This window comes from Mustelus asterias, chromosome 6, assembly GCF_964213995.1.
Source record: "Mustelus asterias chromosome 6, sMusAst1.hap1.1, whole genome shotgun sequence".
Lineage (NCBI taxonomy): Eukaryota > Metazoa > Chordata > Chondrichthyes > Carcharhiniformes > Triakidae > Mustelus > Mustelus asterias.
In genome coordinates this window covers 82,023,792-82,095,880 of record NC_135806.1, presented here as the reverse complement: position 1 = coordinate 82,095,880, position 72,089 = coordinate 82,023,792, and positions in this window count along the sequence as shown.

The following is a 72,089-nucleotide window of genomic DNA, read 5'->3' as shown; positions in this document are numbered from 1 at the left end:
GTTCCCATGTGTCTGCTGCCATTCTTTTAAGATGGTGAGATCACGGGTTTCGAAAGTACTGTCAAAGCAGCCTTGGTGAGTTGCTGCAGTGCGTTGTAGCTGGCACAGCGGCGCTGTGGTTAGCACTGCTGCCTCACAGCACCAAGGACCTGGATTCGATTCCTGGCTTGGGTCACTGTCTGTGTGGAGTCTGCATGTTAAAGTAAAAAGTTTATTTATTAGTCACAAGTAGTCTTACATTAACACTGCAATGAAGCTACTGTGACATTCCCCTAGTCGCCTCACTTCGGCGTCTGTTCGGTTACACTGAGGGAGAATTTGGCATGGCCAATTCACCTAACTTGCACATCTTTGGACTATGGGAGGACCAGAAGAAACTCACACAGGCACAGTGAGAATGTGCAAATTCCACACAGACAGTGACCTAAGCTGGGAATCGAAACTGGGCCCCTGGCGCTGTGAAGCACAGTGCTAACCATTGTGCCATCGTGCCTCCTACAACGCACTGCATGGGCATGTTCTCCCCATGTCTGTGTGGGTTTCCTCCGGGTCCTCCGGTTTCCTCCACAGTCTGAAAGACGTGTTGGTTAGGTGCATTGGCCATGCTAAATTCTCCCTCAGTGTACTCGAACAGGCATTGGAACATGGCGACTAGGAGATTTTCACACTAACTTCATTGCAGTGTTAATGTAAGCTTACTTGTGACACTAATAAATAAACTTAAAACTTAAACTTATATACACTGCTGCTACTGTGCATCAGTGGTGGAGGGGTGAATGTTTAAGGTGATGAATAGGGTACTAATCAAACTGGCTACTTTGTCCTGGATGGTGTCCAGCTTCCTGAGTGTTATTGGAGCTACACTCATCCAGATAACTGGAAGTATTCCATCATTTTCCTGACTTGCGCTTTGCAGATGGTGGATAGGATTTGGGGAGTCAGGAGGTGAGATACTTGCTGCAGAATTCCCAGCCTCTGACCTGCTCTTGTCAATATAGCATTTATATGGCTGGCCGTGTTCATTTTTTGGTCAATGGTAATCTTCAGGATGTTCATAGAATCATAGAATCCCTACAGTGCAGAAGGAAGCCATTCAGCCCATCGAGCCTGCACCGACAACATTCCCTCCCTGGCCCTATCTCCATAACCCCACATATTTACTCTGTTAATCCTCCTCACACTAAGGGCCCTATTTTACCATTTTGATTCTAAGTGCTGGGCGGGCTTGAAACTGGGTGTGTTTCAGATCCGACTTTTAGATCCATTCTGAGGTGCCCCCATACACACTCTGCCTGCAAAAATATCAGCGATTCCGAATCGCGCTGCAGAAGCCTGTGGGCGGGGCTTAACGCACCTGAAATCCTGCAGCTCTGATTGGCGTCTCCAACTGCGCACGCACAGAAAAAAATGATAGAATGCTGCTACCCTGCCACATCCCTCCCAGGCCGGATAATGCCTCCGCCCGGCCCCCACAGATATTGCCACACCCCCACAACGTTACTGACCCCCTAATCCCCCCACCCACCCGCCACCCAAACCAATCGTGGGCCCCTCCCCCTTTCTCCCACTGATTTCAGGCAGAATGGCAGCCGACCCCCTTTCACCCCCACTGATCTCAGGCAGAGTGGCAGCAGATCTCCCTTCCCCCTCTCACTGATCTTAAGCAGAGTAACAGCGGACCAACGATCCCCCCCCAACCGATCTCAAGCAGAGAGCTGTCGGATGCTAGGCACCTACCTCCTCACTGACTGAAGCGTCCAAATCGAACTTCTATGGAGCATGTCTACTTCACACTGATTCTGGATGGGCGAACATGGTGTTGAAGGGGGAAATGCCGGTAAAGTTGGGCATGCAGCCCATTAAGTCAATTTAAATGCATGCAAATGCAATTAAATGGCTGTTGTGGCCGATCGCGGCCATTTTCGGGCCTTGGTAAAGGGGCAACCAGCACGGAGGTGGGCGCGGATCACACCACTTGCCTCACGCCTGACTTTACCAAGCACGAAAACGGATGCAATGCGATGATAAAATCAGGCCCGAAGGACCAATTTATCATATCCATTCCACCTGACCCGCACATCTTTGTTGATAGTTGGGGGGAGCGGGGGGCGGTGCTGTGTTCAGCGATGGAACATAGAACATTACAGTGCAGTACAGGCCCTTCGGCCCTCGATGTTGCGCCGACCAGTGAAACCAATCTAAAGCCCATCTAACCTACACTATTCCAATATCACCCATATGTTTATCCAATGACCATTTAAATGCCCTTAATGTTGGCGAGTCCACTACTGCTGCAGGCAGGGCATTCCACGCCCTTACCACTCTCTGAGTGAAGAACCTACCTCTGACATCTGTCCTATATCTATCACCCCTCAATTTAAAGCTATGTCTCCTCATGCTAGCTGTCACCATCTGAGGAAAAAGGCTCTCACTATCCACCCTATCTAATCCTCTGATCATCTTGAATGCCTAAATGGTAGTGCCATTGAATTTCAAGGGACAATGGTTGGGTCCTCACTTGTTGGAAATGGTCATTGCCTGGCACATATATGGCACAAATACTATTTGCTACTTAACAGCTCAAGACTGAATATTGTGCAGGTCTTGTTGCATATGGACATGGACTGCTTCAGTATGAGAGGTTGTGAATGATCGTCCCTTGCATCAGCATTTAATTCAGATAGAACCTTTTTCTGCTCAGACAAGAGAATCCATGTCAAACGGTATGTAGTTGGGGCGAGGTGCCTTCCAGCCGTCAGTACGTCTAGTGTAAAAAAATATACTAGTCGTGGGGCCAGTGGGGCTCAGCTGGGTGTCCAAACCAATCTGCACAGGACTGGACTCTTTAACAAAAATAAAACAAGTTTTTAAGACCACTTTACCAAGCAGGCCAATGTGCAGCCTTGTACATAAGGGATGTTTAGGAGTGATTTCCTTCCCCCCAGCAGCTGGAGTGGCCCACATGTGTCAGAATTGCTGGCCTTCAGTCCGATGAGTAGCCAACATGTCCCCATTGTGTGTAGGCACCTGGGGCAATATTAAATAAGGTGATCTCTTCTCACCCTGTAAACCGGCAGATTTGGGAGCAGAGATCACCAGTGGGTACATCATGGAATTTAAACCGAGCTGTTGAGTTGAAATATATTCAGTTAGTTGTCTTTTGAACCGATGACTAGACATCCCTAACATTTCAATTGTACAAGCCAAGAATAAAGTTGGGTACCTTCAGTACTTTTCTGTCAAAAGTATCTTCAAGAAGGAAAATGATTTTACAATGAGATTTTAGATTGAGTATTTAATGCAGGCTTGCTCAATGTAGCCCACAAGCCAGATCTGGCCTGCAAACCCCCTGTACGCAGATCCTGGAACCAGTTTTCGAAATAGTGGCCAAACAAAGACATTTAAATGGAGGATTCTGCAAGAAACAGCTTCTCCAATGACAGACTGTTTCGTTTCTGCATTTGCCACTGATAGGCTCACTAGTGAGATTAAGGGCTAAATTTTCTTGTCCTGCACATCAGAGGAATCGTCACGGTTGGGACAAAAATCTGGTGGAACATTTAATGGTCCGTTGAACTCGGATGGGAATTTTTGATCTCGGGGCAGGCGTGACCAGAAACTCCCACTCTAAGTGTGTGTTTGTGTGTGAGGGTGGAGTGTGATGAGAGAGAGCGAGTATCTGCATGTGTGAGTGAGTGGACCATTACTTTGAAATACAGTTACAATCTAAAGTGACTGTTTAGCTTTTTTGTTTGTTATTAAAATGTAAGGGCTAAACTTTGCAAGTGAGAATCTGGTGTAGAGCTATAAGAATTTCAAGTTTTTAGGCGTCCAGATTACCAACAACCTGGCTTGGTCCCCCCATGCTGACACTATAGTTAAGAAAGCCCACCAACTCCTCTACTTTCTCAGAAGACTAAGGAAATTTGGCATGCCAGCCACAACTCTCACCAACTTTTACAGGTGCACCATATAAAGCATTCTTTCTGGTTGTATAGCTTGGTATGGCTCCTGCTCTGCCCAAGACCACAAGAAACTGCAAAAGGTTGTGAATGTAGCCCAATCTGTCACGCAAACCAGCCTCCCATCCATTGACTCTGTCTACACTTCCCACTGCCTCAGAAAAGCAGCCAACATATTCAAGGACCCCACGCACCCCAGACATACTCTCTTCCACCGGGAAAAAGATGCAAAAATCTGAGGTCACGTACCAACCGATTCAAGAACAGCTTCTTCCCTGCTGCCATCAGACTTTTGAATGGACCGACCTTGCACTAAGTTGATCTTTCTCTACACCCTAGCTATGACTGTAACACTACATTCTGTACTCTCTCCTTTCCTTCTCTATGAACGGTATGTTTTGTCTGTACAGCATGCAAGAAGTAGTACTTTTCACTGTATACTAATACATGTGACAATAATAAATCAAATCAAAGACATATTCTGCAACCTACACTCCGCTAACAATACTCCATGCTAAGTTATTGTTTCTCTTCCCGCTCCTAGTGGTGCACAAGGCAGTCTTTCATCTGTTCTCTTCACGAGGTTTTTCCCGGAATAGGTCGCTAACCTGTCGTCAGAGTCTTATAGCTTGAGGAGCACCACTCCTCATCAAGCATGGCTGAACAGAAGTCTCTCTCATTCTTACAGCATGCTGGAAGGACTTTACAAGTTGATACTCAACCTGTTGGCGGTGTTATGAACATGCCTTCCTTAGCCAGCAAGTTTTGGGGTAGGACTCAAAACCAAACCTCCTGGTTCAGAAGTAGGGATGCTACCCACTGTGCTACAAGAATAAAGTTGACCTATTATGGATGCCATACTATGGATATTTACATTTTATTCATCCAGGTTTGCAAGGGTGACAATCGTTTAAAATGCATTACATTGGGTGTAGGCTTATTATAAGTTCTGTTCTTGTTTCAAACAATTAATTTTCAGTGTTGTAGGTTAAGTTTAGAAATCTTTTGGTGTCAAACAAATTTCACAATATTTGTACAGGAACCCAAACATTGAAAAATTTAGTTGACCACAAAAATATCAAAATTTAGAGGTGATACCCTCACTGGAATACAGATTGTGAAAACAGAACATATGAAGAAAGTTAGATATTTTCCCTCTTTTTGATTGTACTTATTCTGGAGAACCGGCTTTGTGCAGTTCAGTACAGAACAATGCGCAATGCGCAATGCATTCTCAGGTGAATAAGTATTCACACAACACTGCACTTAAAACAATTGTTGTCAGAGTTCTTTGGTAATTAGTGCATTTAAATTGAATGGCATGGAGAAAATCTAACTTGTGGGAGTTGAAACATTTTAAAAATAGGTCACTGTAAATACATTTTCAAAATAGATAATGAAGGGAGAAAATGCACTGGGAAAGATTTTGATGGAATGAATGGCATTAAAGTGACATTTACAAAAGGTGCTGATATAAGATAATAATGTGATTAAGGATTAATTTGAGTGAATATGAAAATCATTACTTTGAACAAAAAAGATCTGTCTTTTCGACTGGGTTTTCCCTTTACAAGATTTACCTTTCTCCTCTTTCTCAAAGACTTCAGTAGAAGTAATGTGTAATCTAAAAGAATTTCATAGGATACAGTGCTATCTTTCTGCATCATGTCCTCTTTGTCTGGGGCTCCCTGACTTACAATGGTTCCCAAGCTGGCAATGCTCAATTCTAAAATTTTCACCTTCATTTTCAAATCCCGCCATGACCTCATCCTCCACCATCTCTGTAATCTCCTCAACAACCCTTCGAGATTTCTGCGGTCCTCAAAATCTTGTCTCTTCTCACCAGCTGATAGTCAGGATACCTGTCACCCCCACAAGATTCCAGTCAGAGTTCCCAGAAAACATCTGATTTCAACTTGTGTACTATCTGGTCTATATCTCCCACTTCCTATCTCAATATTGCCTTGGAAAAAAGAAAGAAAAGATTGGCTTTTATTTAGCACATTTCATGACTACAGAATGTTCGAAAACACTTTACAACCAATGCAATACTTTGGAAGGGTTGTCACTGTCGGAATGTGAGAAATATAGCAGCCAATTTGTACACAGCAAGCTCCTATAAACAGCAACATGATAATGACCAGATAATTTGTTTTCATGATGCTGATTAGATCACAAATTGGCCTGAACAACTCCCCTGCTGTTCTTCGAAAAAATAGTAAGAGTTTTAATAATACCAGGTTAAAGTTCGACAGGTTTATTTGGTAGCAGGTGCCATGAGGTGTTTTACTTTCACCTAAGAATGCAGGTGGGTCTTGGTTATTACCACATCTGAGCTACAGCACCTCTGACAGTGGTCCACTCCCTCAATTCTGCATGCGATTGTCACCTTTGGATCTGGAATGAAAAGTCTGATGATGACCATGAGAGCATTGTCAATTGTCATAAAAGCCCATCTGGTTCACTAATGTCTTTTAGGGAACGTAATCTGCTATCCTTACCCGATCTGGCCTACATGCAACTCGAGAAACTCAGCAACCCTCAGTTGACTCTTAATTTCCCTCTGAAATGGCCTAGCAAGTCACCTAGCAGACTCGATGGGCTGAGTGGCCTAATTCTGCTCCTATGTCTTATGATCTAAGCCACTCAGTCCAAGGGCAATTAGGGATGGGTAACAAATGCTGGCCTAGCCAGCGACACCCATATCCTATGAAAGAATAAATTAAGAAAATAAATGCTGAGGGTAATTGGGCAGTGGCCTGTCCAGAGGGAAGGCTGATAGGGGCACAGCTCTCAGATTTTCAACCTAGTGGTGATGAGGGGGTGACATCCACCATAGAAAAGGAGACACAGGAGAGCAAAGAGGGGCAGAACGAACATGGTATCCATCCCCTCTACATAGGCTCTACCAAGCCTCTTCCTGTTACCCTTTGGGAAGAGGCCTTCCCTCATGGCCTCCAGCATTAGATCCAGTTTGGAATTGATGGGGTGAAGGGCAGCTGTAGAAGGCTTTGGCACAATCAGCAGATTTCTCTCTTAGGACAAACAATATCCTCAGTGATGGCTTCTGTGTAGAGTCGAAATCAATTCCACATTCTCCTGACCCACCTGTGTTTACACCTCTAAAGTGGACAGGAAGCCCATCTCCATAGCAACCAAGGGTTTACTCGTGTGAACATCTTGGCTTTAATCACTTCCCTCTGGAGGCAGGTTTCTCACCTGAAAACAAACCCACTTCTGTTTCCCATCTCTGTGGTGAAAATTCAACTCATTATTTCTAACTACAATACAAATCTTTTATAAATATAACGAATGCACAAACCTTAACCATGTGAGATTTAACCACCTTCCAATCCAATAAGCACATGGTGAGCGTATTTGATTTATTATTGTCACATGTATTAGTATACAGTGAAAAATATTGTTTCTTGCGCGTTATACAGACAAAGCATACAGTTCATAGAAATGCTATTGGGGCAATGGAAATCAATGTAGGGCAATGAGAATGGAGATGTTGGTTGAGCTGGACACGATATCTGCAGCAGAGATTTGGACAAGTTGGAGTTTGTGGAAGGTGAGAGATGGTAGGCCAAAGAGAATGCAAATGAAGTAGTTATATCTTGGGCTAATAAAACCATGCTCTTGGATTTCAGCAGCGGAGGAGCTAAAGGTTGGCAACAGAGTTTCACAGTGGTAGAAGTTGGGTGGCTGGTGTGATAGAGACGCACTAGGGTCTGTAAATAATCTATCTGCTTCAGGAAGACGACCATCATCCCAGTACCTAAGAAAAGCCAAGCAGCGTGCCTTTATGACAATCATCTGGTGACTCTGACATCCATCATTATGAAGTGCTCCAAAAGGCTAGTCATGGCACAAATCAATTCCAGCCTCTCGGACTGCCTGGGTCCACTACAGTTTGCCTACCGCTGCAACAGGCCCACAGTAGATGCCATCTCCCTGGCCCTGCACTCAACTCTGGAACACCTAGGTAACAAAGACACATACGTCAGACTATAATTAATTGACTATAGCTCAGCCTTCAACACCATTATTCCTACGAAACTCATCTCCAAACACTGTGGCCTGGACCTCGGCTCCTCCCTCTGCGACTGGATCCTGAACTTCCTAACCCACAGACCACAATCAGTAAGGATAGGCAACAATACCCCCTCCATAATCATCCTCAACACTGGTGCCCCACAAGGCTGTGTTCTCAGCCCCCTACAATACTCCTTATACACCTATGACTGTGTAGCCAAATTCCTCTCCAACTCGATTTTCAAGCTTGCTGACGACACCATCTTATGGGTCGGATCTCAAACAATGATGAGACAGAGTACAGGAATGAGATAGAGAATCTGGTGAACTGGTGCGGCGACAATAATCTCTCCCTCAATGTCAACAAAACGAAGCAGATTGTCATCGACTTCAGGAAGCGTAGTGGAGAATATGCCCCTGTCTACATCAACAGGGACGAAGTAGAAAGGGTCGAGAGCTTCAGGTTTTTTGGTGTCCAGATCACCAACAACCTGTCCTGGTCCCCCCATGCCGATACTATAGTTAAGAAAGCCTCTACTTTCTTAGAAGACTAAGGAAATTTGGCATGTCAACTACGACTTTTGCCAACTTTTACAGATGCAACATAGAAAGCATTCTTTCTGATTGTATCACAGCTTGGTATGGCTCCTGCTCTGCCCAAGACCGCAAGAAACTACACAAAGTTTGTGAATGTAACTCAATCCATCACGCACACCAGCCTCCCATCCATTGACTCTGTCTACACTTCCCGCTGCCTCGGCAAAGCAGCCAGCATAATTAAGGACCCCATGCACCCCGGACATTCTCTCTTCTACCTTTTTCCGTCGGGAAAAAGATACAAAAGGCTGAGATCACATATCAACCAACTGAAGAACAGTTTCTTCTCTGCTGCCGTCAGACTTTTGAATGGACTTAGCTTGCAGTAAGTTGATCTTTCTCTACACCCTAGTTCTGTAAAACTACATTCTACATTCTCTTGCTTCCTTTTCTATGAACGATATGCTCTGTCTGTATAGCGCGCAAGAAACAATACTTTTCACTGTATGTTAATACATGTGACAATAGTAAATCAAATCAAATCAAATAATTTTAGATTAAATCTATCTGGTTCAGCCTAAGCCAATGGTTGGGAAGAGGGATAGAATCGATGGGAAGAGTGAAACGTTTTTCACTAGAATTGAAGATGATGGCTTTTTTTCCCCACAATATTGAGTTGAAAGAAATTAAGATTTCTTTCAGATTGGAAGCAGCTTGAAAGAACAGAACAATCATTTGAACAATGAACGGCACTTGTGGAATCAAGTCCCAGTATGAATTATCACCTCCCAAACCCAAAGCAAGAAAATGGATGGGAATAAGAAGCAAAACAGTGTTTATTATGTAAATGAGTATGATTGGAGCACCTATAAATGATGCCTTTGTATTTGCTGGCTGCTCAAGTGTGTTATGTAGAGCAGCATGTGTAGATCAAAGCATCTTATCAACACACACAGCTCAATGAGTAACATATGTTATTCACACATTTGCTGGTGGCTGAGGGAAAATACGTCATTCAATTACTTCCAAGATCGTTCATCCTTGTTTAAAGCTGTAAATGTGTATATGTTATTTCTGTTGTTTACATGTGTAAACATTAAGCTAGTTATTGTAAATAACAAGTTTATGCAACAGGAAAAAAGCATAATCTCTCACATACGTCCTATTATGCACAGGGTTTTAAAAAAAATGTAGGATTTGCTATTTAAGGTCAGTCATCGCAAATGAAACAATTTTCCTCCAGGAAGTAACATGCTGGTTTTGGCTAGCTTGTACTAAAGTTAAACATTGAAGTTATTTTTAGTTAATTAAAGGCCTATGTGTCATCAGCAACTCCAGTTTGCAATCAAAGTGTGGAACTGTCAATTATGTCAGTGTGAATGCCAAGGCATATGCAATCTTTACAATAAGGATGCTTTTGGGAAGTCTGTAGAAATCATAGAAACCCTACAGTGCAGAAGGAGGCCATTCGGCCCATCGAGTCTGCACCGACCACAATCCCACCCAGGCCCTACCCCCACATATTTACCCACTAATCTACGCATCCCAGGATTCTAAGGGGCAATTTTTAACCTGGCCAATCAACCTAACCTGCACATCTTTGGATGTGGGAGGAAACCGGAGCACCCGGAGGAAACCCACGCAGACACGAGGACAATGTGCAAACCCCACACAGACAGTGACCCGAGCATTGAACCCGGGACCCTGGAGCTGTGAAGCAGCAGTGCTAACCACTGTGCTACCGTGCCGCCCCGACTTGTAGAGTGTGATCTTCACGTTAAAAAATGTTTCATTAAGTATCTATCGAGGTTAGATTTCAATCTGATTACAAATCAGAGCTAGGTAGTATTTCTCAGACATATTAAAGTAACTTATTCAGTTGAAGCATTTAAGTGAATTATTCAAAAATAAATTTACAGAACAATTGCCTTCTTTACATGCAATGTGTCTGTCATTATTAAAGCATTTTCTTGCAACACAGGGACAGAATTCTTCTGGAAGATATGGTACAAATCTTTGTACGTGTCGGAGCGATTTCTTTTCCTTGCAGGGCACCAGTGTGAAGACCCTAACATTTTATGAAATAGTTATGACAAAATGACAACAAATTGATCTGGTGTCAAATCTGCACTTGTACAATTATGAAAAGACATGTTTGCAATATGGAAACAAAAACATTTGGAAAGATGATCAGGAATTTGATCTGAGGGTCACTGAAAATTGGTTTTGGAGCTTCATCAATGTACTGAGTGCACGCTGCTGGTCATGTCTCCACAAGCAGTCAAACTGAAGAAAGGTCAATGTCAAAATTCACCCACCTTTGGTCATTGAGGAATCCTGTGTGGGGCTGGACCTGTGCCTGTCCCACACATTGGCAACATGGTTCTTGATATGGTCCTTTGACAGTCATTGATAGCTGGATGTTTAATGAGGGAACAGAGCTGGACATGGGGGTTGGTTGTGGGTCCCGCCCTGCACAGGCACGCCCTCCAGAATGTTCAATTCCCAGCTTTGCCACTCAATTGAGGGCAGTGGCTGGGCTCCCAAGGGCCAATTGAAGGCTCTCTAACACAGACTTCAGCAGCCCTATCAACTGAGGTAAATTCATTTTCTTTTTTAAGAAGCCACTACATCTTGACCAATGATCCTGGAGGGACAACTACTGGATAGGCAGACTGTTAGTGGTCGCATCTATGGCCCAGCAACATTTATAGGGTGGGGGATGGATCCCTTGCATGATCCATTTCCTCTGATCCAGACCAACGTGTGTGGCCAATGGGAATGGTCTTAACAGACATCTTTTAACTAAATATAATTGATCTTGGCTGTCCACTATTTCCTGGATGAAGCAGATGCAATCCCGAGCTGTACTCAATCATGGTTAGGATCACAGCAGTGATCCTGCAAGGTGGCTGATGGTTCTGTGGAAGTATTGTCTTATAATAACTGGTGACCAGGGACGAACAACAATAAATGTTTATTAACAATACCGAGCAGCTCATACATGCTTTGTGTCTGTCCTTGCCCAGAGGAGAACTGCCCGCTACCGACACATGACCCCCTTTGTATCCGCATCATCCCAGTGGCCACGTGACCACCCAGTCTACATCTTCCCCATTTAAGTTGGGACAATCAGTAGTACTGAACTATAACAGTGCAAGGGAACAGTCACAAGGTGTAAACTACTAACAACACACAAAGCTGAACAGGGCTAACAACACATCATTCTTTACATTGTGCAACACACTGACTGGGCTGTTGCAGCTGGTGCATAGCCCATCATGTCTCCTTTTAAAAAAACAAAATCCATGGGTAGACTTATGCATCTTGAGCATGTAATTGTGTCAGCTGGCTGTGCTTGAGATGCCCTTGATTTGGTGCCCTTAGTGTGGATTGCATCAGACATCCTTGCGCTGTACCCTGTGGCTGCAGGGCTTTTTGCATTGGACTCTGGAGGAGTCTCTATTTCCATTGGTGCTGTGGGCCTGGATTGCTGGCTGGTGCACAGAGTACTGTGGTGGTTGAAAGTGCTGGTTCAGATACCTGCAGTAGGTGACGTCAGTTCCGTACGTAATGAACACTGTCTGACGCAACCGCATTGCTATTTGGCTGTGGGCATGGCTGCGTACCACTGCCAGTTTGTCATGGCCATGTGTGGTCTGCATCCTGACAGTTTGACCAGGTTTTAAAGAGCTGAGAGTGCGAGCATTGATCGTATTATCTCTTTTCCCTTCGTTGCCACTTCACAAGGGCACCACTCACATTGGATTTGATGTTTGGTTGAAGGAGAGCCTTGGCGATGTGCATGGTCCCAGTGCGATTCGAGAACACTGACTGTGCTGATGAGAACAGACATTGTCTCGGCATTTTACACAGGCTGAGGAGTGACACATTGAGATCTATGTGCTCTCAGGCACATTTCTCTTCCTCCGTTTGAAAAACAAAAGACTCAAATTTCTCGGCTGTCGTGGGGCCTGCTAAATTTAGAGAGCATACATCTGTACCTTCTTTTATTTGTCTGATAGGTCAGCACAATCATAGATATGTCACTCTTTGTCCAGTTGTCTGCAACATTTTTAACAAATACAAGCGGGTCAATGTGGCAAAGTATCTGTGCCATTCTACCAACTCCTGACACCAAGTAGAAAGTACAGGGTTTCAATAACTGGCGACCAGGGACTGATAACAGTAAAGGTTCATCAACAATACTGAGCAGCCCTTACGTGTTAGCCTGCACCCAAGGGAGAACTCCCATGCTCCCAACACGCGACTCCTTTCTTACCCGTGTCATCCCAGCATCCACGTGAGCACCTGGTCTACAAGTGCCAAATGTCCTGGCCTGCACACCTCCGACCAAATCCCAGCTTTCTAAAAATCTAGCCCCAAGGCCCTGTTTATACCTTAAACAAAATGGCCTCACAGTTTGATTTAATTTATTATTATCACATGTATTAATATACAATGAAAAGTATTGTTTCTTGCTCACTATACAGACAAAGCATGGTATATTTCCTTATAGAGAAGGAAAGGAGAGGGTGCAAAATGTAGAGTTACAGTCATAGCTAGGGTGTAGAGAAAAGAGCAGATTGCAATGGTACCTTGAATAAAACATTATGACCTGGCTTTGAATATACGATTGAAAGTAAGAAAAGCTAAGAGATTTGTCTTTTAGTTCAGCAGCGGCATGGATCATGTTGTTCATGGGATGTGTGCATTGCTGGCTGGGCCAGCTTTTGTAGCCCATCTCTGAGGGCATTTAAGAATCAACCACATTGCTGTGGATCTGGAGTCACATGTAGGGCAGAACAAGGTAAGGATGACAGATTTCCTTCCCTATTGGGTGGTATGGTGACACAATGGTCAGCACTGCTGCCTCACAGTGCCAGGGACCCGGGTTTGATTCCCGCTTAGATCACTGTCTGTGTGGAGTCTGCACGGTTTCCCAGTGTCTGCGTGGGTTTCCTCCGTGTGCTCTGGTTTCCTCCTACTGTCTGAAAGATGTCCTGACTAGGTGCATTGGCCATTCTAAATTCTCCCTCAGTGTACCCGAACAGGTGCCGGGATGTGGCAACTCAGGGATTTTCACAGTAACTTCATTGCAGTGTTAATGTAAGCTTACTTGTGACCTAATAAATAAACTTAAACTTAAAGGACATTCGTGAACCAGATGGGTTTTTCCGACAATGGTTTCATGGTCATTGTTGTTGAATTCAAATTTCACCATGTACTGTGGTGGGATTAGAACCCGGGTCCCCAGAACATTACCTTGGGTCTCTTAATTAGGAGTTCAACGACGATACCATGACACCACCGCCTCACCTCAGGTGCATGTCATTGCTAAATTAGTACATCCTGTGTCTGAAAAATGGGTGCAACATGTAGCAATTTTAACTTGCACTCTTCTTTCAGTTACCATTTCAGCCCTTTGGGGCACTGAGGGAGGGATATTAGATCCAGAAGAAAAATTGATTTTCCTGAGTTGCTCCGCTCTGTGTGCTGATCTTGGGCCAAGCTTTATTTTACAATGCTTAATCTAATGTTTAGGCTGCTTTAATCTCTTATGCCGATTGTTTTTATCCAATTTACATTGTAACCCAATCATAAGCAATGGAGTCATTCTCATCCACATACAAGTGAAGTCTAATGTTTAATGTCATCAAAGGAGCAAGATCAAACTTACCTAAAATCACTTGCCCCCTATCCTGGGGTGGTGAAATCCACTAAAAGCTGGTGTTTTATCTTGCTGAAAATGACCAATGTCATTCATAACTTTACAAGTATAAAATGGGGTGAATAGATGCTGAGGAAGAGGGTTTGAATTAAATTCAGGAATCAAAAATAAATCTATTATCTTTTCTTATTTTCTCAGTCCTTTCATAACCTTCTTAATGCATTTCCAGCATGAATAACTGGAGACACTAATGTTACTGTTACTGTAAAATAGGCCAACGCATCATCACAAATTGCGTAGCTAATTTATGGTTAACTTGAAAAACTGTACAATGCCCTACTGTTCCAAAGCAAAAAGATGACAGAATACAATATGAATAATAGGAGATATCCCCTTCCCCAAACCAAGACTCAGATCAGCTGTTTTCATTTAGAAGCATTCTATTGCCTGCAGATTTTCCAATCTATTTGATTAGCATTTGTATAATGTGTTCATTTCTACAAATTGGTTTTTGACTGTTATCGACTTTGTTTGTCTGACCTGGCTCTTTGTGTGACATTAAACATTACGTTATCTATTGATTTTGATTTGTATGACTGCATGCTACCCAATTTCTGATTGGGTTACAAATGAAGATGAATAAAACCAACAGTCTAATATGATTGAATCTCTAATAAGTTTAATCCAATGTGGAAGAGATAATGCCATTTTGAAGGAAAACAATGCATTTCCAGCCATACATTAGAAGCAGATGATTCAATTAGTTCCATATCTTGTTTAGTACTTTCTAAAACATTGCAAAGGCTATGAAGTTGAGGGAAACATAAATGTCCCTCCTGGCTCCACCTGGCTTTGGTAATCCTCTCCTCTGGTAGCTTCCTTGGGCGGGTAGCTTGAGTCCTGGTTTGGTGCTCCCATCTTAAGGAAAAACTGTCCCAAATGGCATGATTTCAACTCTGAGGGGGCATTTGTGGGGTGGAGCTGGGCCTACTGCCCCAGGGGGTGGCCACAGGGGCTGCAGAATGCCAATGCATGGGACCTTATTTTACCATCTTGATTCTAAGTGCTGGGCGAATTTGAAATTGGGAATGTTTCAGATGCGACTTTTAGACCCGTTCTCAGACGCCCCCATACGCACTCTGTCTGAAAAAATATCAGCAATTCCAAATCGCACTGCAGAAGCCTGTGGGTGGGGCTTAACGTGCCCGAAACCCTGCAGCTCCGATCGGCACCTCCAACTGTGCATTAAAAAATGATAGAATGCTGCTCCCCTGCCAGATCCCTCCCGGGCCGGATAATGCCTCCCCCTGGCCCCCATAGACATTTCTCCACCCCCACAACATTACTGGTCCCCTTATCCCCCTACCCGCCCGCCACCCAGACCAAACACAGCCCCGTCCCCCCTTCCCCCCACGGATCTCAGGCAGAGTGGCAGCAGACCCACCTTCCCCCCCACTGATCTCAGGCAGAGTGGCAGTGGACCTCCCCATCCCCCCCAATGATCACAGGTGGAATGGCAGCGGATCTCTCCCAGAGTGGCAGTTGCCCCCCTCTCTCATCGATCTCAAGCAGAGAGCTGTCAAATGCTTGGCACTTACCTCCTCACTGACTGGAGCGCCCAAATCGGACTTATATAGAGCATGTCTGTTTCATGCTGATTCTGATTGTGTGAATGTGGTGGTGAAGGGGGAAGTGCCGGTAAAGTGGGGCGTGCAGCCCATTAAGTCAATTTAAATGTATGCGAATGCATTTAAATGGCCGCTGCATCCATTTCGGGAGCGGTCCCGATTGCGGCCATTTCCGGGCCTTGGTAAAGGGGGAACCAGCGTGGAGATGGGTGCGGATCGCGCTACTCAAGAACTTTACCAAGTTTTCACATCTGAAAATAGGGACAACGTGATAGTAAAATTGGGCCCATGGTGTTTAGAAGGCCCAACTTTATTCTCTGGAACTTTGTCTTCAAGTGAAGAGGGTTCAAGAATGCCCTGATAATTGAAGAGGGCTCAGGGAAAGCTCTGAAGATCTAAGAAAGCAGCCTAAGGGTGATGACTCCATGGTGGGGGCCACTGGAGCAAAGGTATCCATGCGGAGCAGTGGTGCCTGTTCAACAAGGCCAGAAACTGAAGTTGTGCTTGTGAGTTGGTGCTTGAGTGAATACTCAGAAAGCTAGAACAATGGAATCTCAGGAGACAAGACTGAAACCCTGAGAGCTGGACCATTGTGATGCTGTGCAAGTCACAGCAACGCTTGGAGAGAATTCCCAGGTCAGGTCTTTGAAGGTGAAAACCGGAATTCCTTGTAAAAGAGACAAGTGGTGGCAGTGGTTAGCAATGCTGCTTCACAGCGCCAGGGACCCGGGCTCGATTCCCGGCTTGGGTCACTGTCTGTGCGGAGTCTGCACCCTCTGCCCGTGTCTGCGTGGCTTTCCTCCGGGTGCTCCAGTTTCCTCCAAAAGATGTGCTGGTTAGGTGCATTGTCTATGCTAAATTTTCCCTCAGTGTACCCGAACAGATGCCAGAGTGTGGCGACTAGGAGATTTTCACAGTAACTTTGTTGCAGTGTTAACATAAGCCTACTTGTGACTAATATATTAACTTTAACTGTACTTTTAGATTTTCAGTGAGATTGGTTGACTCACAGTGTTTTTGATGTTTGGGTGGGTTGCTGAGAAATCCATGGACTCTGCCTTGGTCATATCTGCCATTTATTGTGTTGCATGGTGTGGCTAACCACAGTTTTTAAAAATTCATTGGTGGGTGCCGGTAGCTGGCCAGCATTTAATGTCCGTCCCTAGTTGCCTTTGTTCAGAGGACAGTTGAGAGTCTACCATTTTGCTGTGGCTCTGGAGTCACATGTAGGCCAGAGCAGGTATGGAAGGCAGATTTCCTTCCCTAAATGACATCAGTGAACTAGATGGGTTTTTCCGACAACCGTCAATCGTTTCATGGTCATCATTAGATTCTTAACTCCAGATTTTTTTACGGAATTCAAATTCCACCCTCCTGGCGTGGCAGGATTCGAACCCGGATCCCCAGAACATTAGCTGAGTTTCTGCATTAATAGTCTAGCGATAATACCATGAGGCCATTGCCTCCCTTTGCTTGTTAATTCACATGTATCTCAAATATTCTGAATGTTAGCTTATAAGATGGGTGGTGTCAACTTTTTTATATTTCTGATATTGTATATTAAGTTTTATTTTTGTTCAAAATATGTTGGGGGGCGGGGGAATTCTCCCATCCCACCCGCCACAGGGGGGGGGGGTACCACACAAATGTCCATTGACCTCGGGTGGGATTCTCCAGTTTTTGGGGCAAGCGTGGCTGAAGAATCCCACCCCTGGATTTTGTGGCTCTATTCTCTACAATCTCAAACCTTGTCCACTTTGAACAAAATGTCACTGATCCCTAGCCAGATCTTATTAAAAACTTGGGGGTCTGGTCCAGGATCATACAGACTTGTATTCAGAACCACAAATCAAACACAGCTAATCATTGAGTAACCTATTTGAGCTGTTAGTCAAACTGTAAACTTATAACATCAACTGCTGTGATAATTATAGGTTAGGCACGGTGGCACAGTGGTCAGCACTGCTGCCTCACAACACCAGGGACCTGGGTTCATATCCGTCTTGGGTCACTGTCTGTGCGGAGACTGCACGTTCTCCCCGTGTCTGCATGGGTTTCCTCTGGGTGCTCCAGTTTCCTTCCACAATCTGAAAGACATGCTGGTTAGATGCATTGGCCATGCTAGATGCTCCCTCAGTGTACCCGAACAGGTGCCAGAGTGTGGCAACTAGGGGATTGACATAATGGGTGGGATTCTACGGCCGCGCTCGTCCCAAAACTGTAAAATCCCGCCGAGGTTAACGGATCTTTCTATTGTCTGCCCCTCGCCCGCTCCAATTTCCACGGCGGGCAAGGCGTAAAATTCCAGCCAGTAACTTCACTGCAGTGTTAATGAAAGCCTACTTGTGACGCTAATAAATAAACTTTAAATAAAGGTTATGGAAAGCTCTCTACCACTAATAATGATGATGTGGAAATGCTGGCGTTGGACAGGGGTGGGCACAGTAAGAAGTCTCACAATACCAGGTTAAAGTCCAACAGGTTTATTTGGAATCACGAGCTTTTGGAGCGTACCTGATGAAGGAGCAGCGCTCCAAAAGCTCGTGATTCCAAATAAACCTGTTGGACTTTAACCTGGTGCTGTAAAACTTCTTACTAATAATGGTATAATAGCATTGGGGTAATGCCAACAAATGCCTATGGTGATTAATTTTTCAAATCTCACTGACACAGTCAGACTGATTTTTAGTTTTTAAAGGGGATTTAAATAACTTGACAGCTTGACATATCCGCAATCTTTATCTGTCCTTCAAAAGCATTTAAATCTTCATCAGAGATTGCAGTTTCCTATTGTGTATTAAGGCCCTGGCTACAGCAAAAACAGGGTCTATTTTTACCCAGCAACTGAGTTCAAATGGCCCTGCTGAGTTTGGGTTTCCTTCACATGTGAATCATATCCCTTCCACTTTACTGGTGAAAAGATGCAAAATGGGATCTGTTGGAAATGAGGGTGGGAATTCTGGATCCAGATCCTGCCTGCCATTTTTAATGGCCCACGGAGCCTCCACAACTCTGCCAAAATCTGGTTCTTGATCTCTGCTGTTTGTGCCGTTGAAACAGATGGAAAATTAGAAGCAATTAAATACCAGCTGGCATAGGTTACAAGAAAGGTATCCATTTTTAATTCTTTGATTATTAAGACTTATGTTTCCTTTGTCTCCTTTGCATAATCACTTATGCCCTTTAACCATTTTCTGACCCTCATCCTTTACAGGTGTAACACTTTACCCCTGTGTGTGTGATTGTGTCTATACTTACCCCCCACCTTTCTTTATTCTGTTCTTGCTCTTCATGTGTAATATCTGCGGCCATAAGGGCCACCAAAGATGGCGATTGCAAAGCATGATGGGATAGGATGGCCAAGTGTGTGTAGAGACTGAGACAAACAGGCTGCAGCCCTAAATGAATATTGGACCGAGATAAGCAGGCCACAGCCTTTGACATCGGGAATTCACAGGAAATAAGCCATCTCAAAGGCAATGGACACCCTGGCAAAACATACTTGTTTACCAGACAAAGGGGCACCTTAGCCCGTTATTTGGGAGGGAGATATGTGACCTATGTGCCTTCTGCACCCACGGGTATGGCTGCTTGGTACACACCTCGGAAACGGTGTGGCAGCACCCGATTGGACTCCATCGATCAGGGTGATCGAGCCCTGATCGATTCACTGGTAATGATCGAGGGCCTGCCCTAAAGGACGCAAAATAATCCAAGGATAAAGGTGCTGATCAACACACTGCCAGCAGTGGCGACTCTCAAGACCAACCACCATGAAGGACAACTTTGGATCATCCAGAGGAGAAGAAGGAAGAGCAGACTAGACCCAGAAGAAGAGGATCAGACCGGACCAAAGACCAGACCATACCGAGGAGACTGCAGAGACCAACACGTGGATACAGGCCAATATCTGCTTGGGTATTTGTCAGCCACTCAAAGTTAAGTCAAAGTCCATTATATAAGGGTTAAAAACAGACTGTACGGCAAGACACAACGTATCTCTCAGTTCTCTATAACTGAAATGCCAACTTGTATTATTATGGTTCAGGTTGCCTGGCCTGCTGAGTATCTCCAATGATTTTTGTTTCAGATTTCCAGCTTCTGTAATATTTTGCTTTCTGTTCATGTCAGACACATTGGGGACGCACTCCCTCGACAGTCCTTCTGCTCTGCCACCATTAACTTTACAAACGTGTAGTGGAAACTCCATTTTTGGATATAAATGCTTTGGCTTCTATATTTCTGAGTAAGTGGCAGTGACTGATGTCCCAGGAAATGCGCACTCTGTATTGTGCTACCTGTGGTTAATATTAAACTGGCACATGCTTCATTTATCCCTCGTGATGGCGTAGTGGTAATGTCACTGGACTAGTAATCTAGAGACCCAGAGTAATGGTCCAGTGACCCGGTTTCGAATCCCACCACGGCAGATAGTTCTCAGGCTGACAGGAGATAATCCTCTCATACCTGGGACTTCCGATGAGAGCAACGGAATCCCTCCTGCAGGATGGAGCGCTGTCGTGATTTTGAAGGCTTCCAGGTGTCAATGGGGCGTGGATATTAATGTGACCAGGGCACTTTAAGGGATTCACAGTACACAGACAAGAATGAAGATTTTGAACTGAAAGCTGCTTGAGATCACCAAGCTAAGAGTGATCTCTACTTTTCCAAGTGCTAGCAGGGGCAGTCCAACCATGAGACCCCCATCATGGGGGAGAGTCCTGAGGTCAGACCCTTCCCCTCAGCCTGAGCCCATCCAATCCCCAGGTCCCATTGGGACCCTCCCACTGCAGCCTGACCATGGCAGAGGGGTACATGGGCACAGCACTTATCTCCTTCCCCATTCTTGGAATCCAAGGCACTAGGTCAGGGTGTCACTGCCAGGGGCAATGCAAGGTTGACATTGCCAAGGAGCAAGGGAGATGCTGAAGGGGGAGCCAGAGGGGGGAAGGGTCTGAAGGGACCCCATATTGAAATGACTGTCTTGTGGACTGGGGTGGGGGAGGGGGGGAGCACTGACTGGGAGGGAGTGATCAGATCACCTTCATGTCTGTGTGATGTTTGGGGGATGGGGGTTAGTAATCCATTCTTTCAGTGGCAGGGGAGGGATGTCCCTCTGTGCTGAGGATTTGGAGTGCTTCCTTTGCCGATAAAGGAGGGAGGCAGAGGGGGGCATCGCATGTCTATGATGGAGGAGGGAGGGGCTTGTTTCCGAACACAGAGATCAGGACGTTCTTTACAAACGGTGCCCCAGTCTCTGTGAGGCTGGGCTTCTCGGCTTGTATTGCGCTATGCATATTTTTACATACAGATGGGTGAATCCTACCTGATAACATAAGAACATAACAACTGGGAGCAGGAGTAGGCTCTGGGAGTAAGCCTGCTCTGCCATTCAATAAGATCATGGCTGGCCTTTTTGTGGACTCAGCTCCACTTACCTGCCTGCTCACCATAACCCTTAATTCCTTTACTGTTCAAAATCTATCTACTTTTTCCTTAAAAACATTAAACGAGGTCGCCTCAAATGCTTCACTGGGCATTTCACAGATTTACAATCCTTTGGGTAAAGAAGTTCCTCCTCAAACCAGTCCTAAATCTGATCCCCCTTATTTTGAGGCCATGCCCCCTAGTTCTAGTTTTACCCGCCAGTGGAAACAACCTTCCTGCTTCTATCTTATCTATTCTCTTCATAACCTTATATGTTTCTATAAGATCTCCCCTCATTCTTCTAAATTCCAATGAGTATAGCCCCAATCTACACAGTCTCTCCTCATAAGCCAACTCTCTTAACTCCGGCATCAACCTAGTGAATCTTCTCTGCACCCCCTCCAGCACCAGTATATCCTTTCTCAAGTAAGGAGACCAAAACTGTACACAGTACTCCAGGTGTGGCCTCACCAGCACTTTACACAGTTGCAACATAACCTCGCTGTCTTTAAACTCCATCCCTCTAGCAATGAAGGACAAAATTCCATTTGCCTTCTTAATTACCTGCTGCACCTGCAAACCAACTCCTTGTGATTCTTGCACAAGGACACCCAGGTCCCTCTGCACAGCAGCATGCTGCAATTTTTTACCATTTAAATAATAGTCCATTTTGCTGTTATTCCTACCAAAATGGATGACCTCACATTTACCAACATTGTACTCCATCTGCCAGACCCTCGCCCACTCACTTAGACTATCTATATCCCTTTGCAGATGTTCAGTGTCCTCTGCACACATTACTCTACCGCTCTGTGTCATCTGCAATCTTTGACATACTGCACTTGGTCCCCTACTCCAAATCATCGATGTAAATCGTAAACAAGAGTGGCTAACGCCAGCAGGAAACATTCCTGTTTTCCCACTGGAGGGTGCAAACTAAAGAATCATGTTGTAAAAGTCTAATGGTGACCATGAAATTGAGATGCCAGCATTGGATGTGGTGGGCACGGTAAGAAGTCTCACAACACCAGGTTAAAGTTCAACAGGTTTATTTGGTATCACAAGCTTTCGGAGCGCTGCTCCTTTAACCTGGTGTTGTGAGACCTTTTACGATGACCATAAAGCCATCGTTGATTGTTGTAAAAAAAATCCATTTGGCCCTTTGGGAAAGGAAATCTGTTGTCCTTAACTGGTCTGGCCTACATGTGACTCCAGACTCTGTACAATGTGGTTGACTTTTAAATGCCCTCTGAAATGGCCCAGCAAGCAAGGGCAATTTAGGGATGGGCAGTAAATGCTGGACCAGTCAGTGCTGCCCATATCCCATGAATGAATTTAAAGCAATTCTCCCTCTAAAAGTAAAATAAGTTTTGCCAAATGTTTATTCAAAAACCTGGGCCCCTTTAATTTCCTACAGATACACAGGCCATATTATTTCAGGTTTGAAGAACACACACAATCTGGTAAATTACAATGAAACGTTATTGATGGTCTCTGTATATCAACAGTAGGTATTTGGTCTGATAAAATCACGGTGGCTTGTAAAATGAACCTAGCCTGAGCAACTGTATAAACAAAATCTTGTTATGGTTGAAGTGTAGCTAATAAGTAGAAACTTGTCGGTGATACCAGTCCACCCTGTGTTATTAATCATGCTTAACAAAGGATAGGGATTGTTATGGCCCTGGCTTCAAATCTGCAGAATGTTTTACATTGCATGCCAATTTTCCAGGTTTTATTCATTATCTAAGGTTTCGGATTCACTCAGGCACTGCCCCTAACAACCTCTTCACACTTAATCAAGTCACGCATGTCAGTCACATTCTTATTATCTTCTGAACTGTAAGCAACTAGAATTAAAAATTGAAGCCCAGATCTTGTAAATTTTATATCGGTGGCAAAACTGAGTCACACAGTTCAGGATCTTGGGTCAGTTACCAGTCTAGGCTGAGAAAAACTATCCCAGCAAAAGTGGTATGAACTGGCCTCAGTGGCCCCTGGGCTAAGGGGGAGAGAAATCAACTCTTGTCCTGCTCCTATTTGCTATCCATCATTCAGCCAAAAGTGCTCATGTGTGAATGTCAGGTGAGGACATGAACAAGCTTTGTTGTGATCTGTGATCAAATAGCCTGCTGATAATTACTGTCACGGCTCACATGTGAATAATATCTTTCTGGACAATGGGCTGGAAGCCAGCAGTGGCTGTGAAACTGTACCCCGGCAAGCATCAGCTCACAATCGATTTTTACACTGCCAACTTTCTCTCACTGCACCCTGCTGCACAACACCCCCACCTCCCCCAACCTGCCCACCCCCCCACCTCCCCCTCCCCCAGTATGTCGTTGTCAGTTTGCAGCATGACTGGGGATAATCTGTCAGATATATCACCATTCACCCTAGGCACTGATACCAGCACAGAGCAGGTGGGCAACCTCTTTGGGCTCCACAATGACAAATCCAAAGGTCAGTTGTTGTCTTGATGTCTGATTCAAGTCCTGTTAAAGTGTGTGCGCAAAACAAATAATTCGCTACCTTTTTGTCATCAGTCTGATCAGGCCTATATCTTCCCTTCCCAGAGCAACAGGGTGTCACTTTGATATTGTGTTGGATAGATGCTGTTAACCCATCACTACAGGTGTGATCATCTCCCACCCAATATGTTAATGACCTCCGCCCTGGGATTGAGAGGAGGTCACGGAAAGGCCAATGCAGTTGGAAGTTACATCTCATCAAATTTCTGTCAGCCTCAACACCAGTACTGAAACTTCTAATTTTTTTAAAATGGAAAGTTTAGTTATCTGATTTTTTTCTGTCCTGGTATTCCTAGACCATTAATCTGGGATCATAGAAAGATATCACAAAGCTCTGGCCCTGCATGTTCTGATGCCCCAATAGTGTGAGAATAAAAACAAGAGAACAGCCGGCCTGCTGATTTCCTCTGCCTTTTTATAATGTTTTCATAAGTTGATGGTCTCAATTCCGACTCGACATTCACTGCAATACTCTCTCTGTAGCAGGAAACTGGGGAAGGGAACTGAGCGGCTTTGAGTCACTCATCATCCCAGTGATGCTGTGTCCAAAGTTAATGGTCCAGAGCATAATTTGAAGGAACCTCTTAAAGGAGGTTACTTACATTTATGGTATTTAATTTGTGTTTGTTCTGCACTCTGTTTCAATTCACCAAATCTGAAACATCTTAATAAGCTCATTTATTTATCTGGCCTGTCACTGATTTTCATTCTGGAATATTTTCACTCTATTGATTTTAGCAATTAGTTGTAATAGGCATTTTTACAGTAATTATTTAGAAAGTGTTTTGTTCAAAGCTCATTTGAAATAATTAAAGGAATATCCCACTCAAAAATATTGCACCAATCGTAGATACCTGGAAGCTTCCTGATTCCAGCCACCTCCCTTGGTAGAAATGTTGCAATATTTGCTCTGGTGGGGAGGAGTTGATAGGTGAGGGAAGGAGTCAGGCCTGTGAACCCTGGAAGCTGAGTTTAGGTGGCCCTGGGGGAGGTCGGGTGCTGAGGAAGGCTGTTTCGAAGTCCTGCCCTAGTTACCTGGGACATCATCCAATGTTTTTTGGTCCTCTATCCCTCACCTCTTCATGCCACCTCACAACCCTGCCCACTCCATGATGAGTGCCACCTCCATGACAACTCATGCCTACCATGCAACTCCCACGAACCTCATATCCCCACACCAATTCATGGCCCCTTATACCCTCTGTGCCAACTCCTGGATCTTCCATGCACATTTACACAGGATATTCTATGTATAGAACGGATGAGCTCTATAGTAACAATGGCATATATAGTAACAATGGCATGTTACTATATAGTCAGAAAAAGAATCCATTCATAAATCTTCTTTTTAAAAAATTGCTGTTTCCACAACGCTAAAGGCCTTTAAAATACTGATAATAGAGGTATTTAGCATTTAGCACCCCTTAGTCTTGCGCAAATAAACGTTGAGACATTTAACAAAAGAGATCACAGAAAGAACAAGTTATTATAACCAAGTAAAGGTGTCAATCAAGAAAGCCAATAATTCACTTCAGTTGTCAAATCACAACCCCGACTGAGATAATCATTGAATGAGTCTGGGCTCTCAGCCCAAGATAGATGTCAGGATTCTGAGTAGCACTGGACAGTCTACTGGATGAATGGACATGGAGGGGCCATGAGTTGGCATAGTGTTATAAGGGCTCTTGGGAGATGCTGAAGGCATGAGTTGAAATGGAAGGTGCATGAGGAATATAGTAGGGGCATGGGTAAAATCTTTTGAATTTACCATTCAAAAGGTTCCCAAATCCAGATTATGGCTCACAGCACTTCTGAGGGCTATGAACCTTGAGACCATGAAAGTTGCAGGGGCTACCAGGTGCCTATCCCACAATGGAGCCAGCAGGTCCAGTGTGCCTTGTGCAGGCCTGCTACCTGCACTCTTATCCCATGCCAGCAAAACTTGGGGGCACTGGGAATGCAGGCAGGAATCCGGGATCAGGTCTCGCTCACAATTTTTAATTGGTTCCGGAATTGTCCCAACTGCCTGAAAATCCAGACCATTGACCTTGATTTTTTTTTTAGAAGTCATGAAAAGTGAGGGCATTGAAATTGTTCCTGATGCTTGGGGAATTTCAATCACACAAACCTCTGTCCATCAGCAGATGAATTCCAATGCTGCTGCTACTACCCCTTCCACAGGAAAAAGGGAAGAGAAAAAAAGGGGAAGGAAGATAAACAATAAAAGATCCAGGAGGCAGAAATGGAGGCACATCTCTACAAGGTACATATTAAATACCTGTGTGAAAAACAGAATTCTATTCATGCTGTACTCTTACTTTGCTGGAAAAAGCAAATGCGAACAAGAGAGAGAAAAAATGATGGAAAGAAGTACCTTTTATGAGAGAGAAAAGCACAAACAGAAGTGACACAGGACAGAAATAAAGATCATAAATTCAGAACAAGTAATACTGAGGAATGGTGCACAGCGGAACTTGTTGACATACTATATGTGATGATTCTTGTGTTAACTTCTGCCTTGGCGCCAAGTTATCTGTGAGAGGTCAGCTTCTGCGTAATCAATGGATTGCATCCAAGAGCTCATGTGCACGGGGACAGCATTGCTGAATGCTGCTGCAGTAATTTAAAGGATATCATACTGGGATGCAGAATAATTTTCTTTTCTCTGCTAAAATTGAAATAACTGCTGGAACGCCATATAAGAGAGAGCTCACAAAGAGGGAAAGTCATTGCAATTTTACTTGCACTAAAGAGTGAACATAGTAAATTCTGGAATTTTGTACTGTAATGATATTGAAGGTTCAGCATTGTTCAGTTAGATTAATCATTTGCTTGCGTTAAAAAGTACAATTATTTTTAGATTTGAAATATGTATGACTTCAAGATTTGTTTAAAAAGGCAATCTTGGTCAGTTGCCAAATCCAGTGAGAAAACTAAAGCTAAAGTTTTCTTTAAGGTTTCCCTCACATCTCACAAACAAAATTCATGACATAAGGAATGAAATAAGCATATTAACATTAAAATCATTGGGGGTAGATGTGAGCTTTCACAGCCATGCCAGAGACAGAACAGCTGTCTATTATACCTCCATCTATTGAAAGTCATTTCTGTATTAGAGATATGTGTTATCCAGTTTGTATATCATTATTCAGTTTCTGTCAAAAACTGAACTGAAAAAGACAGAAATTTAATCTTGCCAGCAATTGTACTGTGGTACAGAGGATGAATAATGTCAGGGAGGGACAGTCCGTGGGAGTACAACAAGGGTGGCATCAGGAGGAAACTTCTTCTGCCTTGTCCCTTGTAATCAAGGATAACTTTCTTCCAGTCTGGTTTGATTGGTTCTAATCAGTGGCACAGTGGCAGAGTGGTTAGCACTGCTGCCTCACAGTGTCAGGGACCTGGCTTGAGTCACTGTCTGCGTGGAATCTGCATGCTCTCCCTGTGTCTGCGTGGGTTTCCTCTGGGTGCTCTGGTTTCCTCCCAAAGTCTGAAAGATGTGCTGGTTACATTAGCGGACAGCTGAGTGGCTGCATGTGACCGGTGTTTGTATCCTGGTGGGGGACCTCAATGATGCAACCCTTCATGACCTTGAATGGGGTGCGTGATGATAGACATCTCCATCACGCCTTGCATAGTGGGACACATCAGTGTTTTCTGTGTGACGTTGCAGCCTTTCTGGGAATCTCAGCTCAAAGCTTGGGACTTATGCTTGCAAAGGGTTAACAGGTGGCCTCCAATAAATGGCAGTGATTTTTAGCTGTACAGAATTTATTGACATAAATCACTAGTAAGGAGAGGACTTCCTCTTGTGGCAGATGAGGCACAGCTGCATCATGCGACGCCAGCAATTAGCATGTCCAGTGCATTCCTAGAGAGCACCCTGTTTCTCCCAGGTCACAGGAGGTGCAGAGCTGAGCATCTTTCCATGACCTATTGAGATCTACCTTGAGATTACTGGTGGCCACAAGGATGAGAAAATAATTGTCAATCTCACAGGCAGACTGAACGAGTGCGGTGTCAATAGCCCCAGATTTGATGTTCAAGTAAATGAGCTAGAAAGGTGGCAAAATGGTCTATTGCCTTCCCGTCTGTTTGGGTATCTTGTTCCAATGGGCGGCGTGGTGGCATGGTGGTTAGCACTGCTGCCTCACAGCGCCAGGGAACCAGGATCAATTCCGGCCTTAGGTAACTGTCTGTGTGAAGTTTGTACGTTCTCCCCATGCCTCCATGGGTTTCCTCCGGGTGCTCCGATTTCCCCCCACAGTGCAAAGATCTGCAGGTTCGGTGGATTGGCCTTGCTAAATTGCCCCTTAGTGATTAGCAGAGAAAATATGTGGGTTACAGGCCTGGGTGGGATTGTTGTCACTGCAGGCTGGATGGGCTGAATGGTCTCTTCCTGCATTATAAGGATTCTATGATTCTATGAATGACCCCAGCTGGCATTGTGGACCATGAAGAGGCCAAGCAAAAACATACGGGAAGAAAATTCCTCCGACTCTTTTTCTAAAATGTGAAACCCATCTGTAATAAAACACTACCGTTACATTCAAGCATCCCTGCAATTGATTTGGGAATTGCGGACAGCTTCTCCCCTTTGCCCTGACACTGCTGCCCAAGTGTGGGTTCTATTCATACTGCAGTCATCCTTCCCCGCATGTGAGGCCCCTCAGGCTGCATGAGGGGAGACACAGCCCATTCCTGATTCCCCCACTCTGCCCTGACAGCACAGGCTCTCTTGGGAACCTACCCGAGTAATTCACAGTCACCCTCAGCGCTGAGCCTCTTCAAGCCCACCCACCCTCTGGCCAGCCCCCACTAAGGAAGGACACTCCCTGAGCTGCAATATGGACAGGAACTCAGGATGGGTGACACGGGAAGCGCTGCCTGCATACCAGCCTTCACAACCCCTTTAAAGCAAGGGGTGCCCTGGCGTGAAGGGAAGGTAAGATCCCCAAGTGACCCTCTCAACCCTTCTCCCCGAGATGGTGATTCTGGGATCCCCACCTGAGGCCCTGAGTTGAACTTATGTGTCCCCTAAGTCCTTCCCGGTGTCCCCTGAGCGTTAAACACCCTGGTGGGTGCAGTCTGCCTGCAGCTTGCCTGCACAATTCCTCTCAGAGGTGAAGGCGCCAAGTTCACACTTAAGTAGAGCAGTTGTAAATGGTGCCAGTGCCTGTAGAATATCCAGTGAAGATTGGGGGCGAGGGGTGAATGGTTTGGAAAGAGTGCTCACTCATGACATGTTGGTGTTTTAAAATGAGCTTCCTGGGGTCCGGCAGCGTGTTTCAGACCCCTCTGCTGGTGAGGGGGCTGGAAAATCTGAAATCGGAATCTCATCGGTGGGAATCACATTTTCCGAGTCTCTCTAGGTTTTGTGCACTCTCTGCCCTGACCTCACATAGAGTGCGGGCTCAAAACCACTCCTTCTATTGCCGTTCCTTCACCACTGCTGGGTCAAATTCCTGGCACTTCCTCCCTAAAAGTATTGTGGGTGTTCCTAAGTAAAATCCAGTGGGCGGCATTCCTCCTGCCAACACACCCACCCCAGCCACCGCAGCAATTTATGAAGTGGTGATGGAGGGTGGCCCATCTGCCAGTGCCTCAATTGAAACTACTGAGTGAGCAATTAATGCCTATTTAAGGGCTTCATCCCACTGTTGGGATTTAACCAGTGGTGACAGAGGCCCACGTTAGACGCTCAGCCTGGCAAGTCCCCCTGTGCGGATTGGTTGGACTGCAAGGGGTGGTAACTGTTTAACCCATTGGGCCCATCAGGGGGCCTCACCAAGATATTACCATCCCCTTCCTCTCCTTCCAGAGCCTCCCCCACACTGAGGCCCGCCAGATTGGCACCCAGGGCGACCCCTGACTCATCTGTTGATCCGGATCCACTGCAGCGCACCTTCACAAGCCCCGATTGTAGTACTGGTAATGGCCACTGCTTCCGGGGGTGCTGCTGGTACAGGACAGCTGCTGGCCTCTGATTGGCTACCAGATCTTTGAGATAGAACTTCCTAATGCAGAAGGGTGGAAGTTACACCCCTGACCTTTTAACGGCCAACTGGCCATTATATCGCTGCAGGATAGCTGGTGTTTTCCTTGACTTGCTTCCCCTGACTTTGTAGCTGGGGTTGCGGTATCTGATGCCCTGTACAATTCAGCCCACAGAAGCGTAGAAAATTCAGGGTAAAAAAATAGGTATTTGTCTGTACCAGCCACAAAAGACACCAAGGGCAGCACCAACTCCCTTCTCCTTAGCCACATTCCACCTTCACTTGGCAAAGGATTAGAGACACAGATCGAGGTGTTTGTCAAGGTGAGACTTTGACGCTGTCTACAGGCAGAGAATCAGCTCTCTTGACGTGTATGAGCACCAATGCCTCTCGAGCTTCAGGTTTTCACACAGGTTTCTTCAGCTTCCAGGAAAAGACTCTGATAAACCAGGTGGGCCATCTTAGTGTCTCACTTTGGAGGACTGTCACCACCCCCACCCCCTTCCTCCCGTGCCACTCACACTGTTTCTGCCGTATCAGCAGCGACTAAGCTGGAAACACTCTGCCCTATCAGTGCGTGATCATCACGTAACTCGGTGCTTGCTGTAAAGACCTTGGAAGTGAAGTTATCAGCAACATTTTACTGCTATGCAGTCAGTAAATCTTAACCATTAAACTATTTTATGAATATAACCTCGGACAAGAGTAGTCAAAATGACTAGTCCAAACACGAAGAAGCAAATCATCTACTTTATGTGTGAATACCGGAATCTGAGTATCAGACTGAGCTCCTTATGGTTATTGCTGCAACTTCAAATGATGCAGCTGACGCTATCAGATAAAATAATGCAATAGGCCAGGGAGGGAGGAACAATCAGAGTGCCCTCCTGCTTCTGATTGATATCCAAGCGCATAAGCACGGTTTGAATGTCAGATGAGGACAAGATTGGGCCGAGCTTCAATATCCTCTATTATCTTCAAATCCATCAATCATTGCCTAGATTTAAACATAAAGAAGGGCTACTTGAGTGAGGAATGAAACATAGTCAGTGCAGCAAGAGAGTTAGTTAGGAGAAGGCAACAAAATGGGGGAAAAGGATACTCTTACTGCTATGCAACTTGAATATCTACCCTGGCTTTAAGTTCAACTATTTATAATATTATTACCATCCTTTATTTGATGACAATTCCTGGGTATCGAAATTGTAAGAAATTGAGACCCATGCACAGAGCAAGTGCTTTTAACCAAACAGGAAGCAAGATAAGATTCACTTTGTTAAAATATACTTACAACGGGACAATAATGTCCAATATTCATTTATATCTCAAATATGAATCTTGAATATAAATAAATACGCATTCGCATGGAAGCTAGTGACATCCAAAGATGTGCGGGTTAGGTTAATTGGCCAGGTTAAATCGACCCTAGTATCAGGGGATTAGCAGGGTAAATATGTAGGGGGTTACGGGAATAGGGCCTGGGTTGGATTGTGGTCTGTGCAGACTTGATGGGCTGAATGCCTCCTGCTCTGTATGGGGTTCTATGATGATTCTATGACATTGGGTGGGATTTTCTGGCTCCCCTCCCCACTGTTTTCCAGCGATGCAGGTGGGAGTTGGATCTTCCCGTCCTGCCGATGTCTACAGAGTTTTGTGTGGCTTGTCCATCCTGCCACCAGGGCATCTGATGTGGTGGTGGTGGTGGTGGTGATAGTGGTCATGGTGGGGGCAGGGGGTGGGGGGGTCGCCTTCAGCAGGAGCGGAAGATTCTGCCAGGAGGAACAAATGGAAAATAATTGTTCTAGAGGATTGATGCGCTTTCCTTTCGTTTCAAATTTGCAAAATAGGGTGGTTAACGCCCTCCCCGAATATACATCACTTCGCTATTTCAGTTAATATGCCACAGAGAGTGATTTTACCCATCTGATGATGTCAATCAATGCTTGTTTTAGCTGCAGATTTCAAATGAAGTAAATGCTGGTGACATAAAGTGAAACTCAAACGCTATAAGTCATTTGTAAATCAACCTCTAATAACTTCAATGATTAATAATGGATAACCAATCAATGGGGTTGATTTTCACGTGACTACTTCTAGCAGGTGAGTGGTGGATGAAGCAAGCCGCTGCCTACTCAATGGAAGTGGCTGGAGGCCTGAATCATTTCATTGTCAGCCTTTATTTGCATTCTCTTATTGAGTTATTCATGCTTTTCGAGCAGCTTGCTACTCTAAAAGGATGAGAATCTGATGGTTCCAGTGCAGCTTAAGTGAGAGGAAGGTGATCACGAGTGAGGGACTTGGCAGCTTTTTATGGGGGTCAGAAGAATTAAGCTGGCCTCTCAAGAAAAAATTTACAATCTTTTTCTTTCCTTCACTTTTTTCAAATGACTTGCAGCCTTCCAGGACGACTGGTTTGGTGGTTCAATGACATGTGCCACTGTGTACCATGTGGTTCAAAGCCGATTGATACATCAAAATGGAACCGAAGTCCTACAAACGGCACAAAACTCTGGTTTGCGTTCCCTACCTGAAATTTTACATATCATTTGATTTCAAGTGTCCTCAACTGCAATCATTTTGTCATTACTTGACAGGGCGGCACGGTAGCACAGTGGTTAGCACTGCTGCTGCACAGCTCCAGGGACCCGGGTTCGATTCCTGTTTTGGGTCACTGTCTGTGTGGAGTTTGCACATTCTCCTCGTGTCTGCGTGGGTTTCCTCCGGGTGCTCCGGTTTCCTCCCACAGTCCAAAGATGTGCGGGTTAGGTTGATTGGCCATGCTAAAATTGCCCCTTAGTGTCCTGAGATGCGTAGGTTAGAGGGATTAGTGGGTGGATATGGGGTAGTGCCTGGGTGGGATTGTGGTCGGTGCAGACTCGATGGGCCAAATGGCCTCTTTCTGTACTGTAGGGTTTCTATGATTCTATGATTACTGGCATTCAGAAGCTATCATTCTATTTCATTTTCACTCAGAACTGACCATTTAGCTATAATTTTCACATAGAACCAGACGGGTGTAAAGTCATATTCTACATCATTGTCACTATATGCTGTCCTGCAGTGGGCAAGGCAAAATGCCACTTCATACAGCCAACATTTTTCTAAGTCCCAGCTGATTATATATGCAGTATCACACACCCTCCCCCACGACACCCGAACCAAACCTTCCTCCCAGCATGCACATTATTCCCCACCACATACCTCTTATTCCCCTCACCCTTCTCCCCTCCCTTCATTCCCCATCTCCCCACCCCTTCCTCTCCCCCACTTCCCCACCTCTTCCTCACCCCCTCCATTCTTTTCCCCGCCTCCTTCTTTCCACCCTCTCCATTCATCCCCACCCCTCCTCTCCCTTCCAGTTTCCCCTTTCCTCCACCCCCTCTCTTTCACCTCCTCCAACCCTCCCCATCCCCACCCTCTTTCATCTCCCCCTCCCAACTTCACCACAGCCCACCACTTCCACTGCCTCCCCCTCCCAAACTCCCCGCAGGGAGGGGCAAGCGTTTGGAGGGAGTTGGGAGATTCTGGAAGCTGGAAGAAGAGAGTCAATACTGGAGGAGGACCGCCTGACTCCCCCATGACACCTCAACCTCCCCTGGCCCACTGACTCCCTCTGACCCTCCAACTACACCCCCAACCCTTCAATTGTCCTCCGACCACCCCACAAATACTCTGAACCCCCCTGACCCTCCAACTCTCCCCGAGCTAACTTCACCACCATGCCAACTTATCCATCCCATCACTTACCCACCCTGACACCTTAACCACCTTGTCATCCTACCCAGCTGGTACCCTATCCACTTACCCCACTCACGCTCATTCACTAAAACATTGCAAAGCTTTTCCCAGTGTTAGCGAATGAAGGCAGTGGCAGTTAGTACTATAAAAAGCAGGTGTGGCTTGGCTTTCCCTGCTGAGCTTGCACGGTGAAGGAGGGTTCCCAGAACAGTTATACGCTGCATTTCTGAAGAGGCCCAGTTCAGAAGTCTGGGCCAGAAATGAGCAGCTCCATCTTATTATAAAAACATCGAAGAGGAGAGGCAATCTGACAATAATTTCATTCCTCAGAAGATTCGGCCCATTATCAAACCTTCAATCGTACCCTGATAACTGTGACAGGAATTGCAGGAATTGCCAATTGAAGCAAATTAATGCATTTAGACCAAGGAATCTTTTGAAAAGAGGCAGCCGTAACCAGACTTCAAGAAAATAAAATTTTAGATAAGACAAGGATCAGGCTTGCGAATGATTCTGGATGTCACATTCTAGGAAAGATGTGGAGGCATTAGAGAAACTAGACAAGGATTTACAAGCATGGTTCCAAGGATGAGGAACTTAGTATATGTGCAAACATATGAATTAGGAGCAGGAGTAGGCCACTCAGCCCCTCCAGCCTGCTCTGCCATTCAATAAGATCATGGCTGATCTGATTGTATTCTTAGCCACACGTTCCTGCCTGCCCCCGATACTCTTTCACCCTCTCGTTAATCAAGAATCTAACTCTGCTGCAAAATATCAAAAAACTCTCCTTCCATTGCCTTTTCATAGAATCCCTACAGTGCAGAAGGAGGCCATTCGGCCTATCGAGACTGCACCGACCACAATCCCACCCAGGCCCTATTCCCATAACCCCATGCTAGTCCCCCTGACACTAAGGGGCAATTTAGCATTGCCAATGCACCTAACATTTTGAGGAGGAGAGTTCCAGAGACTCATGACTCTGAGAGAAAAACACTTCCCCTCTCTGTCTAAAATGAGTGACCTCTTGTTTTTAAATAGTGACCCCTAGTTCTAGATTCTCCTACAAGAGGAAACATCCTCTCCACATCCACGCTGTCAAGAATCCTCAGGATCTTAAAGGTTTCAATCAAGTCACCTCTTATACAAGTCCAGCCTATCCAACCTTTCCTCATAAGCCAACCTGCCCATTCCAGGTATTAGTCAAGTAATTCTTCTCTCATTTACATCTTTCCTTAAATACTGTACACAATACTCCATATGTGGTCTTACCAATGCCCTGTTTCACTGAAGCATAACCTCCCTACTTCTGTAATCAATTCCCCTCACAATAAACAAATCTTAGAAGCACTGGAGCACCCGGAGGAAACCCACGCAGACACGGGGAGAATATGCAAACTCCACACAGACAGTGACCTGGGGTCAGAATTAAACCTGGTTCCCTGATGCTGTGAGGCAGCAGTGCTAATCACTGTGCCACCGTGTCGCCCTCTCCTTGCAGGACTCCAGGTAGAGTTGGGGGGTGAGCAGGATGTGGCCAGGAGTATTGTGTATCAGTGAGGGTGGAGAGCGGGGAGTTGGAGGAATGGTTTTCCCTCCCTCCCCAGCTTAATGGGCATTGGCAGCATATACTCACTTAGCCTGTGGGAAGGAAGGCTGTTGATGTCAGCAACAATCTACCATGACAATCTTAGTGTCCCCAGGCAGTGGCATTCATGCATGTCAAGAAAGCTGATCCTCTTCCTTGTAGACTGGTTTGGGGATCTCATTGCCTTCCAGCTGGATCTGTGTTTATCACTGTGTTCTGTGAAGGGACATGTGGCTGAGGAGAAGGTGGTTTCTGTTGCTGGTGTTCTTCTTGCTGCACCTGGTGCTGTTGGCATTCTTGCTCTTTATCAGAGGTATAAGATGGAGCTACATAAGCTGCTTCCAACCCACAGTAAAGATTGGCAGCAAGGAAGCACAGATTCAAGGTGAGTGAAGCCCAAGACAGATGAACTGACTTCCAGGAAGTCGGAAATCACCTGTCATGAGTTAGGAAGTGGCTGGAACAGTAAGCTCCCACCTAGACAGGGCTACAGCAATTCAGTTCCATTGTTTGAAGGTTCCCCAGCCTGCCAGCTTCACTGAAAAAACACACTCCACTGTGTTCTCATCTAACTGACTCTGACAAATTCCACAGACATTGGTTCGGCCCCAGCTAGAGTATTATGTGCAGTTCTGGAATCTACATTATAGGAGGGATATGATAGCACTAGAAAGGATGCAGAGGAGATTTACCAGGATGCTGCATGGGCTGGAGAGTTTTAGTTATGAAGAGAGATTGGATAGACTGGGGTTGTTTTCCTTGGAGGAGGGGAGAATGAGGGGGGACATGATTGTGATGTATAAAATTATGAGGGGCATAGATAGAGTAGACAGGAAGAAACTTTTCCCCTCGTGGAGGGAACAATGACAAGGGGGCTTAGACTTAAGGTAAGGGGTAGAAGGTTTAGAAGGGATGCGAGGAAAATCTTTTTCATCCAGAAGGTGTTGGGAATCTGGAACTCATTGAAAGTTCACCCTGAAAGGGTGTGGAGGCAGAGACCCTTACAACATTTAAGAAATATTTAGGTGTGCACCTGCGATACCAAGGCATACAAGGCTTTGACCCAAGTGCTGGAAAATGGGATTAGAATAGTTAAGTGGCTTGTCTTTGACTGGTGAAGACAGGATGGGCGGAAGGGTCTTTTTCTGTGCTGTATATCTCCATGATTCGATTGGGAAAGCCTTTAAAACTGGCAGTTAAAGCCAGAAGGTCGGCTTAAATCCTGAGTTAATGACGGATTGACATATAGAAATTACCCAGTAACTCCATGGCTGTTTCCTGCTCACCTGTCCAGAGTAAACCCAGAAACAGAAGGATCAGGTCAGGTTCCTAAGCTGATGCCACTTTTCAGCATCACAACCTTGCCTACACTCAAACTTGCCCCCCCTCAAAATCCTACCCTTGGTGTCATCTCGATTAGGCTCACTCACAATGTTCACCACCAATCAGATAGGATCAGTTCACTGGAAAGGAAAATTGGAAAATTCACAGGGAACCCAGTCAACTCCTGTCCAGAAACACATGGCCCTATCAGCTAATGCTCACATAACACATGGCCCTATCAGCTAATGCTCACATAACACATGGCCCTATCAGCTGCTGTCCATTTTGTGCCTCTCTGAGATTGAATTTCACCTCCTCAATCTTTAGCTAATATCCAAGAAATGGGAAAGATGAAAGAGTTGCTGGGCCCAAGGAATCATATCCTTACAGCCATTTCCTTCAAGAGAGGATGGAAAGGGGAATGAAAAAGAGTGAAATTTAAAAAAAAGTATTAATAGAAAAGATCCAAATTTCAGTGCTTGTAAAAAGAAAGTTTCAAATATCAGTCCCTAAATTAGAATTATAGAATCCTACAGTGCAGAAGGAGGCCATTTGGCCCAGCGAGTTTGCACCAACCACAATCCCACCCAGGTCCTATTCCCATAACCCCATGCATTTACCCTAGCTAGTCCCCCTGACACTAAGGGGCAATTTAGCATGGCCAATCCACCTAACCAGCACATCTTTGGACTGAGGGGGGAGACTGGAGCACCCGGAGGAAATGCATGCAGACACGGAGAGAATGTGCAAACTCCACACAGACAGTGACCCAAGCTGGGAATCGAACCCAGGTCCCTGGCGCTGTGAGGCAGCAGTGCTAACCACTGTGCCACCATGCCGCCCAAATCATTTGATGTACTTTCTGAAAGAATAATGTTAGAGATGAGAATATTATCAAATTGAAATGTCATGTAAAAACAGGATCAATTCATCTTTACTGGCAACAAATCAACTTGCGTTCCTGCTTTTTAGCTTCAGTCTTTAATATTATTTTGAAAATATCATCCTTTTCTGTTAGAAGTATCCGACAGCTATCAGCAGTTCATCTTAATTCTTGTATATACTGAGGTTTAACTGGATTAGCATTAATCTCTGACATTGTTGTTGCATTACCTGTAGATACTCCCTTAATTGACCTATATGATTAATGTACAGATTGGAAAATACAGCCAGAGACATTAGTAAAGTAAATGCAGACAGAAGGTTGGAGACAATGGCCTTGGAATTCCTGTTTTAGATAATGGCAGATGAATGTTTAATTTACTTATATTCCTCGCTCTGTTATTTTTAGCCCATACACTCTATCATTAATGGGAAGGGCAGTTGAGTGAGTAGCCAGAGGTGCAGCATGGAAAATGGGATGGGCATATGGTCAACACTGACAGGGAAGCAAGTTTGATGATAGAATAGGCAACCTGAGACATAAGACCTCCCTTTGACAATGCATGAAAGGCTTGAGGGAAGTAGCAGGAAGTAATCTGGAAACGTCATCTGCATGTAAAACATAATTTTAGAAATTTGAAAAACCTTTCTGATGGAGGCAAGACAGTGATCCATTTAAGATTTTAAAAAGTAAATATAAAACCTACTTGCAGTACGGTCATGAAGAAGAAATTTGGGAGCTGAACTTCATAAGAGCAGCAATGCTACCTAGCACTGGGAGGACAAGAACAAAGAACAAAGAAAATTACAGCACAGGAACACACCCATTGGCCCTCCAAGCTTGCACCGACCATGTTGCCGACTGAACTAAAGCCCCTTACCTTTCCGGGGAGCCCCTTACCCTTCTGGCGATTAAAATTCAAGCATAATATTAAATAGAGATACCTTACATAACATCCAGGTGTGACACCTGAATGTGAAGGAAATGGATAACAAGAAAATTATGAAGCAAGAAAAAAGGTTGGAAATAGAAAGTGTAGATAGAAAGCATTTAAATAGATGGATTAATACCTTCATTACCATTATATTAAAAATGGCAGTGAACTTCAAACATTCACATTGTAGCATCAGTGGTTGTAACTTCCAGGTTTATAATCATAAACCTCCAAAAGCTATCACTGTAAGGTATTCTCTTTCGGATATTGTAAATACCAGTAAATTGTGGCATAATGAAATCAGTAAGTTTTTCTTTCCCCTTTGTTTCTTTCAGGCAATCTTTTCCCTCCTCAACTCCTTTTTCTGAAGCTGTTGACTTTCCTAGTTCCAGGCCGCTGTTCATTCTTTACACATCAACCCAAAATATGATTGTTGCCCAATTATTTTATTATAAGGGCAACTCAGCCCATCAATGCACCCTGACCTTGGGTGGGATTTTCCAGCCTTGTTTGAAAGTAAGCGGACCTTTGGCAGGGCCGCTGAATCTCCTGCAGCAAGTCCCACCAGAATGGGGCCAAAAGTTCCTAGTGACAAAACACCTATAACTTCAGGAGTTGCTGGATATTGATCAAGAGTGAGACCCCTGTGATATTTTCTCACTCACTAACTGGGGTCTGAGATCAGTTGTAGTGCATTACTGACCTTCGTGGGTGTTAGCTGAGTATGAACCAGAATTGAACCAAGTCTGCATGGGTCAACCAGTTATGTCCTTACCCAGCTCTGCAATTGGAAGAACTACTTATAACGTGTTAATGATATCACAGCTCCATCATACCTAATTTATTTATTAGTGTTACAAGTAGGCTTACATTAACATTGCAATGAAGTTACTGTGAAAATCCCCGAGTTGCCATATTCTGGCACCTGTTCGGGTACACTGAGGGAAAATTTAGCTTGGCCAATGCACCCAATCTGCACATCTTTGGACTGTGGGAGGAAATTGGAGCACCCAGAGGAAACTCACACTGCCGTGGGGAGAACGTGCAGACTCTGCACAGACAGTGACCCAAGCCAGGAACCTGGGTCCCTCACGCTGTGAGGCAGCAGTGCTAACCACTGTGCCACCGTGTCACCCATATGCTAGCACTGCAATCATATTCCAATTTTACTGTCTGTCATGGGGCTTTCAAATACATCCCAGTATAGTGACAGCTAGCATCCCCAAGTGTTCATTTAAATAATTATAATATACTCGCAACTTTTGTTTCTCCTGTTGTTGGAGAAAGGCAGAGCCCAATCTCTAAAAGGATATGAATATTACAGTATACTCAGACGATGATTGACATGTAACAATTTTTCAATGCATCTTCATTTAAATATTATTGAATTCTATAAAACTCGTCGATCAATGTTGTTCGCATGAAGGTTTTCATAACCTGTGAATCTCAGATTGTGTTTTACAACATCGTAAGAACATAAGAAATAAGAGCAAGATTAGGCCAAATGGCCCCATGAGCCTTCTTTGTCCTTCGTAAGGCCATAACCTCTACACCGACTCCACTTTACTGCCTGATACCCATATTCCTTGATATCTTTTATGCCCAAGAATCTATTGACCTCAGTTTTGAATATACTCAACAATTAAGAGTCCACAGCCCTCCCTCTACAGGTGCAGAATTTCAAAGAGCCATATTCCTGAGTGAAGACATTTCCTCCTCATTTCAATTCACATGACTAACTCCTTATTCTGAGTCTATTCCCTTTATTTCCAGGCTGCTCAACTGAAGGAAATAACAGCATCTACCCTGTCAAACCCTTCCAGCATTCTATACATTTCAATGGGAACAACTCTCAACTTTCTAAACTGCAGAGAGTATAAGCCTATTCTACTCAATCTCAACAAAAGAACAGTCCTCTCATCCCACCTGGGCTAAGGTCCTTTGTCACTCCTGAGCTGTCTTTTCTAATAATCATGGAGTGGCATGGTGGCACAGTGGTTAGCACTGCTGCCTCATAGCACCAGGGATCTGGGTTCAATTCTGACCTCAGGTGACTGTCTGTGTGGAGTTTGCACATTCTCCCTCTGGCTGCGTGGGTTTCCTCCGGGTGCTCCGCTTTCCTCCCACAGTCCAAAGATGTGTGGGTTAGGTTGGGTGACCATGATAAATTGCCCCTTAGTGTCAGGGGGATTAGGAGGGTAAATATGTGGGGCTAAGGGGATAGGACCTGTGTGGGATTGTTGTTGGTGTAGGCTTGCAGCAAATTGCCTCCTTCTGCACTGTAGATTCTATGATTCAAGTATCTTGGAATATTTACTTCCTAGCTTACGTCTCAGTAATGTCTACCAGACCAAACCAATTTATCACTATTTGTGCCATTAATTTATTGAAACATAGAAACATAGAAGATAGGAGCAGGATGAGGCCATTTGGCCCTTCGAGCCTGCTCCGCCATTCATTACGATCATGGCTGATCATCAAACTCAATAGCCTATGATGCACTATCAATCAAGCAAAGACTAGTTTGCATGCAAGAACAAATAGGCTTTTATTCACAAAAGACTTGGAGCACACCCATGCTGATGAACTGGTCCAGAGACTGAGGCAGGGGGGTTGGGAGCAGTCACCATTATACCTGGATCAGGGGAGGAGGAGTCTCAGGCAGGGCCGGCAGGGGCATGCCCAGGCATGTCACACACACACACAGGCAATAAGCTTACAGTGGTTTACCACATTCACCCCCTGCTTTTAAAAAAGAGTCCGGCGGGGGTGAAGTGGGTGGAACGATATTTACAGAATTACAAATTTACAAATTCAGTCTCTCTGGGGGCTTGATCTGCCGCTGCGACCGCCGCAGTGCCGGTTGTGGTGTCGGTTTCGGTGGCCGCGGTGTTGGTTCAGGCGCCAGGCCGTAGTCGCTCAAGTCGTCTGTAGTCCCTTCCGATTGTCGGGTGCGTGATGGAGGCTCCTGGGGCTCAGGCGTGCTGTATACAGGGCTTGGCAGTGTGGGGTTGTGGGTCGTCGTGGTCCCTGGGGCACCTGTGGGTGCCAGGTCTCGAATGGAGACCGTGTCCTCCCGCCCGTCGGGGTATGCCACATAGGCATATTGGGGGTTGGTATGGAGGAGCTGGACCCTTTCAACCAGGGGGTCCGACTTATGGGTCTTCATGTGCTTCCGGAGCAGGACAGGGCCTGGGGACGTCAGCCACGACGGTAGTGAGGTCCCCGAGGAGGACTTCCTGGGGAAAACAAACATTCTTTCGTGAGGGGTAGCATTGGTAGCTGTGCAAAGGAGTGATCTAATCGAGTGTAGTGCATCAGGGAGGACCTCTTGCCAGTGGGTGACTGGAAGACCTTTAGACCTCAGAGCTAGTAAAACGGCCTTCCAGACTGTCGCGTTCTCCCTCTCTACCTGTCCATTCCCCCTGGGGTTGTAGCTGGTGGTCCTACTCGAGGCTATGCCTTTGGACAGCAGGTACTGTCGCAGCTCACCACTCATAAAGGAGGATCCCCGGTCGCTATGGATATAGCTAGGGAAACCGAACAGGGTGAAGAGGCTGTGCAGGGCCCTGACAACCGTGGCCGAGGTCATATCCGGGTAGGGAATAGTGAAGGGGAAACGTGAATATTTGTCAATAACCTTGAGGAAGTATATGTTGCGGTCAGAAGAGGGGAGGGGAGGGGGCCTTTGAAGTCGATGCCGAGGCGTTCGAAAGGGCGGGTGGCCTTTATGAGGTGTGCTCTGTCTGGCCGATAGAAGTGCGGCTTGCACTCTGCGCAGACCTGGCAGTGTCTGATTATAGACCTGACTTCCTCAATGGAGTAGGGCAGGTTACGGGCTTTAATGAAGTGAAAAAACCTGGTGATCCCCGGGTGGCAGAGGTTGTTGTGGAGAGTCTGCAATTGGTCTATTTGTGCACTGGCACATATTCCCCGGGACAGGGCGTCTGGGGGATCATTGAGCTTCCCGGGCCGGTATAAGATGTCGTAATTGTAGGTGGAAAGCTCGATTCTCCACTTCAATATTTTATCATTTTTGATCTTGCTCCGCTGCGTGTTATTAAACATGAATGCAACTGACCGTTGGTCCGTGAGTAGGGTGAATCGTTTACCGGCTAAGTAATGGTGCCAGTGCCGTACAGCTTCCACTATGGCTTGGGCCTCCTTCTCGACAGAGGAGTGTTGAATTTCAGGGCCTTGGAGGGTTCGTGAGAAGAAGGCCACGGGTCTGCCCGCCTGGTTAAGGGTGGCGGCTAGGGCGAAGTCAGATGCATCGCTCTCCACCTGGAACGGGATGGATTCGTCTACAGCGTGCATCGTGGCCTTCGCGATGTTTGCTTTGATGCGGTCGAAGGCCAGGCGCGTCTCTGCCGATAGGGGAAAAGAGGTGGATTTGACGAGCGGACGGGCTTTATCTGCATAATTGGGGACCCACTGGGCGTAATATGAGAAGAAGCCCAGGCATCTCCTCAGTGCTTTGAGGCTGGTGGGGAGGGGGAGTTCCAGGAGGGGACGCATGCGGTCGGGATCAGAACCGATGACCCCGTTTTCCACAACACAACCAAGGATGGCGAGGCGGTGTGTGCGGAATACGCACTTCTCCTTATTATAGGTCAGACTTAGGAGGGTGGCAGTGTGGAGGAATTTGGCGGGCGTCGTGGTCCTGCTGATCATGGCCGCAGATGGTGCCGTTATCCAGGTACGGGAAGGTGGCCTGCAGCCCGTTCTGGCCTACCATTTGGTCCATCTCACGCTGGAAAACCGAGACCCCATTGGTGACGCCGAAGGGGACCCTAAGGAAGTGATAGGGGTGGCCATCCGCCTCGAAGGCAGTATATTGCCGGTCTTCCGGGCGGATAGGGTGCTGGTGGTATGCAGATTTTAAGTCGATGGTGGAGAACACCCGATATTGCGCAATCTGATTAACTATGTCAGATATGCGGGGAAGAGGCTACGCGTCCAGCTGCGTGTAGCGGTTAATGGTCTGACTGTAGTCAATGACCATGCGATGTTTCTCCCCAGTCTTAACAACTACTACTTGGGCTCTCCAGGGGCTGGTACTGGCCTCGATGATCCCCTCCCCTTGGAGCCCGTTGTACTTTGGACCTGATAAAAGCCCTGTCTCCAGCACAGTACCGTCTGCTCTTGGTGGCGATGGGCTTGCAGTCGGGATGAGATTTTCAAACAGTGAGGGAGGGGCAACTTTAAGGGTCGAGAGGCTGCAGGTGGTGCGCGGTGGGCGATCTAAGAACTGGTGATTGCAAACAGAGAGCGGGGGAAAAGGCCCATTATACTCCATGGTGACACTCTTAAGGTGACACAGGAAATCTAGCCCCAGGAGTACAGCAGCGCAGAGTTGTGGCAGCACGATGAGCCTGAAGTTGTTGTACACTGTGCCCCGTACAGTCAGGGTCGCCACGCAGTACCCGAGGACATCCACCAAGTGGGACTTTGAAGCCATGGAGATCATTTGCTTCACTGGCAGTACTGAAAGGGCGTCGCAACTCACTGTGTTAGGGTGAATAAAGCTCTCTGTACTCCCACAGTCAAATAAACAGTTTGTAGTGTGACCGTTTACCTCGATGTCCATCATGGACCTGGCGAGTTGGTGAGGCCTGGATTGGTCCAGCGTAACCGAAGCCATCGTTGGATTTTGCGACGCGGCTGACGGCATCCAAGATGGCGGCCCGCACGGCACACACGTGGCTATTGGCGCCCAAGATGGCGGCCCCCGCGGGTCGCACGCAGCGCTACTGGGCTTGGAGGTTGACTTCGTCCTGCATACTTTCGCGTAATGGCCCTTCCTTCCACACCCAGAGCAGATCGCATCCTTCGCTGGGCAGCGTTGTCGGGTGTGCTTCCCCAGGCCGCAGAAGTAGGACTTCGGGCCTCCAGAGACTGCCGCAGCGGTCGGGTCATTGGTGGGACGTGGCGTGGCGTGGCGTAGGCCTGCGGCCCTCCCGAGTACAGAGGTGGCGGCGACTGCGGCGTCCACAATGCGCCCCTGTGTTCGGGGGTGTAGGCCTCGAGATTACGGAAGGCCGCCTCTAACGAGTCGGCAAGCGCTACAGTCTTTTGTAGATCCAGCCCACCCTGTTCCAGCAGTTGTTGTTGGATATAGCTTGACCTGATACCCGTGACATAGGCATCTCTGATTAAGTCCTCAGTGTTTTGGGCGGCTGTTACAGCCTTGCAGTTGCAGGCCCTGTCAAGTGCTTGCAACGCACGCAGGAATTGGTCGCCCGATTCTCCTGGCTGTTGTCTGCGAGTAGCCAGGAGATGTCTGGCGTAGATTACATTAGTCCATTTGTTGTACTGGCCTTTTAAAAGTTTGATCGCGTCCTTGTAAGTTTCAGCGTCTCTAATCATCGAGAATACTTGATCGCTTACCCGGGCGTGGAGCACGTGTAGCTTGTCGGTTTCGGTCCGGACAACGGAGGCGGAAGCGGCGAGGAAAGGTTTGAAACAGCGCAGCCAGTGATCGAAGCTGTTAGAGGTTCCTACAGCTTGAGGATCCAATTCTAGTCTACCGGGTTTTAGTATCTGCTCCATCCCAAAACTTTTGCGAATAAAATTGATGCACTATCAATCAAGCAAAGACCAGTTTGCATGCAAGAACAAATAGGCTTTTATTCGCAAAAGACTTGGGGCATACCCATGCTGCTGAACTGGTCCAGAGACTGAGGCAGGGGGGTTGGGAGCAGTCACCTTTATACCTGGACCAGGGGGGGAGGAGTCTCAGGCAGGGCCGGCAGGGGTATGCTCAGGCATGTCACACACACACACACAGGCAATAAGCTTAACAGTGGTTTACCACAGCCTAATCCTGCTTTTTCCCCATAACCTTTGATCCCATTTGCCCCAAGTGCTATATCCAGCTGCCTCTTGAATGCATTCAATGTTTTGGCATCAACTACTTCCTGTGGTAATGAATTCCACAGGCTCACTACTCTTTGGGTGAAGAAATATCGCCTCACCTCCGTCCTAAGTGGTCTACCCTGAATCCTCAGATTGTGACCCCTGGTTCTGGACTCCCCCATCATCGGGAACATCTTCCCCACATCTACCCTGTCTAAAGCAGTTAGAATTTTATATATTTCTATGAGATTCCCCCTCATTCGTCTGAACTCCAGCAAAAACAATCCTAACCTAGTCAACCTCTCCTCATACATCAGTCCCGCCATCCCCGGAATCAGCCTGGTAAACCTTCGCTAACCAAAGACAATAAGCTTAAATGAGTGTGAATTGCCACCCCCTGAACTACTCAGATATTTAGACATTATCTAATTATTCAGATGGATGAAGGCCAAGTCATTAAGCTCAATCACTTTGAAAAATAAGCAGAAGGCCCCACCAATCATTTTAATCCAATAACTTTAAACAATAGACCCGAAAGGAGCTTATTATGACCATGTTTTTAACTGACCAGTTTGTGAAGGAAGGTCATGTGACAGTATTGTAGCCCTTTGTAACAAGCTGCTGATTTCCAGGGTCAGAGTGTAGAAAGACCATGTGTGGGTAACTACAAGGAGAAGATTCATGGTCCTTTTCTCTCTCTCCAGACATTCTGAAAGCATGTGCTCTACCATTATTCTGACCAGCTAAACGCTGCAGGCAATGTCTCTACATAAACCAAACAGCTGCTGACTCCAGAGGAAAAGACAGAGATTGTCCATCAATATTTTAAATTGTCTCGATGCAGGATCCTGAAAGATCACCAAACTCAGCCTGAAACCATCCAAGCCTGAAACTGTTCAAGCCATCAATCTATAGGATCTATATATGATTGACTTTCTTAAGCAATTTAACCTTCCTTCCCTAGTTGTAACTTATACATGTACATGTGTGAGATGAGAGAAAGAGAAAGTGTGTATCTGTGTGTCTGTGTGTGTGTGTGCCTCTTGAATGTACGCATGAATGAGATTTCGAGCGTACTTTTTATTTTCTATGGATAAGAACATAAGAACTAGGAGCAGGAGTAGGCCATCTGGCCCCTCGAGCCTGCCCCGCCATTCAATAAAATCATTGCTGATCTTTTTGTGGACTCAGCTCCACTTACCCGCCCGCTCACCCTTAATTCCTTTACTGTTCAAAAATGTATCTATCTTTGCTTTAAAAACATTCAATGAGGTAGCCTCAACTGCTTCACTGGGCAGGGAATTCCACAGATTCACAACCCTTTGTGTGAAGAAGTTCCTCCTCAACTCAGTCCTAAATCTGCTGCCCCTTATTTTGAGGCTATGCCTCCTAATTCTAGCTTCACCCGCCAGTGGAAACAACTTCCCGGCTTCTATCTTATCTAATCCCTTTATAATCTTATATGTTTCTATAAGATCTCCCCTCATTCTTCTGAATTCCAATGAGTATAGCCCTAGTCTACTCAGTCTCTCCTCATAAGCCAACCATCTCAACTCCGCAATCAACTTAGTGAATCTCCTCTGCACCTCGTCCAGTGCCAGTACATCCTTTCTCAAGTAAGGAGACCAAAACTGTACACAGTACTCCAGGTGTGGCCTCACCAGCACCTTATACAGCTGCAACATAATCTCGCTGTTTTTAAACTCCATCCCTCTAGCAATGAAGGACAAAATTCCATTTGCCTTCTTAATTACCTGCCGCACCTGCAAACCAACTCCTTGAGATTCCTGCACAAAGACACCTAGGTCCCTCTGCACAGCAGCATGCTGCAATGTTTTACCATTTAAATAATAGTCCGTTTTGCTGCTATTCCTACCAAAATGGATGACCTCACATTTACCAACATTGTACTCCATCTGCCAGACCATCTGCCAGATAGGGAGTTAAGTACAATAAATACTATTTCCTTTTTGTTTTAAACTTAGGAAAATACCTCACCGTGTGTCTCTTTTGCAGCCATAGCACATAAACAGCTAAACACTCACTGAATTGGTGAGCAATCTCTTTTAAAAACACCAGTTATGGTCAACTGGGAAGTGGAGAGAGAGAGAGGGGATACATGTGACCACTCCTCCCCTGGCCATGCCTAATTCATGATGTGGAGATGCCGGCGTTGGACTGGGGTAAGCACAGTAAGAAGTCTCACAACACCATTGGACTTTAACCTGGTGTTGTGAGACTTCTTACTATGCCTAATTCAAACATCTATGCCACAGGCTACATTTTTAAAAACTTGAAACCAGAATTTGTTTGATTAACTTCTCGACAGCTAAATTCCCTTAGTTATAATAACTTAGGAATCTCCAGAAAGAAATGTCTCAGTAAAATTCTTGCTGTATATTTGTGTTGACACCATTAGTCTGGAAAGTAGAAAAGAATTAGCCAGGATTCCAATTGGCTCGTACCCAATAATTGCTGGGAAGTACCTACGTATGGATATCATTTACAAATGGGATTAGCTTTGGAGGTGATGGTCAAATAAGCTGCAGACTTTCACTATCTGAGCTAACATCTGAAGAATAGTCATGTAGGCCAGACAATGGGGCAACACGGTGGCACAGTGGTTAGCATTGCTGTCACAGCACCAGGGACCTGGGTTCAATTCCAGCCTTGGGTGACTGTCTGCGTGGAGTTTGTACATTCTCCCCATGTCTGTGTGGGTTTCCTCCGGGTGCTCTGGTTTCCTCCCACAGTCCAAAGATGTGTGGGTTGGGTTGACTGGCCATGCTAAATTGATTCTTAGTGTCCAGGAGATTAGCAGGGTAAAGTTGTGGGATTCCAGGGATAGGGCCTGGATGGGATTGTTGTTGGTGCAGACTCGATGGGCCAAATGGCCTCCTTCTGTACTGTAGGATTCTATGACTCTATGACTAAAATAGATAAAATTTTACCCAATGAGGTTGATTGTGGTAATAGCTTATTCACTTCTTTCAGAGTTCAATAAAATCACTAACTAGCATTCCATGGTCGAGGCAGCTGATCCAATTACATCATCCCCAGGAGGGACAATTCCACCAAAACAGAAACATTGAAAAACTGATTTGAGATTACAGATAGATAGAAATTATCACTATGGCTGGACAGTACCACAAAGACCAAATTATTGAATCTCGTGAGAGGAAAACAATCTTGTGTTAAGGTGACAAAAGCACTTTGTTCAACCTGTGTATAAAACAACTACAGAGTACGTGGCCTAAAGAAACATATATTATATAAAGCTGTGATAGAAAACTTTTTAATCTGAACAGAAGGTTAATGTATAATTTCTTATCTCACAGAGAGGGGTCCATTTAAACAGCCCTTGTTTAAAAGCTGAATACAATTTTTGCCATTAATACAGTGATTCTATATTTAACATGTACTGAAGACTGTGATGGTCAGTAAAGTATACTGCATATCATATTGCCTTGAGTCATTTATTCAATATTAAAGAGAAATCACTTTGCTGCTGTCTGCTGAAATGCAATACCTTCATCTGTCAGCGATTGAGAGCATAATTTACATATCAACTGTCACTGTGTGTCAGCTCGGCTGAATTGGTGACGTTCTTGTCTCTGAGTCAGAAGGTTGTGGATTTGTGGCCTTTACGAAGAGTTTAAACTAATTACCTAAATTGAACCTTCCCTGCAGTCAGGGACAGATTATCATGGGCCTGTGCCTAAGGGTATCAACCAAACATGGGGCCCTTGTCAGGAGACAATTTTATTTAAGCATAATATATTGAGATGTGATTAATAGTAATCTACAAGTCTATCTTCAAGTGTTGTTTTAATGGGATGTAGATAAGGTGTGTGCGTGTTCGTGCGTGTGCGCATGCGTGCATGTGTATGTGTGCATGTTTATGAGTGCATGTTTGTGTCTCTGTGTTTGAGTGCGTGTGTTCATATGTGGGTGTGTGTGTGTGCACATGCATGTGTGCATGTTTGTGTGTTTGAGTGTGTGTTCTCGTATGTGCGTGTGAGTGAATGTGTGTGTGCGAGTGTGTATACACGTTTGTGTGTGTGCATACATGCATGTGTGCATGCATGCACGTGTGTGTGTGTGTGTGTGTGAATGTGTGTGTGTTTGAATATGTGTTGTGATGGAGGGGAAGGGCAGGAGGTACATGTGAATGTGAGGTCATCCATTTTGGTAGGAATAACAGCAAAATGGACTATTATTTAAATGTTAAAAAATTGCACCATGCTGCTGTACAGAGGGACCTGGGTGTCCTTCTGCAGGAATCACAAGGAGTTGGTTTGCAGGTGCAGCAGGTAATAAAGAAGGCAAATGGAATTTTGCCCTTCATTGCGAGAGGGATGGAGCTTAAAGACAGTGAGGTCATATTGCAGCTGTATAAGGTGCTGGTGAGGCCACACCTGGAGTACTGTGTACAGTTTTGGTCTCCTTACTTGAGAAAGGATATACTGGCACTGGAGGGGGTGCAGAGGAGATTCACTAGGTTGATCCCGGAGTTGAGAGGGTTGGCTTATGAGGAGAGACTGAGTAGACTGGAGTTATATTCATTAGAATTTAGAAGAATGAGGGGAGATCTTATAGAAACATATAAGATTATGAAGGGAATAGATAAGATAGAAGCAGGGAAGTTGTTTCCACTGGTGGGTGAAACTAGAATGAGGGGGCATGGCCTCAAAATAAGGGGAAGCAGATCTAGGACTGAGTTGAGGAGGAACTTCTTCACACAAAGGGTTGTGAATCTGTGGAATTCCCTGCCCGGTGAAGTAGTTGAGGCTATCTCATTGAATGTTTTTAAGGCAAGGATAGATAGATTTTTGAACAGTAAAGGAATTAAGGATTATGGTGAGTGGGCGGGTAAGTGGAGCTGAGTCCACGAAAAGATCAGCAATGATCTTATTGAATGGTGGAGCAGGCTCGAGGGGCCAGATGGCCTACTCCTGATCCTAGTTCTTATGTTCTTACAGATAGACCCAAAGTGCCCCACAATTTCTGAATCTGGCTCTGAGTGCAATGCTGAAGGAGTCCTGCATTAGCAGACATGCTGTCATTTATGAAGGCTGTTAGGCCAGAGTTCACTTTCTCTGGTTGATGTTAAAGAATGCCACGGCACTAAGTGAAAAGCCAGCAAGCCCTGGCTGGCCTGCTGCTAGTTTTGGGATTTTTTGTTTGCTAGCATTCGGTCGAAATTCTGTCTCTAACCTTGTGTCCATAAACTTATTGAAAGATACAAAAGTTGGTGGAGTCATTAGGTGAATCGTGGATGGTAAACAGGAGAAATCCCAGCCTTTGTCCCAATGATGCAGATATTCAGGCAGTGTGCCCTGATCATCATCCTGAGGGTCCAATCATAGAAATCATAGAAATCCTACAATGCAGAAGGAGGCCATTTGGCCCATCGAGTCTGCACCGACCACAATCCCACCCAGGCCCTACCCCCACATATTTTACCCGCTAATCCCTCTAACCTACACATCCCAGGACTCTAAGGGGCAATTTTTTAACCTGGCCAATCAACCTAACCCGCACATCTTTGGACTGTGGGAGGAAACCGGAGCACCCGGAGGAAACCCACGCAGACACGAGGAGAATGTGCAAACTCCACACAGACAGTGACCCGAGCCGGGAATCGAACCCGGGACCCTGGAGCTGTGAAGCAGCAGTGCTAACCACTGTGCTACCGTGCCGCCCCACTGTTGTACCATGCCACCATCAATGGTATCTGATGCTTCTAAAGCCCCTTGTGACTGTGGGTGGTAAGCTGAGAACTTTAGCTGGATGATACTCAGGTTACTCATGGCTTTCTGGAAAATTTTGAACATAAAATTGGTGCCCTGGTCTAACCTGATCTAATCCATATTAGATTAAGGACAGGGATATCTTCTCCACCACTACCTTGGCAGAAATGGTTGTCATGGACTGACCTCTGAGAACCAGGTGACTACATCCATAAGATTGAGGATGTACTGGTGACCCCGTTTTGTAATTTGTACGAGTCCCCCACAAACTACCAACACCTGGTACCTGGGTAAAGCCACTATCTTGTGGACCACTATACGCCCATCGCCTGCGCGGTTTGTGAGGGGAATCTCCACTTTTTCATCAACATATCATTTTGTAAGGAGTAACACTCTATTCCCTTAGTTTCATCTTCGGTTTGGACCATTTGTGCTCGTTATTTTCATTCCAGGTGAGATTGCTGAGCCTCGACCATCTGTTTATCACTTCCTTCAGATCATCCAAATCTCCAAAAATGTTTTGGATAGCCCAATGGCACAATCATCCATCTGGTTTGCCAAGTTAGTATTCAAAGGTGGATCTTATTTGGCCATCGACTGGGAATCATTTCCTGTAACTGCTCTGTCTCCTTGACCTTACTTGATCTCTTTGAGACAACTGGGGAAACCATTGCCTTTGCCCCTGCCAAGTCATTTCCCAGGAGGAAGTTGGCCCCATCCAGAGGTAAACTATGGTCAATCCACATAGTTACCAGATAGTCTAGACATTAAGTGACACTCCAGGTGCACCCAATATAAAGATATGGCTGTATACTCTCCCCTAATATTGTTCATGAAAACCTTGGCATTCAATGCACTCTCTGGTGGAATGATCATGCCTTTCCCAGCACAAGATTTTAGTGGCCTCTATATCCCTAAGAATGATTATCTGGGGTCAGGGAGGGGTAGTACCTCTGGTGGTTCCTTTTTGTCGCGTCCTTTTTAGGGCGGTTTGTCCACCTTTGGTCCCCACCTAGCACTCAGCTCTCACCTCTGACTCCCCTTGGCTGTTTGCATGCGACAGCGGCCACACCCCGGGCAACGGCTTCGACAAGCCGGCTAAACCAGGTGATGGTAGCCGATGGGGTTCAACCCTCGGTGAGATTGGGAGATGTCTATCCCAGCATATGAAGACAGACTCCGGCGGATCGAGCGGATGAGACCATTGGAAGGTCCAATGGTCAAGAAGGCGGTCTCTGCAAGCGTCATGGAACGCGAAGAGCAGGACAAGACACAGTAGACATCCTGGTCACCCACTGCGCCTAGTCCCATCTCCAGCCGTCTCGACTCTATCTTGCCACTGGATCCAAATGGGAATTGGGAAGAGAGAGTGAGGCTGACGCTGCGCAACTCTCCCTCACTTTAATCCAAATCACGCGCTAGTCTCGACACCATTACCATCATGATTATGCATTTACTAGCCTCACTTGAGAAGTAGGGAGTCACTTTTCCTTTCAATGAGAAATCCCAGCCACCCACTATTCACTTTACCTTTAACCACAGTGGTGTTTTTACTGAGACTTCCTGCCAAGGCCAGAGCCATGGCTTTGTTTGCTGTGCTCTCATAAGGGCCACTCCTCCTGAATTGACCTGGTCTACTCAACATATCTTGTGGGCATTCCCTGTAACCTCCAGCAATTAGTGTAAAGGCACACTATCTTGTTATAATGGGAACACACTGGCTTCCGGGCATTGTTCCTTCTCTCAGAACCTTCTTTTCTGACTCAAGGAGGGGGAATCCCTGATTTTCCCAGCTGTCCCTTCTCACCCTGGCTGTTCGTCCCTCTTTCCCCTTTCCAACTTCTAATTTTTTGAGACTCATTGGGTGGGGTGGGGGGGGGGGGGGGGGGGCGGGGGGGAGGGTGACAGAAAAACCTTTCCCTCTGCATAAGGACTTGTAGACAAGCTCATAATCGTAATCAATAGCCGCCTTGGATGCTTATCTAACTTTTGAAACCTTTTGGTTCTCCAAATGTATTGAGATAGGGAGTGAGTTTTTAAATTCTTCAAGCAGACTTTGAGGCTTTCACAGATGGTCTCTAATCTAAGGGCCCACATCCTGGCTTAAAGAAAGATGGTTATGGTGATTAGAGATCAATCATCTCAGCTCCAGGACATCACTGCAAAGTTTCCTCAGGGTAGTGGATTAGGCCCAACCATCTTCAGCTCCTTCATTATTGACCTTCCCTCCATCATACAGTCAGAAGTGGGCGTATTTTCAGACGACTGCACAGTGTTCTATTTCTCTCTCCTCCAATGCTCGCTTTATCCTTTTATGTTCCAACTGTATTTTGTTTCTAGTTACTGCAATTTAAGTTCAAGATTGCTGACCGCCAGTTTTTGAATTTGTTTCCTGGTTTTTGGTGAAAATTCTACCTCCAACTGCCGAGTCACACTTTATAACTCGTCAGTGTTCAATGCCTCAATGGCAAGTTATTTTACTCTTTTTAAAAAACACACTAGCTTTGTAAATGGATATTTTGGTTAGCATTGGATCATTCTGGTACAAAAGAAAACTGCACTTGTGTTTTAAGTTATGTCTAGGGATTAATTTTGTTCCCACTTCCAATTAATCTTGTTCATCTATGGGTTCAAATTTCAGATGAAAGTGTCCAAATATCTGTAACAGCCAGGTTAGAAGAGCTGAACTCACTCCTCTCTTTGCCCCTCTCCTGGGTTGGTTATATCAGAGTTTGAATTTTAAAAAAAGTGACATTGCCAATTCACTTTTTTATGTATAGCCCTGTGTAAGAAATAAGCCATGATGTGGAGATGCCGGCGTTGGACTGGGGTAAACACAGTAAGAGGTTTAACAACACCAGGTTAAAGTCCAACAGGTTTATTTGGTAGCAAAAGCCACACAAGCTTTCGGAGCTCTAAGCCCCTTCTTCAGGTGAGTCCTGAAGAAGGGGCTTAGAGCTCCGAAAGCTTGTGTGGCTTTTGCTGCCAAATAAACCTGTTGGACTTTAACCTGGTGTTGTTAAACTTCTTACTAAGAAATAAGCCAGCCAGGTTCCTTAAGTTTACAATTAAAGAATTACATTTACTGCTGGAACTCATGAGGTAAAGATGCAGACACACACACGCACCTGTCCCCCTCCCCACCACATGCACACACACATACCTGCCCCCCCTCCCCACCACACGCACACACACACACCTGCCCCCCCTCCCCGCCACACGCACACACAAATATGCAAAAAATAAATTAAACGGCAGAGAGCATCAGATCTTCAAACTTGGCCAAATAACAAGTAAAATCAGAAAAATATTATTAATGGTTTATCCTGATGCTTGCTCACAGTTGAAGGATCACTTTCTGTAATAGTTACTGGGACATAACTTTATCACTGGGGCAGTTGTGGCTGGTTGATTCTCTTCTCTCTTGGAGACAGCGGGTGGAATGTTACTGTCACTCCCACCAGTAGGATCTTCCAGTCTCAGCCAAAGTCAATGGACTTTTAAACAGCTCTCCACATTTTCTGGCCCTGTCCCAGCCTTGATGGGGCCATAAAATTCAGTCCAGTATGTTGATTTGGAATCCTCCTTTAAGAACTCTCAGTTTGCAGCAATGAGATCTTCTGGTGAGTCTTCAAATCATGAACAGCTCAGCTTTGATGCGAGAGGTTTTAGAGAAGGATAGCAGTCTCTCTCACTGTTAGTTTAAATCTAATATCATGGCTTCTCTTTGGTTTCAATTTGGGCTTATCTTGGCCAGTGACTCTGAGAGCTCTAACAGCACTGTGGGTCTACCTGCATCACATGGACTGTATTGGTTCAAAAACACCTCCACTTCTTGCCTTCAAACAACCGCACAACCTCAAACAGACCATTGTCCGCAGCAAACTACCCAGCCTTCAGGAGAATAGTGACCACGACACCACACAACCCTGCCACAGCAACCGCTGCAAGACGTGCCGGATCATCGACACGGATGCCATCATCTCACGTGAGAACACCATCCATCAGGTACACAGTACCTACTCTTGCAACTCGGCCAACGTTGTCTACCTGATACGCTGCAGGAAAGGATGTCCCGAGGCATGGTACATTGGGGAAACCATGCAGGCGCTACGACAACGGATGAATGAACACTGCTCGACAATCACCAGGCAAGACTGTTCTCTTCCTGTTGGGGAGCACTTCAGTGGTCACGGGCATTCGGCCTCTGATATTCGGGTAAGCATTCTCCAAGGCGGCCTTCACAACACACGACAGCGCAGAGTCGCTGAGCAGAGACTGATAGCCAGGTTCCGCACACATGAGGATTGCCTCAACCAGGATCTTGGGTTCATGTCACACTATCTGTAACTCCCACAACTTGCCTGGACTTGCAAAGTCTCACTGGCTGTCCTGTCTGGAGACAATACACATCTCTTTAACCTGTGCTAATGCTCTCTCCACTCACATTGTCTGTACCTTTAAGAATTGATTAGCTGTAAAGACTTGCATTCCAATCATTATTCATTATTCTGTAAATTGAGTTTGTGTCTTTATATGCCCTGTTTGTGAACAGAACTACCACTCACCTGATGAAGGAGCAGCACTCCGAAAACTAGTGGCGTTTGCTACCAAATAAACCTGTTGGACTTTAACCTGGTGTTGTTAGACTCCTTACTTGGTTCAAAAAGGCAGCTCATCCCCACATTCTCAAGAGCAGTCATGATGGACAATAACACTAGCCCAATCAGTGACACCCAAATCCTATGGATGAATAAAAAATACCTGTGTCTCCATAAAGCAGCTTGTTTCCTTTGCAAATGCAACATAACAGCTGCTGGAGGGCAGTCTCCCTTTCATAGCAGAAGAGCTCTTTTCAATAAATTCAATAAAGATAGATACTTCCAGCCGACCATTGCTCTTCCTAATATATATTAATGACCTGGACCTCAAACTACTGGGCACTTTCAAAACTTGTGAATCATAGAAAGCATTGTGAACTGTAAGGTGGAAAGTGCAGAGATTCAGGAGGACATAGACAAGTTGGTGGAATTGGCTGTTTCACTCCACCGTTTGACTGCGAGTTGTATAACAATGTCAAATGGTGATGAATTCCATAGTTTGCTCGGAACTCCGGGAACTGACTGGAAGTAAACTGCAGTTCATTGTCTGTAGTGCTGCTCTCCAGCAAATCCCATTTTGTAAACAACTCATCTAGAATGTCAATGACCTAAGTGGTGGTTATGGAATTTGTTGTAGCTATTTTCAGCCATTTGCTTTGTAGATAATGAACAAAAAGCAAAAAAATTCATTAATTCCTTGGGGCTGCTTTCAATTCTCCAAATATATCTACTTGGAGTTATGGCCATGGTGGAATTGATTGTACTGGTGTGGGACATGGTTTAACAGTCTGTACCAACCTTCCTAATGTCCTCCTCTTCATGGTGGCTCCCCATTTCCGATCCCTAGTTGCATGGGAAATCCCCCTACAACCCATGGGCCTGACTTTAAATGCCCCGCCCAATAGACCATCCCTCCCCCGACCCCCACCGACCTGACCCTCCCTTCCAAACTCACTCCTCCCAAGTCCTATCTAAATCCCGAATTGCACCCCCGATCCAACCCCAGAGTTAGAAGAAATAAAACCACTTCTAAAGTCAGCATAAATATTTTAAACACCCAGACCAAGAACCGCACAATACAATCACCACCCCCAGCCACATGGGACTTCGCTCTCAACCTACAGGCCTGACTCTAAGTCTCCCCTGTTCTGATCCAATGCTTCCCCCAGTCCCACTCTCCCAACACAACACATCGCCCATTCGACCTGACACCCCAACCCTGACCAGACAGCCCTGACCAGACCACGCAACCTTCCCCCATCTTGACACAATTCCACCCTTCACCTGACCCTCCATCTCCTCCCCAACCCAACCCAACCTACCCCCAACCCATTCCGCTCCCTGATGCCTCTGACCCAACCTGGCCTAATTTTCCCGCATCCCACCTCCTGACCCAATAGATACCTCCCCCACCTGACTTGACTTCTAACCAACCTCACTGCTGACCCAACAACTGCTGACCCATACTTACTCCACTCCCCTGACCCGACCCCGCCACACGCTCCAACCCGGCAACACCTCCCCCCCAGTCGCGTGATCCCAGGAATTTCAATGCCTACATCGCTTTGTGCATCTCTCTGGCCTAAAGTGATAGTTTTGACCACGCTGGACTAAATGACCAGAACAACATCCTATTCTAAGGATACGGTGCATATTTTGGACTCAAGACTGAGTCCACCATTAAAGACATTTACAATTACACTGACTTTAGTCAATTCAAGTTCTTTCACTCTCCAATTTTGACTTTGCCATTTGTCAGTTAAAAGATCATGTCAATCAATTATTATTTTTCATATTCATTGTGTCATTCCTGGATCCCCTCTAGCTGTTGTAGAACTAATATTGCATTACAATGCTACGTGCAAAAATCTGTTTATTTTTGTTTCATCTTGTGGCAATCTGATTTGCTATTGTTATATAGAAAAATAATTCCTTACTGATGGAGTCATGTAGGTATAAGAAAATGTTTAATGAGATAGGGACTTGCTGACAATTTTGACTTTTAACATTCTGTATGTACTGCACCTTAACAACTTTTAAATAAAAACTAATGTGTGACGTTATTGAGGTACTAAACTGATTTAAAACAGTTCTCAGTAGTTTGGCCTTTAAAAATTCACTGCAGCAGATGGGAGTGCTTTGACTATCTACTGTTATTATACACGCAGGATATAAGCTGTCACCAAGAATCATAGGCATAATCTGTTACTCTCCTTGGAACAGCCACATGTAAAGACTAAGAATGCTTCTCCATCAAGGTTAGTTGTTTGGAGGAACATGCTCTAAATTCAATGATCTTAAAACATAGAATCTAGTACAGGATGAGGCCATTTGTGCCTGTCTTGGCTTTTTGAAAGAGTTATCCAATCAGGCCACTTCTTTACTCTTTCTCCAAAGCCTTGCAAATATTTTAGTTTCAAGTATTCAATTCCACTTTCAAGTTACTATTGTATCTGTTTCCACCAGACTTATGTATGTATCATAGAGTTGTTCTCCAATTCATGTGACAATGTCAGCCTTATGGATCAGCACATGGAAGCAATGTACCAACCTGCTTCAGGAAAGCTCTAAATGGAGCCCCAGGTTTCAGTCCATGACCAGAACCTGTTAGCAATGGATAAGTTCATTTAACTCGGCAGAACTCTTTCTTGAGCTGTCGATATTGATGATGAGACACTTGCAAGAATTGCCAAAGCAAGTCCAGCTTGGCAGGCTTTGAAGTGCAGTCTGAGAAGGAAAAGGAGTAATTCTGCCGACCAAACTGAAGGTGGGATTTTCCGGCCCGCTCGCCCCAAAACCGGAAAATCCCGTCCAAGAACTCAATCACTTTCACTTGAGGTGCTTCCAAAGCTCTTGGAGATCAGATGGAAGGGCAAAACACCAGGCACTGAGGTGATCACCCAAGTTGGTGTGTCATATTGAGATAGTCAAACTGAGTTGCACTCCAAAGATGTGCAGGTTAGGTGGACTGGCCATGCTAACATGTCTCTTCATGTGTAGGTTCAAGGGATGAGCAGGGTAAATACGTGGGGTTGTGAGGATAGGGTGGGGGGGGGCCTGGGTAAGATGCTCTGTCGGAGAGCCGGTGCAGACTCGATGGGCCGAATGGCCTCCTTCTGCACTGAAGGGATTCTATTCTATGAGTTGTCTCATAACTAAACTCGCTTACCGAAGTGACTCTCTGATGGAGAGCTTGAATTTGGGTTGTGGTGTCATGGCAATCCAGGGAAGAGCTACAAGGACACTCCAAAGTCTTCACTTTAGGAGTTTTGAAAGCCCTAGGAGAAGTTCATCCAGGATTGCAACACCTGGCACAACCAAATTTTAAAATGGTGAGGCCTCCTTCTTGAGCAAGTGTATATCAAAGGCAGATAGAAAATGCAAGGACAGGAAATCCTTAGCCAGCAGCTTGTCCAAAACTCAATTATCTGCAATATCCTGTGCTATTTACAGCAGAACCTTCTGGATGCAAATCAACCTTAGCAGTCACTCACATTCCCAATCGAAACCTACCAAGCACCTTGATGATGAATGTGCTCATCTTCGGCTCGAAGGGCGAACAAGTAAGACACTACATTATAGATCATAACAACAACTTCTCCTCATCTCCCCTCCAGTTATTTTAATAATTATCTTACATCTGTGTCCTCTGACTATCAACTCTTCCACCATTGGAAACAGTTCACTCAATCAACACACCCTCATATTTTTCAACACCTCTATTAAATTTCACCTTAATTTTCTCTGGTTTAAAGAGAAAAATCTAGCCTTCTCTCGTCTCTGTACGTAACTGAAGTCTCTTGTCCTTCATCCTAGGCTTTATTAATAGGGACAGAGATTACAAAAGCAAGGAGGTTATGTTAAATTTATCCGGCTTCAACTGGAGTATTGCATCCAGTTCTGTACACCACAGTGTAGGAAGGATATAAAGGTATTGGAGAGAGTGCAGGAAAGATTATACATGTGAACATACATACAAACATAAGAATTAGGAGCAGGAGTTTTAAGCTTAATTTTTTTTATTAGTGTCACAAGTAGGCTTACATTAACACTGCAATGAAGTTACTGTGAGAATCCTCTGGCGCCTGTTCAAGTACATTGAGGGAGAATTTAGCACGGCCAATGCACCTAACCTGCACATCTTTCAGACTGTGGGAGGAAACCGGAACACTCGGAGGAAACCCACGCAGGCACGAGAGAACGTGCAGACTCCGCACAGACAGTGACCCAAGCCGGGAATCGAACCCAGGTCCCTGATGCTGTGAGTGCCAACCACTGTGCCACCCTGCTGCCCAGGAGTAGGCCAATCAGCCCCTTGAGTTTGCTCCACCATTCAACAAGACCTTGACATCTGATTGTAAACTCGACCCCACAATAATCTTTCGCTTCTTGTTAATGAAGAATCTACCTAGCACTGCCTTAAAAGTATTCAAAGGCACTGCTTCCACTGCCTTTTGAGGAAGAGAGTTCCAGGCACTCTCGACCCTCTGAGAGAAAAGATTTCTCCTCATCTCCATCTTAAATGAATGGCCTCTTATTTTTAAACAGTGACCCCCAGTTCTAGATTCTCTGACAAGAGGAAACATCCTCTCCACATACAGCCTATCAATACTGTTCACGATCTTAAAGTTTCAATCATGCTGCCTGTTAAACTCAAGTGCTTATTAATCTAACTTCTCCAATCTTTCCTCATAAAGCAACCTGCCCATTCCTGGTATTAATCCAGTGAACCTTCTCTGAACGGCTTCAAATGCTTTTACATCTTTTCTTAAATAAGGCAACCAATACTGTACACAATACTCCAAATATCATGGAAAATCATGTCTCACAAATTTAATTGAGTTTTTTGAAGGGGTAACCAAGAAGGTAGATGAGGGCAGTGCAGTTGATGTTGTCTACATGGACTTTAGCAAGGCCTTTGACAAGGTACCGCATGGTAGGTTGTTGCATAAAGTTAAATCTCACGGGATCCAGGTGAGGTATCTAAATGGACACAAAATTGGCTTCTTAGGGTGGTTGTAGAGAGTTGTTCTTCAAACTGGAGGCCTGTGGCCAGCGGTGTGCCTCAGGGATCAGTGCTGGGTCCACTGATATTTGTCATTTATATTAATGATTTGGATGAGAATATAGGGGGCATGGTTAGTAAGTTTGCAGATGACACCAAGATTGGTGGCATAGTGGACAGTGAAGAAAGTTATCTCCAATTGCAATGGGATCTTGATCAATTGGGCCAGTGGGCTGATGAATGGCAGATGAAATTAATTTAGACAAATGCAAGGTGATGCACTTTGGTAGATTGAACCAGGGCAGGACTTACTCAGTTAATGGTAGGGCATTGGGGAGAGTTACAGAACAAAGAGATCTAGGGGTACATGTTCATAGCTCCTTGAAAGTGGACAGAGTGTTGAAGAGGGCATTCGGCATGCTTGGTTTCATCGGTCAGAACATTGAATACAGGAGTTGGGACGTCTTGTTGAAGTTGTACAAGACATTGGTAAGGCTTGGAATACTGTGTGCAATTCTGGTCACCCTATTATAGAAAGGATATTATTAAACTAGAAAGAGTGCAGAAAAGATTTACTAGGATGCTACCGGGACTTGATGGATTGAGTTATAAGGAGAGGCTGAATAGACTGGGACTTTTTTCTCTGGAGCGTAGGAGGCTGAGGGGTGACCTTATAGAGGCCGATAAAATAATGAGGGGCATAGACAAGGTAGATAGTCAATATCTTTTCCCAAAGGTAGGGGAGTCTAAAACTAGAGGGCATAGGTTTAAGGTGAGAGGGGAGAGATACAAAAGTGTCCAGAGGGGAAATGTTTTCACACAGAGGGTGGTGAGTGTCTGGAACAAGCTGCCAGAGGTAGTAGTAGAGGCGGGTACAATTTTATCTTTTAAAAAGCATTTAGATAGTTACATGGGTACGATGGGTAGAGAGGGATATGGGCCAAATGCGGGCAATTGGGATTAGCTTAGGGGTTTTTAAAAAAAAGGGCGGTGTGGACAAGTTGGGCCGAAGTGCCTGTTTCCATGCTGTAAACCTCTATGACTCTATGACTCTATATGGTCTCACCAATGCCCTGTGCAACTGAAGCACGACCTCCCTACTTTTATAATCAATTCCCCTCACAATAAATTGCATTCTATTAGTTTTTCTAATTACTTGCTGTAGCTGTATACTAGCTTTTTAGAAACATAGAAAATAGGAGCAGGAGTAGGCCATTCGGCCCTTCAAGCCTACTCTGCCATTCATTATAAATATGGTTGATCATTCAACCCAATAGCCTAATCCTGCCTTCCCTCATATCCTTTGATCCCTTTCACCCAAGAGCTAAGTCTAACTTCTTCTTGAAAACATACGATGTTTTGGCCTCAACTGCTTTCTGTGATAATAAATCCCACAGACTGACCACTCTCTGGATGAAGAAATCTTAGTCCTAAATGGTCTACCCTATATCCTCAGACTGTGACCCCTGTTTCTGGACTCCCCACCATTGGGAACATCCTTCCTGCATCTACCTGTCCTATTAGAATAGAACATAGAATATAGAACAGTACAGCACAGAACAGGCCCTTCGGCCCACGATGTTGTGCCGAGCTTTATTTGAAACCAAGATCAAGCTATCCCACTCCCTATCATCCTGGTGTGCTCCATGTGCCTATCCAATAACCGCTTAAATGTTCCTAAAGTGTCTGACTCCACTATCACTGCAGGCAGTCCATTCCACACCCCAACCACTCTCTGCGTAAAGAACCTACCTCTGATATCCTTCCTGTATCTCCCACCACGAACCCTATAGTTATGCCCCCTTGTAATAGCTCCATCCACCCGAGGAAATAGTCTTCGAACGTTCGCTCTATCTATCCCCTTCATCATTTTATAAACCTCTATTAAGTCTCCCCTCAGCCTCCTCCGCTCCAGAGAGAACAGCCCCAGCTCCCTCAACCTTTCCTCATAAGACCTACCCTCCAAACCAGGCAGCATCCTGGTAAATCTCCTCTGCACTCTTTCCAGCGCTTCCACATCCTTCTTATAGTGAGGTGGCCAGAACTGCACACAATATTCCAAATGTGGTCTCACCAAGGTCCTGTACAGTTGCAGCATAACCCCACGGCTCTTAAACTCCAACCCCCTGTTAATAAAAGCTAACGCACTATAGGCCTTCTTCACAGAATCTTATAGGTTTATATGTGATCCCCCCATATTCTTCTGAAATCCAGTGAATATAATCCTAACTGACTCAACCTTTCCTCATATGTCAGTCCAACCATCCCAGGAATCATCTGGTAAACTTTCTCCTCAATCCCTTTATATCAAAAATATCCTTCCTTAAATAAGGAACCCAAAACTGCACACAATATTCCAGATGTGGTCTCATCAAGGCCCAGTATAACTGCAGCAAGACATCCTTGTTCCTGTACTCGAATCTTCTCGCTATGGAGGCCAACATACCATTTGCCTTCTTTGACATCTGCTGCACCTGCATACTTATCTTCAATGACTGGTGTACGAAGACACCCGGGTCTCATTGCATATTCACCTCTTTCAATTCAAATAATAATCTGCCTTCCTGTTTTTGCTACTAAAGTGGATAATCTCATATTGATCCACATCATAATGTATCTCAATGCATTTTCTCACTCAATCAGCTTGTCCAAATTACATTGAAGCATCCCTGCATCCTCCTCACATCTCAACCACACCCCTTTCCAGCTTTGTGCCATCTGCAAATTTGGAGGTATTACATTTGGTTCCCTCATCTAAATCATTAAATAAATATAATGAATAGCTGACGTCCCAGCATTGACCCCTGCGGTACTTCACTAGTCGCTGCCTGCCAGTCAGAAAAAGACCAGTTTATTCTTGCTCTTTGTTTCTTGTCTGCCAACCAATTTTCCATCCATCTCATTACATTACCCCCAATCCCATATGCTTTAATTTTACACACTAATATCTTATGTGGGACTTTGTTGAAAGCTTTCTGAAAGTCCAAATAAATCACATCCACTGACTTCCCTTCATCAACTCCACAAGTTACATCCTTGAAGAATTCCAGTGGATTTCTCATGCATGATTTCCCTTTCATAAATCCATGCTGACTCTGTCTAATTCTACCTCAGTTTACCAAGTATTCTGCCATTAAATCTTTTATAATGGACTCTTGAATTCTCCGCTACCAACATCAGGGTGACTGGTCTATAGTTCCGTTTATTCTCTACCTCCCTTTTTAAATAGTAGGGTTACATTAGCTAACTTCCAATCTATACCTATTCTAGAGTCTATAGGATCTTGGAAGATGACCACCAATGCATCCATTATTTCTCGGGTTATCTGCTTAAGTGCTTTGGGATGTAGATTATCAGGCCCTGAGGATTTATTAGCCTTCAATCCCATCAATTTCCCCAACACCATTTCCCCACTAACACTGATTTCCTTCAGTTCCTACCTCTCACTAAACCCTGTGTTCCGCAAAATTTCTGGCGTGTCATTTGTGTCCTCCATTGTGAAGACAGAACCAAAGAACGTATTTAGTTGGTCAGCCACGTCTTTGTTCCCCATTATAAGTTCTCGTTCTGACTCTAACAGACCTGCATTTGTCCTCACCAATCTTTTTCTCTTCACATACTTATAGAAACTTATACAGTCTATTTTTTGTTAGTTCTTTGTGATTCATGCACTAGGACATCCAGATCCCTCTGCACATCAGAGCTCTGAAATTTCCCATAATTTAGGTAATAAGCTTCTTTTTTATTCTTCCAAAATTGATACTTTCACATTTGCCCACATTGTAATCCATGTGCCAAATTTTTTGCCAACTCACTTAACCTATCTATGTCCTGTTGTAGCCTCCTTATGTTCTCTTCACAATTTATTTTCCTACCTATCTTTGTGTCATCAGTGAATTTAGCAACTATACCTTCAGTCCCTTCTTCTAAGAAATTTATATCAATTGTAAAAAGTTGAGGCCCCAGCACTGATCCCTGTTGCAAACCACTCATCGCAATCCCTGCCAACCAGAAAATTATCTATTTACACCTACTGCGCATTTCTTATCAGCTAGCCAATCTTCTATCCAAGCCAGTGTGTTATCATGAGCTTTTATTTTATGCAATAACTTTGATATGGCACCTTATCAAATGCCCTCTGGAAATCTAAGTATACATTTCCCCTTTATCCAAAGCATCTGTGACTCACTCACAGAACTTTGATAAATTGGTTAAACATGATTTCCCTTTCACAAAACCCTATTGACTCTGTCCAATTTCCTTGAAGTTTTCCTTATGTCCTGCCATAACATCTTTAATAATGGCTTCTAACATTTCCCCTATGACCGGTGTTAGGCTAACTGGCCTAACAATGACAATGATTCCAGGGATGAGGAATTTCAGTTACATAGATAGAATGGAGAAGTTGGGACTGTTTTCCTTGGAGAAGGGAAAGTTGAGAGGAGGTCTGGTAGAGGTATTCAAAATCATGAGGGAATTGGGCAGAGTAGATAGTGAAAAAAACTGTTCCAATCAGTGAAAGAATCGATAACAAGAGGACATTTGGCTAAAGAAGCAATGGCAACACGAGAAAATAAAATCCACAGTGGGTGTTTAGGATCTGGAATGTACTGCCTGAGAGTATGGTGAAAGACAGGCTAAATCAAAGTATTCAAAAGGGAATTGGATTGTTAACTGAAAAGGAAAAATGTGCAGGGCTAAGTGGAGAAAGCAGAGGAATGGCACTTGATAAATTGATCCTACAGAGAGCCAGCACAGATGCAATGGCCCTAATGGCCTCCTTATGTACTGTAGCAATTCTGTGATTCTGAGTGTCAGTTGAGCAAATTTTTGCACAAGATCAATCCTGTGCATGTTACTCAGGCTCATGGCAGTTCAAAGGGCTCCTACAGTGAGTCAAGGAAGCCATATGTAAGGGGTAAACTTTCACTGGACAGATTACTAAAGAGAGACTTGTGAGCTTCATTAAATCGGTAAGGCAGGATTAAATCACATCAAATTGAATTTAAATACAATCTGGAATTACGCATAATGAACTTCCCACCACATTTTGTAACCTTCCTGTCATTGACTTAATCACCTTATTGTTTTCGTGCTGCCATGAGTGTGATACACAGCCTGCCATGCATTTTACTGTGCCCATCCACCATCTTGCCTGAGCTCCAGTAAAACCAGCCTCGTGGGACTGCCCTTTTCACTAGTTTGGCTTTGTTCTCCTGAAATCTGCTCGTATCCTTCTCCCTATTAATCACGTTTCCAGGTCTTGTATCATCTGCAAATTTTGAAACTATGCCTATGTCCAGCTCATTAATATAAATCAAAGAAGACCAGCAGCTTGAATACTGACCCCTGAGGGACACCATCTGAAAAGCAATCATTCACCATGACTCTGCTTGCTGTCTCTTAGCCAATTTTGATTTAATGCTGCCACTGCCCCTTTAGTCCTATGATCTTCAGTTTTACTAACCAGCTATTATATGCACTTTACCAAACAATTTTTGAAAGTGTGCATGCAAGCGATCAACTGCATTACTTCCATCAACCCTCTCTGTCATTTCATCAAAGAAGTCGATCAAATTTGTCAGCCATGACTTGCCTTTAACATATCATGTTGGTTATAATTAATTAGCTCATGTTTTGTCAAGCGAAAATTAATTTTGTTCCGGATTATGGTCACTAAATCTTTTTTAATGGTCGAAGTGTCATTAAATATCAGGTTCATGCTTCACATCAACTAATTATAAACCTCAGCAGCTGTCACATTATCCGCTGCTATGTTCTTCAATTTGACAACCTTACAGTAATGTTACCATCCTGCGTTACTATTTCACTGACTGTATAGTGGTCAATCTGATGGTCGTCAATCAGTATGGTCACAGAAAGTCTACTGTCATGAATAATGTGGAATATAGCTTTTGATTCCGTTGTAAACTTTTGAAGTGTGCCACATGTAACTATCATCATTCCATGGAGAAATATTATTAAATATATTGGTCACTTTGGATTATTTAGATTTGTTGCTTTAAGAAAAATGATATTAAAAATTCTGAATAAAGATGGCACGGTAGCACAGTGGTTAATGCACTGCTGCCTCACAGCGCCAGGGACCCGGTTTGATTCCCGGCTTGGGCCACTGTCTGTGCGGAGCCTGCACGTTCTCCCCGTGTTTGCGTGGGTTTCCTCTGGGTGCTTTGGTTTCCTGCCACAGTCCAAAAGACGTGCTGGTTAGGTGCATTGGCCATGCTAAATTCTCCCTTAGTGTACCCGAGCAGGAGCCGGAGTTTGGTGACTAGGGGATTTTCACAGTAACTTCATTGCAATGTTAACGTAAGCCTACTTGTGACACTAATAAATAAACTTTAAACTCTTAACAATACTTCTTCACTCTCCTCTCATTTACCAATATCTCTCTTGATGGTTGTATATTTTATATCTTAAAGCTAAGCAGAAATGACACTTGTTTCTATGTCAATGGTTTTATTCAGTGTTTTAAGATGTGTACTGGCTTCCAGTGCTTGACAGCTTTGTTTACTTTTCATCGGGTCCACACCCAGGCTTAGCCAATCAAGTAAGAAGTCTCACAACACCAGGTTAAAGTCCAACAGGTTTGTTTGGTAGCAAATACCATAAGCTTTCGGAGCGCTGCTCCTTCGTCAGATGGATTGGAAAATGTGTAACCAATCAATACAGTGAGCATCAATAGTAAACAGATTGACATAATCAAACACAGAACAATTGAACACTGCATTGACAGCTTTCTGTTTCAATATCTTCATGACTATTTCTATCTTTCTTTTTACCTCACCATGTTCACAGCAGAAGAGAAGGACAGTCCCTGCTCAGAACCTGAGATATCTCAACACAAGGGGTATGAGGCATTTGCTAATTCCAGATGTAGGTGTTCCATAGCACTGGTTCCGTAGTAGCATTGGTTGAGGAATCATGTCCTATTCCAGAGGTTTGAGTACATAATTGAAGCTTGCCAGATGAGACTGTTAACTGAGATCCTGTCTGTCCTCTCAGGTGGATGTGGAATTTCCCACGGGGCTATTCAAAGAAAAGGAGGTTTTTCTAATGTCTTGGCCATTGTTAACAATCAGTGAGGGGAGGGGATGGTGATGGTACATAGTGATAATGACACTGGACTGATAAGCCAGAGGCCCAGGCTAATGCCCTGGGGAATAGGTTCAAATCCCGCCATGGCAGCTGTTGGAATTTAAATACAATTAATAAAATCTGGAAAATAAAGCTCGTCTCAGTAATGGTGGCCATAATAACTATCATCAGTTGTTGTAAAAACCCAACTGGTTCATTAATACCCTTTAGAAATGGAAGTCTGCCGTCCTTACCTGGTCTTGGTCTTCATGTTACTCCAGACCCACAGAAACGTAGTTAACTCTTAATTACCCTCTGAACTGGTCTAGCAATCCACTCAGTTCAAAAACTATTAGAGATGGGCAACACATTCTGGCCTTTCTAGTGCCACCTACTTAAGATCATAAGATATAGGAGCAGAAGTAGGCCATTCAGCCCATTAAGTCTGCTCCACCATTCAGTGAGATTATGACTGCTCTGACACGATAATCCTCAGCTCCACTTTCCTACCTAATTCCTGTATCCCTTGGTTCCCTGACTGATCAAAAATCCGTCTATCTCAGCCTTGAACATATTTAATGACCTGGCCTCTGCAGACCTCTGTGGCACCAAATTCTAAAGATTCACTACCCTCTGAGAAAATAAATTCCTCCCCATCTCTGTCTTTAATGAGTGACCACTTACTTTGAGATTATGCCCTCTGGTCCGAGAGTCTCCCACAAGAGGGAACAACCTCTCAGCATCTACCCTGTCAAGCCTTCTGAGAATCCTATATATCTCAATAAGGTCACCTCTCATTCTTTTAAACTCCAATGAGTACAGGCCACGCTACTCAACCTTTCCTCATAAGAAAATCCCTCTGTATCTGGGATCAACCTAGTGAAAGAATTGAAAAAAACACCAAAGCAGATTTTCTGATCATTATCTCATTGCTGTCTCTTGGCACTTCCTGTGTTCAAATTGGCTGCTACATTACAACAGTGGCTACAATGCCAAAGTATTTAATGAGGCAAAATGGGCATAATTCTTTTGATTATATTTATCTTCTGATCCTGAGATAGAAATGTGATGAGGCAGAATCTCTGCCTGCCAACTGGCTCTGAAGTCAATTGAAGTTGATCGAAAATACAATTGGCTGGGCCTTAAAATAGACAGCAGACTTGACAATGGACCCAGAAGTGTGCACCACTTCTGCTCTCTTGCTCTTTCCCATTTCCCATGCAAATCTAATTAAAATTTGAAGTGCCAGCAGTGTGCGTAACAGTCGTGTGATTCCGCAGTGACGGAAACTTTACATTAGTGAAAACTGCTGTCCGCTGACAATGCTAAAGCTATGGGCAGTCGATATAAGAGCCACCAGGTCAAATATAGAGGCTCTACATTGCTGCAGGAGTGTCGCAGTCATTATCCAGAGTCCAAGATTCATCTATTTGAAGAATCCTACAAATCCTTCAGTGTTCTTTCACTCCCAGAGTATCAGAAGGTCCTCCTGCCTGTCCAAGGCAGCCTGGATGGAGGTGTCAAAGGGGGTGAGGTCCTTACAAGAAATTGGAAGATTTGCATGTGTAAGTTGGTGTCACATCTTCACAAGGAGTTTTTCAAAGGGACATCAGTAACATGTAAGTGCAAGCGAGCAGCTATGCCATAGGATTGAATGCATGTGCCACATGGCAATTGAGGCCAAAGTGCACGGAAGCTTATGCTTCTGTGTGCAGTTGCATGCAACGTGCACTTGACAGGCCAGAATGTGTGGTGGGGCCGCATGATGACAAAGGGGTTAGGTGTCACTTGATGTGACTAGCTCTGCGCTTTGTCATTGCAGGACAAGCAAATCCATAATGGCAGGGCGTGGAAATGGGCAGGAGGTAGAATAGCCAACCTCAGACTCATCACTGCAGACAAAGATTACGCGATGGAGATCACTGGGAAAAGGGGAGATTGATCCATCACAAATGGTGAGGCTGGACTAACCAGGAATAAGGAGGAAGAGGTGGTGGCATATGGGCATCCATATTGTACGTGGTGTAATGTGAAGCACTCAAAACTGTGATGAATTTTAATATGGCTCTGTTTGTTCTCCACAATGGATCATGTCCATGAAATGTCAAGACCCCATAACATCCTGGAGCTTGAAGAGTTCTTTTCTGGGGAAGATGAAGCCAATGCCCCAGAGGATGCATTGTCACCTGCCTCAAGAGCAATTCTGCCAGTGCACTTACACCCACAAGGTCAGTGAAGGGGTCACAGTTCAGGAGCAGAGTATGGTGAGCACAGCACAGACATATCCAGCAGCTGAGGGAGACTGTGACAACCAGGTCTCCTGAGAATTGGAGGATTGCTGGGGCCCAGGCCTCCACTGAACCCCTCACTGATGACAAGCCTTTGGTTGTGGCTACATGAAGCCTGCCAGGCATGCACCAGAGGTTGGGAAAAAATATAGCGGAGGTGCCAACAATTAAATGATGCTTTGCACATTGCACTGAGGAGTTCTGCCATGTCCCAGGTATTTGAGCATATGCCGTCCTCCATGAGGATGCATTGTCATGCCAGTGCCCATCTTCGACAATGCCTTCCATGGATTGCTGCATCGTGGCCAACTTCCCCCTCTGTTGCTCTCTGAAGTTGGCTTTGCGACCTCTGTTTTTGGCCAGCAAGAGCTCTCCTTCAATATATCTATCCTCTTCTATTCCCAAGATTTCAGGAATATTGGATGAATGAGATCCATTATTTATTCAGTTAGCAAATGCAAAGTCCCTAAGCCAAGCGGTTTATCGTGGTCCTACTGTGTAGAGCATGGATCAGCCTCCGCTGAGTCTGTGGATTGGATACTCTTCCATGTTGTCGTGCATCATTTGCTCTTTCCCACAGGCACATAGGAGGCTGGCACTAATGCCCCATCTGTGGAGGTTGACTAAACAGGGGCCGTGGCCAATCTTGAACATGTTGAGGGTGAATCACTCTTTCCTTGAAAGGGTTTGGTCTGAGACCAGGTACTTGTTTGTCGTGTCCAATGATTCCCATTCATTTGTCCAGGTGGAATTTGCATTGAAGTCCTGCGTGGGAGGGTTTTTCCAGATCAGCCTTCTTCGTGGGAGTCATATTTTTGGTGGGCTGAATAGATCATCGTGAAGGGGCAAGTGCGGGGGCGGGGGATGCATGGGGAGAGGGGGCATTGTGAACTTTTTCTATCATTTTGTGCATTGTTGCAAGTTGGCAGATATGTGGAGGAGTGATGTTTGCCAGGACAGGGAGCCAAGGGAGTGGGTGTTGAGCATAATGTTCCAGTAATGATACACATGAAATCATTCAGCTGGGTGTCAACTTTGTGTACGTTTGTGTGTTATGATTTTAACCAAACAGGGATCCAGTATTCTGCTCATGAGTGTGATTGCTGAGGTTCAGAGGTGGTGGTAGCAGCATCCCACATTGAACCGGCTAGTTTAGCAATCAAATAATTTCTGGACTTGACCTTGGCTGCAGTTGTTTTTAGGTGTTCCTGGAAGGTCAGTGTCCTATCTAGGGTCACTCTGAGGCATGCTGGAGCTGGGTGATGCTTTATCTTGTGGCCATTCATTTAGGTGTTGAGCTCTTTGTTGGCTTTTGCATTGTGATGATGGAATAAGTTGGATATTGTTTTTGCAGGGCTTGGCTTGAGTTGCCATGTGTTGCAGTATTGTTCAAGTTTTGACAAGTCCTCATTTAGGGTCTGGTCGAAGGTGTTGAAATCGGCGTGGGGGGAGTGCGGGGGGGGGGGGGCTTGATTTGCAAGGCAGATGTCGTCAGCATATATGAATTTTCAGGTTGTAGTTTTTAGAAGATTATTTGTGTACAAGTTGAACAGGTTTGGAGTCAGTACTGAGCCTTGGGAGAGTCCATTGGTTTGTCATTTCCATGTACATTTTGCCTGTCGAAGGTGAACTCTGAACCTTTGATTGTTGAACAGTGTTCTGATGCTTTTAGTCACCCGGGGGGGAGGGCTGGAGACAGCTTCAGGAGGAGGCCAGTGTGCCAAATGGTGTCGTAGGTGGCTGTGAGGTTGGGGAACACAGCACCTGTATTCAACTTTTTCTGAAAGCCATTTTCAGTGTAAGTGGTGAGGGACAGTACCTGTTCCCTGCTGCTGTAGCCCTTGAGAAACCAGCTTGGTCAACGTGAAGGACTTCTTCTATGATTGGGGATACACACAGGATGAGGCATTCAAGGATTTTGTATGAGACCAACAAGAGAGAGAGATTGGATGGTAGTTAGCTGCAAGTGTAGAGTCTTTTCCAGGTTTTAGTATGGCGATGACTTTTGCTGTCTGCCTTTGGTATTGCAGGATTTGCATTGTATCAAAAGGGCCCACAATGAGATGAGAATATGCTTGTCCATGGTTCTCATCCATGAGAACTATGAGCAGTGAGTATCTTTAATCCTGAAATTATCCACATCCAGAATCCCACCCACCCAACACTGAACTCCTCCCACTTCCATCTGCATTCCTTGCATGCAAAGGTGTGTTTGAAGCAATTCCCACAAAAT